The 69,994-nt window shown below is 46.4% G+C and overlaps 3 protein-coding genes and 1 pseudogene across 13 annotated transcripts; 1 reads left to right on the forward strand and 3 right to left on the reverse strand.

The window, feature by feature from the left end:
* Positions 1-1,030: 1,030 nt before the first annotated feature.
* On the reverse strand, positions 1,031-17,008 carry CSTF1 (cleavage stimulation factor subunit 1). Of its 5 annotated transcripts, none has more exons than XM_059705251.1 (6): positions 16,871-17,008; positions 15,055-15,255; positions 13,420-13,697; positions 13,069-13,266; positions 12,199-12,589; positions 1,031-3,213 (listed from the first exon to the last, which is right to left on the reverse strand). In XM_059705251.1, exons 2-6 carry the CDS (start codon positions 15,221-15,223, stop codon positions 2,954-2,956), a joined length of 1,296 nt encoding a protein of 431 aa, XP_059561234.1. In that variant the 5' UTR covers positions 15,224-15,255; positions 16,871-17,008; the 3' UTR covers positions 1,031-2,953. The 5 variants fall into 5 exon arrangements, with proteins under 5 accessions (XP_059561234.1, XP_059561235.1, XP_059561233.1 ...); XM_059705252.1 differs by lacking the exon at positions 16,871-17,008 and adding an exon at positions 16,701-16,851; XM_059705250.1 differs by lacking the exon at positions 16,871-17,008 and adding an exon at positions 16,683-16,808.
* LOC132239222 (nuclear ubiquitous casein and cyclin-dependent kinase substrate 1-like) lies at positions 7,606-8,774 on the reverse strand (annotated as a pseudogene).
* Positions 16,559-31,843, forward strand: AURKA (aurora kinase A). Of its 7 annotated transcripts, none has more exons than XM_059705247.1 (9): positions 16,559-16,582; positions 20,382-20,428; positions 21,180-21,459; positions 22,807-22,861; positions 24,494-24,685; positions 25,750-25,888; positions 28,266-28,414; positions 30,896-31,070; positions 31,215-31,843. In XM_059705247.1, the coding sequence occupies exons 2-9, from the start codon at positions 20,387-20,389 to the stop codon at positions 31,398-31,400; spliced, it is 1,218 nt and encodes a 405-aa protein (XP_059561230.1). In that variant the 5' UTR covers positions 16,559-16,582; positions 20,382-20,386; the 3' UTR covers positions 31,401-31,843. The 7 variants fall into 7 exon arrangements, with proteins under 7 accessions (XP_059561230.1, XP_059561228.1, XP_059561229.1 ...); XM_059705245.1 differs by lacking the exon at positions 16,559-16,582 and adding an exon at positions 17,160-17,258; XM_059705246.1 differs by lacking the exon at positions 16,559-16,582 and adding an exon at positions 18,808-18,865.
* Positions 31,844-33,810: 1,967 nt separating this feature from the next.
* FAM210B (family with sequence similarity 210 member B) lies at positions 33,811-42,582 on the reverse strand. The gene is made up of 3 exons (XM_059705255.1): positions 42,331-42,582; positions 36,314-36,486; positions 33,811-36,108 (listed from the first exon to the last, which is right to left on the reverse strand). The coding sequence occupies exons 1-3, from the start codon at positions 42,514-42,516 to the stop codon at positions 35,892-35,894; spliced, it is 576 nt and encodes a 191-aa protein (XP_059561238.1). The 5' UTR covers positions 42,517-42,582; the 3' UTR covers positions 33,811-35,891.
* Positions 42,583-69,994: the final 27,412 nt, after the last annotated feature.

A 69,994-nucleotide genomic window follows, 5' to 3' on the forward strand; every position in this document is an offset into this window, starting at 1 on the left:
AAAAAAGTTCTCAGAGCGTCTGTCTGCCGTATTTTCAGGGACATAAGTCTCCCCCTCAAAGTACATGCCTTCCCTCTCCCCATCTGTTTATGTCATGACTAGAGGCCTGGTGCACGAGATTCATGCATGGGTAGGGTCCCTATTCCTGGCCCGTGATCAGCGCTGATCAGGTTCCCCGCCTCCTCCTTCCCTCGCTCCCTCAGCGCTCCACCATCACCACCCACTGCTGGTCTCCCACCGTGTTCTGTGCCGCCCCCGGTGGTCAGTGCATGTCATAGTGAGTGATCGAACTCCCGTTCTCCCCGAAATCCCAAGGGGACACTTTGCATGTTAGCCTTTTATATAACTAGAGGCCCAGTGCACAAAAATTCGTGCACTCGAGGGGAGTGGGGTGGGCCTCAGAGGTGGGAGAGGCTCCTGCCACTGCCGCTGCGCTTGCCCGGCTTCTGGTTGAGTGACACTCCCCCGGTGGGAGTGCACTGACCACCAGGGGGCAGCTCCTGTATTGCTCCCTGGTGGTCAGTGTGTGTCATAGCAACCGGTTGTTCTGCTGTTTGGTCAATTTGCATATTACTCTTTTATTATATAGGATTATATAGAATAATTGAAGATGTGTTTATAAAAGAAGCTTCCCTGACTCAAGTGCACGCTGAGGATGGTTCTGATGAAGCTCTTTCATCACAGAAAAGGAAGCTGAGGTCTTGAAGAGGAAAGGCTGCCTTCCTGTCTATCACCCCTCCTTCCCCAGGCTACCCTCCTACCTAGCACGTCACACACCCCCACCCCTTGAACAAGGGAAACCAATGCTTAAGGCAAAAGGCAGGTTTTTCTGAATGACCTAAATAAATGGAACTATACCCAAGTTTTTAAATTCATAGGGTAGAAGAGCAAAGATACACAGCTAAAGGTGGTTAAACTACAAAAATCTGACTTCCAGAACAAAGCACTAAAGTGTGAAAAGTAACAGTTAAGTCATAATTACAAAAACATTTAAAGCAAGCAAGCTCCAAAACAATAAACTAGCTTTAAATTATCATTATATACAAAAAGTTTATTTTAGAAATCACATATCTTTAAAAAATAACATAGTTTTAAATTCTTATCCTGACTGGGTATTATTCACCATTTGAATGCCAGGGTGGTGTGGTACAATTAATTATGTGCAGATACCAAGTTCATGAAATACTCATGGCATTTATACCAGTTCAAAACATTAAGGTAATTTTTTAAAGAAAAAAATAACAAAACCCTATGTTAGAAAGCTCATTTTGGAAACACACAAAAGTATCTTGATCTTGTAAACAGAAGTCCTGAAACTACAGATCCCATTGCTGAGACTATTCCAAAAACTGGAAAAAGTAGGTATTAGTATCTTAATGCATGAACAGTTAAAGGATCCAGCGGGACTTACATGCAGAGTATAGAGTGGGCATCCCAGGGCGTGTGCCAGAGCAGAACAATGCGGAAATGCCAACCTCTCCTTTAGTTTCACAGGTTGGAAGAAAAAGAAAAGCCAGAAAAAGAAGTGGGAAGCCATGTTTGATAATTTTTTTGGTAGAACTGGTTATCTTTGTTCCTAGTCAACTGGTTTCTTTTAATCTTACAAAAGCAGCACCCTTTGATATCCTAGTTCAAATACCAGGGAATCAGGACATAAAGTAAGTTTACTCACTATGCAGCACAAAATACAGGTCTTTGTAAACCTGAACAAAAAGCTGTGATTTAACTCATTAAGAATGCTTAAAATCATTTTATAAAGAATTAAAATGATCCTTAAGGATGATGACTAAAGCAGAATTTTTATGCAATCATCATCATATTTTAAAATTCCTGTAACATAAGATAATTACATTACTCTATTTCATACTTTTTACCTAATGTTCCCAGGTTATATTTTTAGGTGCTCCCACCCAGATCATGAGGTATATGTATTTGGGGACAAATATAAACCAAAGATATCTTAGTGAGGGGAGTTTGGGTTCTTTGACCCAGTTAGAGCTCAACACAAAAAAATATTGTCACCTTCTAAAAAAATTTCAAGAAAAAGAAAACTTGTATCAGTCAGTTAATTGCAAATATATTCTGAGAACACAGTTGCCTGTGTGTCCACGATGAGTAGTTAAGGTTCAGGCTGAAAAATAAGATTTAACGTTACATAAGAACAAAGCCAATCAGTGTTGGCCATTCATGAAGACAAGCAACACCTGAGGGCAGTGGGGGGACCACCTGATTCCGATTAGATGGGATATAGTCTCCAAGTCTATGCTTCCCACCAAATGGCGTCATTTGGTGGTAAGTGCATCTACTGAAGATGAGCACTGCAGGTAGGAAAGGTAATGTGGGAGGTCTGATGAAAGATGCTCCTGTAATCTTCAGGAAAACTGGCCGTTGATGTTACTGAAGTGAAAATGTGTAACAGTAAAGTTGCAGATCTGAGCTTTATTGTTAGGATGTCCTTTCAGAGAACTGATTCTCTAAAGTGGTTTAATAGGGCACGAAACTCAATTCTCAAGGTATGCCTACTCATCGGTCAAAATGCATTTGGAAAGGAAAACACAGAGAGGATGTGGAACAGGCACAGAAGATGACAAAAGAGCCCAATGAGAATTCCTCAGGACAGATCCACACGAGATCTGGAAAGCACTTTAATACTCTACCCTTCTTCAAAAGATCAAGTTAAGAGAAATGGCAAGTCCTGTCTTTACAAAACCGATGAAAATCACTGTAATAATCAGTGAGTGCAGAGCAGGGGTCTGCGTTTCCCACTTTTTCCACCATGATTCCACATCAAGGTAAAAAAGGACCCTTCTGTACAAAATCCAAGAAGGATGTAGAGGTGGCAGCCCGACTGCCAAAGATGGTACCACGACTTTCTACTGAGGCTGGTGATGGGACACATGGGAGGGAGGGGCAGGGTCCTCTAGAAAAGAACCCTATTTAAGGCGGAAGGGTTCTAGTCTGTGGTTGACCTCCGGTACCAGAACCTGGCCCTGAAGTCATCGCTGCAGGTCATGAAGCCGGGGTTGGTGGGCGAGTGTACGATGCAGCGCACGATGTTGTTGTGGCCCAGGGACAGCAGGTTTCGGCGCTCAGCTGTGCGTGAGTCCCAGCAGCACAGGCTGATGGTCCTCTCGTCTGGCAGCAGCACGTAGTCCTCTGTATGGTTGAAGACAGCCTGTGTCCGGTGCACCTGCCGCCCGCTCAAGCCAGCACCTGCGCACAGACCGAGAGGTTAAAGGCCAGGTAGCTTTACAAGTTCACACCTTAGACCCTCACTCTGACTGTTCTACTTTGGCTATTAATCCCAGAGATGTAAAAAGAGAATTTTGAAATTGCTAAAAGTATTACACATTTATTGTGCAATTTTGGGAACTCTAAAGTATGAAAAAGAGAATCACTTCTGGGCCCAATCCCTTAGGCAACTGTTAACTGTGATGCACGTAGAGGTATAAAAACCTTTTAAAAAACAATACAAAACTGGTGCCACATCATATACGTCTTTTCTATCATAGTTTAAACCAACTTTCTGTTGGGTACATTTTCCATCATTTTTACTGTCTGCAAATGTTTCTATCCCATCGTTTAGAAACATCATTACTTAGTTCTTTTCCTGCTAGGCATTTAGTCTGTATCCAATGGTAAGCAACGTGGTGATAAACGTTCTTTGTTCAGAACACATTACTTCCTTAGAATTAAATTCCTAGGACTAGAATTACTGGGATGTAGGAACATCTACTCTCCAAAAGAAAGCATTATACTGTTTTATGACCATGAAAAAAATATATTTTGTTTAAACTACTATATAAAGTATAAAATAAAAACTCCCTGATAATTTTACACCCATAGTCAATATTTTGATGATTATCCTTCCCACATATCTGTGTTGTACTCATTTGAAATTACATAAGTCAGAGCATATATCATATGCTGTCTTTATTCCACAGTCAGTAGTGGAGACCATATAAAAAGGGAACATAGGGTAATGAATAACAATAAACTTTGGTGTCTGAGTTGGAGTCACCCCTTGTTAGCGACGTGACCTTGAACAAATTACTTCACCCCATCTTAATTCTCTTCTGTTTCATGGGGATTATTAAAGCAGCACCCCAACACTACTGTGGGGATCAAATGAGGGAGAACCTGTTCAACAACTGTTCCTACACAATTTACTCGGGCTTCTGGTGGACATTCATGCTGCCTCTAACTTTCCACCACCCCAGACAATGCTGGGGGGACATCTTCATTTGTGCCTGTGCATGCTGCCCACAGGTCTTTTTAGGTTGAATTTCTAAGGGTGAGTATAGTGGGTCAAAAGATGCAGGGTGGGGCAAAAGTGGGTTTACAATTTTAAGTACAATGATTATTATTTATTGTTATTTTTCATATGAACCATTGTAAACCTACTTTTGCCTCACCCTGTGTCTACTGTTTTTTTCTATTGGTTATTTATTTAAAATTTTGTTATGTGACACCAATTGTCCTTCAGAAATATTTTACTAATTAATACTCGTAACAATGTATTTATTGAAATGTTTATCAATACTAGATAATACCAACCTTTTAAATTCCTGAAATCTGATGAGCACAAAATAATACTTCCCTTTTCATTTCTTAGTTTTTCAGTGAGGTTGGTCATTTATCTTTTCTGTGTTCACTGACAAATGTATGACATGTGTCTATTATATATGCTATGATTATTTCCCCTCTAATCCAGCATTTTAAGTTTTTTTTTTTCCTTTGTGAACAAGATTCACATTAACCGGCAGTTTATTTGCTTATAACCTAAACATTGTCAGTTTGAGAAGAAATACACTACGATATATAGATCTTGCCATTTAAATTCTAGGTTTCTTTTTTTTTTTTTATCCTTGGTAAAAATTTATCCAAGAAACAGGATACATACATATTTTAAAACATGAACCATCAGAGAGTAAAATAGGAAATTAAGCGTGATTTAAGTTTTGGTGCTCCTTGCTTTTTTCTTTTCTTTTTTTAATTCCTTAAAGACGTAGTAGAATAAAAGGATCACTGGCTCTGAATCTCTTTGAGATAACCAGTGATGAAATAAAAAAACAAACAAAAACCCACACTCTCACACAAGGTCAGGTTACCCACTCCCTGCCCTGCCCGCAAGGTAAAAAATAAACTTGTATTAGATGACAATTGATTTTTTAAAAATCCAAGTAGAGAAAGAAGCAATCATTTTTAACTGAAATCCTTCTGTTTTTGGATTACTGTTCAACTTGCTACTGTTTAGCAAAAAGCAACATTTCCATAGTGTTCATCTCAAATCTTATTGCTTTACAACTGTGGTATACCATCCTTTAAAAATAAAAAGATGAAGCAGTCAATCCAGTGATTAATTTGACATGGCTTTCATTGAAAAAGGAAGGGAGAAGAGGGTGGTAGAAAAGAAAAAACCAATAGACAAAAGGTAAATTAAACATACAAAGATTTTCTTTCTTTTATATATATATATATATATATTTTTATTTATTTATTTATTGCTTAAAGTATTACAAAGGGTATTACATATGTGTCCATTTTATCCCCCCGCCCTAGACAGTCCCCTAGCCTCCCCTATCCCCCAGTGTCTTATGTCCATTGGTTATGCTTATATGCATGCATACAAGTCCTTTGGTTGATCTCCTGCCCCCCAACCCTCCCCGGCCTTCCCGCTGCAGTTTGACAATCTGTTTGAGGCAGCTCTGCCTCTGTATCTATTATTGTTCAAAAGTTTATAATGGTCTCTATTATCCATGAATGAGTGAGATCATGTGGTATTTTTCCTTCATTGACTGGCTTATTTCACTTAGCATAATGCTCTCCAGTTCCATCCATTATGTTGCAAATGGTAAGAGTTCCTTCTTTTTTACAGCAGCATAGTATTCCATTGTGTAGATGTACCACAGTTTTCTAATCCATTCATCTACTGATGGGCACTTAGGCTGTTTCCAAATCTTAGCTATGGTGAATTGTGCTGCTATGAACATAGGGGTGCATATATCCTTTCTGATTGGTGTTTCTGGTTTCTTGGGATATATTCCTAGAAGTGGGATCACAGGGTCAAATGGGAGTTCCATTTTCAGTTTTTTAAGGAAACTCCATACTGTCTTCCATAGTGGCTGCACCAGTCTGCATTCCCACCAGCAGTGCACAAGTGTTCCTTTTTCTCCACATCCTCTCCAGCACTTGTCGTTTGTTGATTTGTTGATGATAGCCAGTCTGACAGGTGTGAGATGGTACCTCATTGTTGTTTTGATTTGCGTCTCTCGGATGATTAGTGACTTTGAGCATGTTTTCATATGTCTCTTGGCTTTCTGAATGTCCTCTTTTGAAAGGTGTCTATTTAGGTCCTTTGCCCATTTTTTGATTGGATTGTTTATCTTCCTTTTGTTAAGTTGTATGAGTTCCCTATAAATTTTGGAGATTAGGCCCTTATCAGATATGACATTGGCAAATATGTTTTCCCACACAGTGGGTTTTCTCGTTGTTTTGTTGATGGTTTCTTTTGCTGTGCAGAAGCTTTTTATTTTGATGTAGTCCCATTTGTTCATTTTTTCTTTAGTTTCAAGTGCCCTAGGAGCTGTATCAGTGAAGAAATTGCTTCGGCATATGTCTGAGATTTTGTTGCCTTTGGATTCTTCTAGAATTTTTATGGTTTCCTGTCGTACATTTAAGTCCTTTATCCATTTTGAGTTTATTTTCGTGTATGGTGTACGTTGGTGGTCTAGTTTCATTTTCTTGCATATATCTGTCCAATTTTCCCAACACCATTTATTGAAGAGACTATCTTGGCTCCACTGTATGTTCTTGCCTCCTTTGTCAAATATTAATTGAGCATATTGGTTCGGGCCGATTTCTGGGCTCTCTATTCTATTCCATTGATCTATATGTCTGTTCTTGTGCCAGTACCAGGCAGTTTTGAGAACAGTGGTTTTGTAATACAGCTTGATATCTGGTATTGAGATCCCACCTACTTTGTTCTTTTTCAGGATTGCTGCAGCTATTTGGGGTCTTTTTGTATTCCAGATGAATTTTTGGAGAGTTTGTTCTAGATCTCTGAAGTATGCTGTTGGTATTTTAATGGGAAGTGCGTTGAATTTATAGATTGCTTTGGGTAGTATGGACATTTTAATGATGTTGATTCTACCAATCCATGAACACGGTCTGTTCTTCCATCTGTTTATGTCTTCCTCTATATCTTTTTTCAACGTCCTGTAGTTTTCTGAGTAGAGGTCTTTTACCTCTTTAGTTAAGTTTATTCCTAGGTAGCTTAATTTTTTTGGTGCGATGGTAAACGGGATTGTTTTTATAATCTCTCTTTCTGAGAGTTCACTATTGGTGTATAGAAATGCCTCAGATTTCTTGTGGTCAATTTTGTATCCTGCTACATTGCCAAATTCATGTATTAAGTCTAGTAGCTTTTTGATGGAGTCTCTAGGGTTTTGTATGTATAATATCATGTTGTCTGCAAATAAGGACAGTTTTACTTCCTCTTTTCCAATTTGGATGCCTTTTATTTCTTCTTCTTGCCGAATTGCAACGGCTAACACTTCCAGTACTATGTTGAATAGGAGTGGTGAGAGGGGGCATCCCTGTCTGGATTACTGTTCAACTTGCTACTGTTTAGCAAAAAGCAACATTTCCATAGTGTTCATCTCAAATCTTATTGCTTTACAACTGTGGTATACCATCCTTTAAAAATAAAAAGATGAAGCAGTCAATCCAGTGATTAATTTGATATGGCTTTCATTGAAAAAGCAAGGGAGAAGAGGGTGGTAGAAAAGAAAAAACCAATAGACAAAAGGTAAATTAAACATACAAAGATTTTCTTTAAAAAAAATTTAAAAAAAAGAGAGAAAGTTATTTTCAACAAAAGGGAAAAAAGCACTAAAAGCCCATGAGTCAAAGCCATAGCCAAAACCATGTTCTATCTTACGTAGTTTTCTTTTTTTGTCCCCCCCGCTTTTTCCTTCCTTTTTTTTTTCCTTTTCTTTTTTTAAATAAAATCTCTCCAAAACCACCATCACTTTTAATCCTCCCCAGATTGGGCTTCATCTTCGGACCCTTCATCCCCAGACTTCTTGGGCGGAGGGCTGGCAGAGGCTTTCTTCTCTGGAGGGCTTTCCGGCTCCTCGTTTCTTTGGGAGAAGGAGTCTTTTCCTTTGATACCTTTGAAGCTGTGGGGCGACCCACTTTCCCTTTGCCTTTCACAGGACTTGGCATCATTGTAGCCTTTAGCCTGGGTTTGGGCATTTTCTTTTCTTCTCTCTCAGGTTTGGACTTCTTAACCATCTTTTTGTTTTTCTTTTTTGAACTGCCATAGTCACTATCATCGCCTTCCATTAGAAAATCTTCGTCGCTGCCGGAATCTTTCTCCTGGAACTGTGGTGCCTCATCCTCTTCTTCTGGTTCTTCTCCACTGCCCACATCTTCCAGGAGCATCTCTCTGTTTAGAAGCTGCTTTAGAGGCTGCCTGACGCTGCTGGTGCACATTTTTACGATCTTCCTTTTCATCCTCACTGTCCTCTGCTGAGTGAGAATCATCCTTCTTAGTCTTCCCATCTTTTTCTTCTGAGTCTTCACTATCTTCCTGTGAATTCTTTCCAGATCGCCTTTTATTTTTAGCTTCTCATGGAGATGATCGAATTTTCTTAGCTGGAGGACATGAATCTCTTCCGTAATCTTCATCAGCATCACCAGAGTCCTGGAACTGAATAATCAACGACCTTCCTATTTCTGACAGGCCGAGACATGTACGCTGTTGAATCAGGACTGAGTTGAGAAGCCAAAGACCAGGGCCCGCCCCCCCCCCCACCCCAACCCCACGCGCTCGGCGCCCCACCCCCCAACTTTGGCCGAGGGGGCCGATACCACAGAACCCCGAGCTGCTGGCTTCTCAAACAACGCCGCTTCTCGGTTCAGAGGCCTGCAATCGGACGATGCCCCCGTACCTCCGTCTCTTCCTTAATTTTGTTTACAGTGTTTTCAATGAACTTTTAACATCAAAACTTCTAATATTTAATTGGTACTTTTCTCTTTTCCTTCATTATTTTAAGACTAGAGGCCCAATGCATGAAATTCATGCAAGAGTAGGCCTTCCTTCCCCCAGCTGCTGGCATGGGCTTCCCTCTGGCACCCGGGACCAGGGCTTCCCTTGCAGCCCTGGCTTTGTCCAGAAGGTCATCTGGAAGGACATCTGGTCTAATTAGCACGTTACTCTTTTATTATTATAGACTAGAGGCCTGGTGCACAAAAATTTGTGCACTTGGGGGGAGGGAGGGTCCCTCAGCCTGGCCTGTGCCCTCTTGCAGTCTGGGACCCCTCAGGAGATAATGACCTGCTGGCTTAGGCCTGCTCCCGGTGGCAGAGGGCAGGCCCAATCCCTAGGTGCAGCCCCTGGTCGGGCTCAGAGCAGGGCCGATTGGGGAGTTGGGGTACCACCCCTGGTCATGCACAGAGCAGGGTGATCGGGAGGTTGTGATGCCACCCTCAGTCATACTCAGGGTAGGGCCGATTGGGGGGTTGGGGCACCGTTCTCTGTCACACTCAAGGCAGGGTCGATGGGGAGGTTGCGGTGCCACCCCGTCACACACAGAGCAGGGCCGATCAGGGGGTTGGGGCACTTCCCCCTGTTACTCACAGAGTAGGGCCCATCAGGGGGGTTGGGGCTCTGTACCCTGTCACGCACAGAGCAGGGCCAATCAGGGGGTTGGGGCGCTGCCACTGTCACACTCAGGGCAGGGCCAATGGGGAGGTTATGGCTCTACCCTGTCACACACAGAGCAGGGCCCGTGGGGGGGAGGGGGGTTGGGGCGCCGCACCCTGTCACCCACGGAGCAGGGCCGATCAGGGGGTTGGGGTGCCGCAGCCTGTCACACACAGAGCCACAGGGCAATCAGGGGGTTGGGGAGCTCCCCCCATCAGGCACAGAGCAGGGCTGATCAGGGGGTTGGGGCGCCTTCCCCTGTCATGAACAGAGCAGGGTGGATAGGGAGGTTGTGGCCCCGCCCCCTGTCACACACAGAGCCGCAGGGCGATCAGGGGGTTTGGGCACTGCCCCGTCACGCTGATCCCAGTGCCGGGAGGCCTTGCGGCTCCGCTGATCCCGGTGCTGGGAGGCATATTACCCTTTTACTATATAGGGTAGAGACCTGGTGCATGGGTGGGTGCCGGCTGGTTTGCCCTGAAGGGTGTCCTGGATCAGGGTGGGGGTCCCCACTGGGGTGCCTGGCCAGTCTGGGTGAGGGGCTAAGGGCTGTTTTCAGGCTGGGGGTGACTGAAGCTCCCAACTGCTCCTTTTTGTCTTTTTCTTTTTTTTTTTAATTCTGGGCCAGCTTTAGCTTTGAGGCTTGGCTCCAGCTCTTAGGCTTCCGCTGCTGAAAGTAGGTTTCTGGCCTTTGCTTACAATGTTGCAATCCTGCTGGCTGAAGCCTGGTGGACTAAAGCAGGTTTCTGGGGCTTTGTTTAGCTTCTATATTTGTTACATAGTTGCTTAGAGTTGCAGCTCAGAGGCCTGCAGCCGCAGGCGGGAAATGTTGGAGTCCTCCATCACTGAAGCAAGCAAGCCTCATGTTAGTTTCAAGCTGCCAGGCTGCCGGCCGCCATCTTGGCTGGCAGTTAATTTGCATATCGCCCTGATTAGCCAATGGGAAGGGTAGAGGCTGTATGCCAATTACCATGTTTCTCTTTTATTAGATAGGATAATTCTAACTAAACACTAAAACTGGAAACATCTAAATTTGCTGACACAAAGTGTCTTAACTTGTGAATTAGGAAAACTGAAATTTGCATATAAATTCAGTACAACCTTATTTAAAATCAACTCCCAACTGCCCACCAAAACCAACCATAAAACATTTCAAATATTCATTAAAAAATACCTAAATATAATAAATTCTTGTCAGCAGTCTGGTGTATCTTCTCAAGAGGGAGGAGGTTTTTCCATTTTTTTAAGATTTTTAAAATTGATTTCAGAGAGGAAGGGAGAGGGAGAGACAGAAACATCAGTAATGATGGAAAATCATGGATCGGCTGCCTCCTGTATGCCCCTTACTGAGGATTGAGCCCCCAACCTGGGCATGTGCCCTGACCGGGAATCGAACCGTTACCTCCTGGTTCATAGGTTGACACTCAACCACTGAGCCACGCCGGCCGGGCAGTTTTCCCATTTTACTTGATCACTTTTATACATCCCTTTTGCAGTACACACAGTCTTTTCATAGCAATAATCCAATATTTTTCAAACAAGCTTCATACAAAAGTGCTCAATGAAGTCACCAAGAACTACAACAAAAAATGACTTTTCCCAACACTTGCTATACCAGAAGCCAGAAAGACAGCAGGAAGCAAACTCAGGTTTTAAGGCACTAAAACTGCAGTAGGCTATGCTGCTCCCTAGTGGTCAAGATCTCACCAACTCTTCAATTTTCTCTGCAACACTATCTTAACACCGTAGCAGAGCCCCTTTCAAAACAGTTTTGGGAGCTTTTAGGTTAGAGTCATGCAATTTCAGCACATGACACAAGCATATCACAGAGGAGGAAACTAGCTGAAGTTTACTGGAGGTTTTCTATCACACAACAGCCTTTGCTTCTACAGGAACAGAAGAATGAGACACAATATTTTAACAACACTCACTATAAATAGCTAGACTTGAACAGACTACTGTGAAAGGATAAATTTAAATCTCATCACAGAGCTCACAGCCACAACTGTTACTAATTAGAGGCCTACATGAATTAATGAGAAGCAGAAGAACAATTTTTTCTGTCTGAAGCACCCACTTTCTATCTAGGTTCAATTCAGAACACTTGTGGTCTCCCTTGGGGGCTACCTCTGCTCGCTCAGGAATGGGCCAAGATCTTCCCTCTCAGCCTTCCTTGTCCTAATGTGTACACTTATGGGGCCTTTTCTCTGGAATGCAGAGAAGAGGGCAGGCAGTCAGCCTGCAAACAGACCACCAGTTCTCAAATGCTACCTGCATGGAATCAGATTTAGTTAAGCTGTTATGGACTGAGAAAAGCAAAGGTAAGAAACTAGGGCTCTATTTCCAGCTCTGCCTCTTACTAACTGTAGGGTTAGCTAAACGATTTGGCCCTACCTAGTTTAAGCCTTGGTTTCCCGTACCTCAAATGAGATCTCGGAACTGTAAAATGATACATAAGTTTTCAGTAATATCAATTTCTCACATACCTGTGAATCTGACCAGCGTTCGTCCTGTTGATATTTCCCAAAGTTTAGCTATAGAGTCTTTTCCACTTGAAAGAATGTATTTAGAATTTTTGGAAAAGATGGCAGAACAAACTTCAGCACCGTCGTGTGCCTTCTCGAAAGTTGTGATGCACCGATTCGAGACGCCATCCCACAACTTGATGCAGCCGTCCTTGCTACCAGTTACGTACATGTTGGCACTAGGGTTGTAATTAACAGAACATATGGCATCGGTGTGTTGATCTTGAGGATTGCAAGAGACAAAACATTGAAATGTGTTGATATCATAGAGCCGAAGAGTAGGATGCTGAGTCCCCACAAGTATAAAGTCTCCGGAAGGGTGAAAAGAGATGGAGCGTAACATTTCGGCTTCCTGTTAGGACAGAGACATGAACGTTAAATGACCAACTGTGGGACAATTATTTCCAGAGGATATGTGGACAATATTTGGATGATGCAAAGAATCCATTAAACAATGGATCAGGTATGAGAAAGAACAAAGTACTTTAAGGTACCAAATGTGACTTCCAGCAAATACCTGACAGTATTAACTGAGTAACTTTTTATTACCATAAGTGACTTTAATGAACTGTTTGTTTTCAAACGGATCTGCAACCTTTAGAGTGAAATGGACTCTGAATCCTTATTGCATGAACTGGACTCATAGCAGTGCCAACCCGCCAGAGGATGTGGGTGCATGACAACATGTGAACGATGTGCCACCTGTGGCATACATCCTTGTTGCTGTAGTCTCATTTCATGTATGATCACTGAGACTACTTCTAAAAATAGCCATACAACAGCTCACTGTATTTAAGAAAAAACATAAAGCTCTTCCCAAACATTCCTAACCTGAATGTACTTGAAGGCTCTTTTTGCCGAGGGTTTGGAATAATCAAATAACTTAAGGGTGTAATCTCTTGAACCAGAGGCAAGGATCTGTTCCGTTGGGTGGAAAGCAAGACATGTGACTTCGTCCACGTGGTCATAAAGAGTCCGGATCACGGGGTGGTTTTCCATATTCTGTTGTGCAGTCTCATTCATCATAACCTAGACCAGTAAGATAAGGAGATACGCAAAGTGTGAAATCTTTCTAACTCACAGTGCGCTCTGCTACTATGCTCAGTAAAGCTGGTTTAAACCACTCTCCCCTTCTCCCATGAAGGAACAAAGGCAAACAGTAACAGTGTTACAGGATTTTACCTCTATTGGCATGGCACTTTTGGCCAACATTCTTTCTGTGTCGAGGATCTTTATGGAGGCGTCAGCAGACCCAGTAGCTATTAGCTGCCCATCTCTACTATAGGTAGCTACTCGGCATGGTCCTTTATGGGATGTGACATAGCAGGTTTCATACTCTGAAGCCTCTGGGGACATGGTCTGGACATCTGCATCAAACTCCAGGTCAATGCCTGTACCTGGGGCAACTGTATCTGAACGACCAATTGCATACTGAACTGCAGTATCATCGTTTTCCATTCCTGAAAGGAATAAAAATTAAGGCATGAAAAGTATTATTTTAAAGGCCAAGACAGGCCCTGGCTGAGTAGCTCAGTTTGTTAGTGTTGCCCAATATGCCAAGGTTGCGGGTTCAATCCCCCATCAGGGCACATACAAGCATCAACCAATGAATGCATAAATAAGTGAAACAACAAATCAATGGTTCTCTCTCCCTAAAAAATAAGGCCAAGACAAAGTTTGGGATCTGAACTGGGAAAAATGTTTGCCATATTAACTTACTACTTCTTGGAGGTGCATGACATTTAATACTTTACGAAACTAGGCACACTGACCAGGGTGCATGCAGTGACCACACTGTAAGGGAACACAGGTTGTAGAAGGCCAGGCTTCAGTAGTTGCCTCTGCTGATTTTTGCTCCAAAATGTTCTATGTAACTACAACTACAGAAACAAAAAGCAGTTCTGTAGTTAAATTGTTCATTTTTCCTGCTCCAGCTTGTATCGTTAGTGCTGAGATCTGTTAATATAAACTCTGAAGCTCATTAAGTCAGATATATTAACGCTAGTGAAACATTTGAAAGAACGTTATTTAAGTAAACTGAAGTTTATCAAGAATGTGTTTTAAATTTAAAAAACTCAACACATCATATAAACAATGTTTATTAGCATAGGAAAAATTAAAAATGCAGATGAACAAAAAAGGATCCTATTTCACCCAGAGATGATTACTGTTAACATGGCCGTATAAATTCTTCTGGACCCTTCTCCATACATAAATTTGTTTCACTTCTTAAAACAAAAATTCTCACAACTAGCACTGCCAGGTCAGAGGGTATAAACAGGTTTGATAATTCTATATTTCACTGAGTGTTTTCTGTGACCCAGGCAAGCACCAGCACATACTATTGAACAAGAAAAGGTCCTGATCTTTGAGGAGCTTGCCATTTTTGTTGTTGGGAGAGGTATAGGTTGTGTGGGAAACAACCCAAAACACTAAAGAAAATTTCAGACAGTACTTGTGCTAGGAAGGAAATGGGACTCTGTGTTAGATAAAGAGCATGTGTGTGTGTGTGTGGAGGGGCGGGGGGATGGGGATAATACTGAGGTTGTTTTAGAAAAGGTGAGAAGGACTCTGGGATGACAATGTGAGCTGAGACTTGAAGAGTCAATAATCTAATGACTGGAGGGTCCAGATAATTTGTATAAAGATCCTGAGGCTAGAACCAGCTCGAAGTCTTCATAACCTGGACTATGCTATCTCCGTCAGTATCCAGCACTGTACTTGACACTAAAGAAGTGGAAATAATCTTGAAAAATTCTGATAGGTGAGAACATCTGAAACCTTGTCAAGGGATCAATGAACTGCATTCACAGCTACCTAGTTTGATGAGATGCAGGAGCTGCTCTGAGGGTGCACAAACAGACTGAGGCTTGATTTCATTGATGAGGCCATTAGCAATGCTGATGAAGCCATCATAGAGCAGCTGGCTAATGATCAACTTGTAAAGCTGCTGGCGGTCCTTCAGGCCCACTTTGGTTCTGTACATCGTGGAGAAGAGGAAAACAATTTCTCTGCCAGCTGCAAAAAGAGAAAAAGGGTGGATGGTGAAGAAGAGAGGCACCAGGAAATCACAGAAGCAACACAGAAATTGGATCTAACTTGCAGGGCTCAAATCCCAGCTCTACTACCTGCCTTATCTTTGGTCAATGACTCGTTTGCCTGAGATCAGGTTCCGCAGCTGTTATATGTCCAGACACTACTGTTTCCACTAGCTGAGTGTATGTTTACTAATATCAGTTATGTTCAGTCTTAATACATGTTTTGAAGCAACTGAGGTTGTTAAATTATATATTTAGATAATAAGTCAAGATATGAGGGCAAAACACCTATTGTGCTATGAAAACTTAATCAAGCCGAATGCTTTGGAGTCAAAGGTGAATTGCTTAATAAAATATTGGCAAATAACATGGCCAAAAGAACAACAGGAAAGGAGGGAGGCAAAACTTGAAGGACTGGGCACTTAGGCGGATTTACAGATGTTGAAGTGCTCCAGGCACTAGTTATGAGACTTGCTATACACTCCACACACATCGGGTAGGCAACTGATGCACATTACCTCACTAAATCCTCGCCTAATCCTCTTTAGGAGACAGGCAACCTGAAGCCCGGAGAGGTCTAACTCACCCAGGTTCACACAGCCTGTAAATGGCAAAGCCTGGGTTCTAACCCAGGCTACTGGGCCCCGGAGCCCGCCCGAGGCCTTAATGCGCTGCTGTACTGATGGGTGTTAGCAACAGCAGCTGACATCCACCGGGCACTCGCCAGACACCGTGCTGCGCACTTCATAAGGCAGCATTTGCTCACTGCATAAGCTCACTCAGTGGACGTAGGAAGTACACGTGGAAGCAAATGCATGTAATTCTATGCTTGCGTAGACAACTCTAGGACACAACAGAGAGGACGAAACTAAGTCAGAGGTTAGGAAACCCACTGAAAGTAACATGTGGCTGAGGAACTCGTCCAAGATGAAAGTGGCCGCCCGGACTGTCCACACCGGAGCCCAGAACTGAACCGCTACTCCATCCCGTCTCCTCGCTCATGCCAGGAGCATTATGGGATGCAGAGAGAGCTTAAAAAGAAGAGGCCGAGCTCCGTTCTCAGCGCATAGAGCGCGGGCTCGCGGGGCTAGTGAGCGCCTAATCGCAACCCCGATTTGCAGGTGAGGACGCCGAGGCCCGAGAACAGAAGAACCCAACCCGGACCGGTTGGGACCGGGGCTGGAAAAAGGACCAGGAGGGCAGAGACGGCCCCTCGCTGTGCGCTCCGCTCCCACCCGGCAGAGAGGTGAACTAGGGTTGGAGGGATGGAGCGAGGCCCTTGAAGAGGAGGAAGCAGGCCCAGCCTGGCAAGTCAGCGCGCACTCCTCCCCGCTCACATGCTCCCGTTCCCCTCCTTCCGTGGTCCCCTAGAGCCCCCCGCCCGACCGCTCCAGCCGCTCTGCGCACATCCCGGGCCCCAGGTACCCGCGAGTCCAGCTCCCGGTCTCCCGCTTCTCTGCAAAAATGGAGGCACGACTCCGGCCCGATCGATCGCTCCGCGCGCACACTCACTGCGCACGCGAAAAGGCCGCCGCGCCGAGCGCTGCGCGGTCGATGGGCCCACTCGGCCCCGCCCGTCTCGCCATCTTACTTACTGGCACCTCCGAGAGGTTCGTTCACTTCCTCCGACTTTATCTCCTACGCGACAACACAGACGCCAAGAGGCTTCCGTTTCACAGGCAGACGTCCTCTCCCGGAGAGCAGCGCTGGCGCCAGAACAGCGTGGGTCCGCGGGCCGGGCCGTTGGTTCCGCACTTCCGGGGCCTGACGGAGCAAGTGCGCCTGCGCGCCGCGTCCGCCCTCCTTGGACCTGATCGGGACATCGCGCGGCTGTGAACCAATGGGAAGGCAGCGCCTCTCTAGCCCAGGCCAATCGGCGTTCGGACCAGAGAGTTTAACTCCCATTTAAAATGACTCTCTGAGTCTAACGGCTCGGCTCTCCGGAGGACTCGGCGGCCGTAGGTCGGAGGCCGGAGCCAGCAGGTGTCCAGGCCGGGGGGCAGCTCCGGGAGGCGGGAGGGCGAGGGCGGCACGCCTGGGTGGCCTTCGAGCGGGCAGCCGGGCGGTGGGGTGGTGCCGCGGGACTGGCGAGGGGAGCGTCGGGGTGAGCAGGCGTCCCTGGGTCCCGTGTCCTCTGTCCTCCTCCTCTCCCTGTCCTCCGTCTCCCCCAGCCCCGCTTTCTCAGCGCCCTCCCGGCCGCCACCAGGTACTAAGGCGTCCTTCCGCTTGGTGTGTCCTAAACACCCGGGGGGCTGGGGGTGGGGTGGGGTGCTTTCTGATGGGATGGTCCGGGTCAGTGGGCACCTGGGTGAGAGAGCTGACCCGAGGGCTTTGCTGTCTTGCAGCTTAGGTTCTAGTCGGGGCGAGGAGGCAGACGACGACCTAGCAAGACAGCTTCCAACAGTGAAAGAAACGTGTGGGTTCCTGGGGGATGGAATAGCCAGGGAAGGCCCTGGCCCTGCGCTAGGTGGATGAGTGTGGGTGAATGACAACCCCGGAGAGGCCACCTGGGAGGGCTGGAGCCGTTCAGACCGTGGCCTGCCCATGTGGGGTTCTGGGGCGTCCTTTCAGCACTAGGCCCGCCTACCTGATGAATCAGAATCGCTTGGGCGGACTCAGGTGTTTGCGTCCATCAAGCTCTCCAGGTGATCCTGCTGTTTCCCCGAGAACTAGGGGTGGGACCAGCGCTGGCTAGTCATCTGGGGACGTGGTTCACATGCCGCATCTGATGTGCTGGGTCTGCGGGTGGGCCTGGAAGTCTCTCTGTCTCTAGTCCTAACCCTCCCCACCAGGTGTGGATGTAGCTGTGCGCCTGACTTTCCATGTCCTTGGTTGAATTTCACTCTCTTCGGCAGCACCCATTTCATTTCCTCTCCACTCTTCATTCATGCGATGGCATTGGTAGGTTCCATGGAAGAAGGGACACCTGGACCCACAGTGTTGTTAGGTCAACCCTTTTCCTGCTTGAGCTGCAGGAGTCTGGAGGTCATCTGGCCGCGTGACTCCTGGCCCTGGCTGTAGAGCAGAGCCTCCTGACAAGCAGTCTTCCTGGGCTTTCTCCAGAATTTCTGGATCAGAATCTCACTCTGTTCTGCTTGTTATTCATCTTACTGGGAAGGAAAAGTTTGTGAAATTGGAGCAAATGTCTGTAGTTTTTGTTGAAGACTGTTAACTCTATGTCCTTTTATCCATATAATCTCAGTGTGCAGCTTGTAATTGTGAGGGAAAGTGAAGAAAGCAGAGCCTGTGAGGAATTGGCATTCGCATAGACAAGCATATATTTTCACCTCTTGTCTATTGTTTCTACTAACTCACTGTTTGATGTGAAGTCTCTAGGCCAGTGGTTCTCAACCTTCCTCATGCCGCGACCCTTTAATACAGTTCCTCATGTTGTGGTGATCCCCAATTTCATTGTTACAAATTGAACATAATTAAAGCATAGTGATTAATCACAAAAACAATATGTAATTATATATGTGTTTTCCGATGGTCTTAGGCGACCCCTGTGAAAGGGTCGTTCAACCCCCAAAGGGGTCACGACCCACAGGTTGAGAACCATTGCTCTAGGCTCTTAGTGGCCCATCTCCCAGGTGGAGTGATTTGCATATTGATGAATGGCTATGAGAGCTTGGGGAGGGGAGTGCTTTCTGATTGGATGCTGGAATTCATGGAGCAGTGGGTATGAAAAATACAGAAAAGGTTTCTGCTTTCTTGTTTATGTTCTACTTACTTGATAGGTCGCTGCTTGACTCGATGGGTTTAGTAAATGTTATAAGCTATTTTTTTAATATATTTTATTGAGTTTTTTACAGAGAGGAAGGGAGAGGGATGGAGAGTTAGAAACATCCATGAGAGAGAAACGTCGATCAGCTGCCTCCTGCATGCCCTCTCCTGGGGATGTGCCCGCAACCAAGGTACATGCCCTTGACCGGAATTGAACCTGGGACCCTTCAGTCCGCAGGCTTTATCCACTGAGCCAAACTGGTCAGGGTAAACTATTTTTATGATTGATTTGCTTTGTTAATGGGTTAATATATTCCCCAAACATTGGTGTACATTCTATGTGCCAGGCATGTTCTGGGGGAGACCTTGAACAAAATGGAACTAAGCCCTTGTTCTCATGGAGCTTTTTTTTTTTTTTGGCAATACTGAGTAGGTAGCTGGATATCTGAGTCTGGAGAGACAGTCAGTAAACAAGTACAAGTAAAGGTTAAGTAAGGGCCATGAAGGAAAGATGGTCTGAAAGGGGACATCTGGCCAGAGACTGAATGAAACGAAGGAACAAGCCACACTTCTATTTGGGGGACGAGCTTTATAGGTGGAGGAAACAGGAAGTACCAAGGCCCTGTGGCAGGAGACTTGAGGAAAGGAAGGAACTCTGTGTGGCTGGTGTGCAATGGACAAGAGGAGATACGGTTAGAGAGGTGGTCAGGGTCCACATTCTGGGACTTCGTAGGCCTACGTCTAAGCTAAGGGAAGAAAGGAGTGGAAAATGAATGAGTGAGCTTGTCATGCTGCCTAGAACGCAGGTAAGATGGAGGCGGAGAACTGACCTGTGCATTCGGACAGCAGGGGCTAGTTATGAGGTGGGCGAAGGGGAGTGGGCCCCAGGAGGATGAGAGAAGTAGTAGGTAGCAGAGATGATCAGTGTGGACAGCTGTTCCAGAGACTTGCTGTTGAAAGGGGAGGCGGAGATGTGGTCATACCTTGAATTCAGTTAGAGTGTAAAGAGAATTGTTTTTTTTATGAAGGTAGCAGGTGTAGAAGTAGGCTTGAACACTGATGAACGTGATCATTTGAGAGGAGATGATGGAGCAGAGGGACGAGTCAGTTCAGGAGTGAAGTTCGTGTCCAAGAAGGGGAGGGGAGGGTGGGGGGTGATGGGAGGAGACTGGCTGGGACGGGATGGGACGCAGTGCACAGTACCAGGGGAGAGGTTGGTCTATGGGAAAGGCCCACACCTGAACATCATGTCACATGAGAAAACAGTGCCCTCTTGTCAGCTTCATTCGGACAAAGAAAAAGTGTAAAATTCTGTGTGTTGTTGAGGCTAGGACCCCAATCTAGCATAACAGGTATAAATTAAAGGTTCTTTTTTCTTTTCAGGCATCATGGACAAATCTAAAGAAAACGGCATTTCAGGGCTGGTTAAGGTAAACTGAATAATCTGTAACCTCAGTCACGTTTATAAAACCCAAATGGATATAGGTCTTCTATCTGGAATTCTTCTCACCTTCACTTTGGATTTGTAACTTTAGACCACTTTTCAAGTCTGTATTTTCCATTGTATGCAGCATAATGAACACAATAGAAGCCTAATGCTTGCCTGTACTTGCTGGCCAGAAATTAATTTCTTTGCCATAGTTTGGTCTGGTCTCAGTTCAGGGAGTGTAAATTCAGAGGAATGTCAAAACAGATGTTAGTGGATGTTTCCTAGGGCTCCACTTTGAGCCGGGTTCTGGGTCAGAGGTGTTCCTCCCCCCCCCCCCCCCCCCCCATTTTTTTCTAAACATGTATTGTCAAAGAAATTTCAGTGCAAATGCGATTTTGGTATACTAGTAAAGTTTCTGTATTGCAGCTTTTTGCTAAATCATAATTCCCAAGTCACTGAATTCTTAGGAAGTGTTTGTCTTCCTCTTTAAATGGAAGTTGAGTTAATGAACATTGGTTTATGGGAGTATGGTTTTAGGGTGGGGCTGGGGAGGGATTAGGAAGTGCCATTCAGGTATTCCTTTCAGCCATATACCAACCTTGTCCTTTAGAAGTGCTGATTAAAATAGCTTTTTTCTTCCATCTCTTACCCTGACACTCATTATTTTGTTATACCAGAAACAAATTCTCAGGATATTCAGCTTTTGTGTATGAAGACCTTGAAGCTTCTTTTATTTTTCCCTCCTAACTTAGACTACAATTCCATCTGGTGATGGTCCAAAACGTGTTTTGGTGACTCAGCAATTTCCTTCTCAGTATCCGTTACCTGCAAATAGTGGCCAGGCTCAACGGATCTTGTGTCCTTCGAATTCCTCCCAGCAAGTTCCTTCAAAAGCACAAAAGCTTGTTTCCAGCCATAAACCGGTTCTGAATCTGAAGCAGAAGCAGTTGCAGGCAACCAGTGGCCCTTGCCCTGTGTCGAGACCACTGAATAATACGCAAAAGAGTGAGCAGCCCCAGCCACCAGCCCCTGGTAAATCAGCTTTTTGAGACTCATTGTGTAGTCATGCTTTCTAGTTAGCTTAACAAAAAAGACAAGTGTATAGACTTGTATTTTATATTGTTTGATATAGCCTTCATATAATTTCTATTGAGATTGGGGAGGAGACTTGATGTCAGGTTGAAGTAACAGTTCTCGGTGGGCCAGGCCTGTGGGAAGAAGACCTGGTCCCTACCCTCGGAAATCGGGGAAAGTGGATGGGCTGAGGCAGGCCGGGCCAAGGTCACTGTGGGCACTGTTGGTGGTGCTCAGCAGTGGGGCTTCACCCCCCGTCCATTGGGAAGTTGCTGAAAGGTTTGTGAGCAGAGGAGGGACTGACGTGCCTTGTAGAGAGCTTATCTGGGGGTGTGGAATGCATTGGAGTAGCAATGCTGCACCCAGGGGTGCAGGACGGTAGGGAGGCCTGAACTGGGGGTTGGGGGTGGGGGGGGTAGGGGCAGGATGGATAGTAATGGTTCCTATTTACCATCTCTTGAGTGCCCACACAGTAAGCTCTGAGATGAGGGCTTTCTTCATCCACCTTGTCTTTCAATCCTCGTAACCACTCTAGGAAGGCAGTCAGAGTCTGTAACCCAGTTTTACAGAGGAGGAAGCTGGGATGCAGAAGCATTAAGTAAACTGGACCTGGAGAGGCTGGTTATATTGATGGCATGAGCTGAGATGGTGAACCATGGAAGGGAAAACCAGCTGGGCCCTGCATTCGAATATCTGAGCAGACCATGCTGTGCTGCTGCTAGAGTTCGAAGTGCCAGAGAAAGACAAGAGGCAGTGTCCCACAGCCTCTGGCTGGTGAAATAGGGACGTGAGCCCCCTGTTGTGCCATTGGTTTGTCGTACATCTTGCTGAATTGGTGGCTTCTAGTTCTGTGTTTCCCCTGACAAGGAGTAGTGTGAAAGGCAGGTCGCGGTTTAGGTTTGGGTGCACATCGTTGATCTTATTTGTATGCAGCATATGGACAGCTGGCTGTCCCACCTCATGGGAGAAAGGTGACCAGGGGGAGCTTGTCATGGATGGAAAAGACTGTTCTGCCTTAGAAGCTCTTCATTTGGAAACAGGCTTTGGGGGGAATCTTCAGTCTGGAGCCTTCACGTTATTGGAAGGCCTAACTATACGTGTCTGCTCATCTTTACTCTAGAAATCTGTGAACTTCACAATATGGCAGTCGGTTTATGCTGTGGTAGTCTTTTTCTATAAAGAAAACTAAAAATGGCCAGATCATGAATATTTTGGTGATCATTGTTTGATTTACTTCTGTTCTCAGGTTTTTAACTTATTCTGTATAGCTATCCTAAAAACAGGTTTTTAAATTATTCTGTGTAGGAAAGAATTCTGAAAAGGAAGTGGCTTCAAAACAGAAAAACGAAGAATCAAAAAAGTAAGCTTTACTTATTTACGAAGTTTTGTGCTATCATTCTATTAGAAAACACCATTTCACAGCAAATTTAATTTTGGGAACTCTAAAAATAAAGAGGTCTTTATATGGTAACTTTGAAAATATAAATATTTCTAATTATAAAAGAGGAGGGATTTTAATGATGGATGTTAACTTAGAAACTCAAGTTTTTCAACTTTAGAAAAAGCTGGTGTGAATTTGTTACAGAAATGTGTAAAATAGTTTCTTTCTACCCTCAGAAGTAACCACTGCATATGGTTTGTGTATTCTATATATATGTGTGTGTGTGTGTGTGTGTGTGTGTGTGTGTGTGTATATATATATATATATATATATATATATATATATATATATATAAATGCAAGTTTGTTTAAAAAACGGGGTCATGTTGTAAGACTGTATATATATGATTGTGTATTTTGACAGTGTTCATAGAATTATTGTGTTCCTTATAACAAAGTATGGCTATGGTATCTTCCCCAGATAGTTTCTAAAAGCCTGCTGTCAATCTTTGAACTGTCTAGATCAGTGGTTCTCAACCTTCCTAATGCCGCGACCCTTTAATACAGTTCCTCATGTTGTGGTGACCCCCAATTTCATTGTTACAAATTGAACATAATTAAAGTATAGTGATTAACCACAAAAACAGATTAGACCAGTGGTTCTCAACCTGTGGGTCACGACTCTTTTGGGATCGAACGACCTTTTCACAGGGGTCGCCTAAGACCATCGGAACCATGTGAAAGAGCTCCCAGTGGACAAAGCTGGAACAATTTGAGCAACAAAATAAAATAGTATTGGATTGTAACTCAAAGTATAAAAAATTCACGAGTCCATACTAACAAGTGACTCAGTGAATACATAAGGAGAATTCAAAATAATTTTTGTAGATGCCTGCCCCACGGGAGGTGGAACATGACCCCGAGGTTTAAGTGTGGCTGTGCATAGAGCCTTCCTGTGAAGGAGCTAAGCATGGAAAGGGAGAAACGTGACAAACACGCCCTTCGATTCCAAAGGAGTCGCGACCCACAGGTTGAGAACCGCTGGTTCCAGATTCTAGAACGTGGTAGGAGCAGGAATGAACACACACTTTTTTGCTTTAGCTGCCTAGTGGAGACTTTCTGAGAATCTAATGGTTCCCCCCTAAATGCCCTTTGGGATCCACCCCTCTTGCTTTACCAGAGTGGTTCTCCACCCCTGAGAGTGTGAGCATGTCCCAGGGGGTTGAGGAGAGGAGGCTGCGGTTTGCAAGCAGCCCAAGATGGTGTGGAGGCATTCTTCCCTGGCCATTTCTGTAACCTAATCCCTCTTATGGTCTCAGTATTGTTCAAAGGTCTGTATGCTTTCTGAAATGCCATTGAGTGTTTCAGCACTAATGTCTACATTATTCCTTGTCAATGACTCACAGCCAGTGGCAGGCAGGTGGGGGTGTGAGGGACTTAATGTCTGTGGTGCCTCATTAATCATGGTATTGTCTTGGTTCTGGCAGACGGTACATTCTGAAAAATAACTAAAAATAACTATAAAATTATATATGGGGTGTGTCTACTACTCATTAATTGTTAGAAGAGATTTGTTTTCTTGATATTTTAAAATGATCACATTTCTTCCTAGAAGGCAATGGACCTTGGAAGATTTTGAAATTGGTCGCCCTCTGGGTAAAGGAAAGTTTGGAAATGTGTACCTGGCGAGGGAAAAACAGAGCAAGTTCATCCTGGCTCTGAAAGTCTTATTCAAAGCCCAGCTGGAGAAAGCAGGCGTGGAGCATCAGATAAGAAGAGAAGTAGAGATACAGTCCCACCTTAGGTGAGTTTTCAGGGATCTCCCAAAGAGTGGTGCACAGGACTTCCAGTGAAGATAAATGGCTGCGAACTGCTTCTTAGGAGGCCTGCCTGCCTCATTGTCCTGCAGAGGGTGATGGAATATGTCATTTTCCGAAGATTTTTATAGACTTATGTGCTGTGTGCCTGAAAAATATCTTGGAGGTTTATGTTAATGGAGTGATTTTTTTGGGTGGGTAATATGGGGAATGATACCTCTTACTCGGAATTGTGAGCAGAGTTTGCAGGCTTGACTTTGGCCAGAGTCTTTTTTTTCCCCCCAGTGTTTTTTTCAAACTTGAATCAGTTGGTAATACTTAAAAATCTGTATCATGCCTGCATCCCTACTTTGCAACACCTGGCTGGGGTTGAGAAGGAGTGATGGCTCTGATGGGCTGTACTTTACTCTCAGCGGCACATGTTTGTCACTCTTGGAAGACTGCTTTTATAGCTGTTGTAGCATTCGGTATCCAGTTACTGTGGGAATGCCGCGTCTCTTTCTTTTAATTAGCAGAGAATTGACTGTTAGCCAAGTTTTCCCCCCCCTAAGAATAAAGACAGCTTAAAGGAAGGAAATAATAGTCTTGGGTAAACCTGAGGTCCACGAACCCCTTGAAAGGCATGTAAACAGATATGTGGATATGTGTATTTTTCTTAGAGTGAAGTATATAGTTTCAGATTCTCAAGTTGGGGTGTGAGGAGGGGGGTCCTGTGACCAGAACCAGCTTTTACCACTGGTTTTACACCAAGAGTTTGTTTGGCCCTGACCGGTTTTGCTCAGTGGATGGAGTGTCGGCCTGCGGACTGAGGGGTCCCAGGTTTGATTCCAGTCAAGGGTATATACCTTGGTTGTGGGCACATCCCCAGTGGGGGGTGTGCAGGAGACAGCTGATCGATGTTTCTCTCTCATTGATGTTTCTGGCTCTCTATCCCTCTCCCTTCCTCTCTGTAAAAAATCAGTAAAATATATTTTTAAAAGAAGTTTGGTATTGAGCACATGTCTTGTATCTGCTTTAAAACCAGGTGTTGAGTGTTCACCTTTTGTTGCAGGCATCCAAACATTCTCAGGCTGTATGGTTATTTCCACGATGCCACCAGAGTGTACCTAATTTTGGAATACGCACCTCTTGGAACTGTCTATAGAGAACTTCAGAAACTGTCCAGGTTTGATGAGCAGAGAACTGCTACTGTAAGTGCTTGTTTACTGTCCAGCCAGTTCCATGTGCCCTGCCTGTCCTGCATGGCCATGTGCCTTCCATTACAGTAGAGTGGATCTATTGAATGCACTGATAGCTTAATAGGATTGAATATTTGAAGTGGAAAAATCAATTATTGTACCATATATACAGTTAAAATCAGGTACCAGATAGAATGTTGTGGCTGGTTTGTTTTCAAAGCTGTTTTTCTGTGGAAATGTATATAAATAGTGGCCTTTTTTTTAAAATGAGCTATTTTAGAATAGTTTTAGATTTACAGAATAATTAAGAAGATAGTACAGATCTGTTTTCTGTATTAGTAATAACACACTTAATTTCTCCCATTAATATCTTACATTAGTATGGTACATTCATCATAACAAAGAAATATATTTTTAAATTGTTTTAATTGAAGAAATATTGATACATCACTGTTAACTGAAGTTCATACTTGTTCAAATATCCTCAGTTTTTCTTATGGTTAGACTAGGTCAGTGGGTGTTTGAGAAGATCATGGAGGTAAAACGTGTTCTCATTCCATAGCAAGGGTACACAGCGACTCGTCACGGTGGTGTTGGCCTTAATCACCTGGCTGAGGGCGTGTTTGTCACATTTCTCCCTTTCCATGCTGTGCTCCTTCACAGGAAGGCTCTATGCACAGCCACACTTAAACCGCGGGGTCATGTTCCACCTCCCGTGGGGCAGGCATCTACAAAAATTATTTTGAATTCTCCTTATGTATTCACTGAGTCACTTGTTAGTATGGACTCATCAGTTTTTTATACTTTGAGTTACAACCCAATACTATTTTATTTTGTTGCTCAAATTGTTCCAGCTTTGTCCACTGGGAGCTCTTTCACATGGTTTCTGTGTTTTTGACATCCCTCATCATTGTGGGGGTGCAGTGTTTTTTATTTTACTTTTATTTTAAGCTTTCTGACACTACAAGATGCTCTAGCCTCATCTTGCATATTTCCTATCCCAGGCCCAGAATTACCGTTTCTCCCAGGAGCCCTAGTTCCTTTTATTGAAATGTGTTACTAGAAACCAAGATCTGGGTGCTGGGTGTGCTCATGCTACTGGTGTCATTACTTTAGCTGACAGAGACAAGGAAGATGTGTAAACTAATCTGTGTGTATACATGTGTCTACTAGTACATCTACATTTTCCATCTGTAATTGTTTTCAGCAAAGTACGTGTCCATTATGTGGGGATCATTCTACCCTCCTTGCTTTTCTGTAACCCACCGTCTTCCATCCATTTAATTATTCAGTGCTTGTGTACATGGATGGTGGTATCAGAATGGTTAGCCAGCTACTCCTGTGGGAAACAACTAGTGTGTGCATTTAAGATTTCATCTGTATCTTTTCAGGGGTTGACATAGCTCATTTCTTTTTATTGGTGCATAATATTTCATTGTATGGACATACCTCAGGTATCCCTTCACTTACTGAAAGGAAAGCCCATTGCCTTTGCTATTCTAATGTGTAGAAGAGTTTCTGTCTTTAATTTCAATTTATTATTGTGTAAATTTTGGCTTGGGCTTTTGGCTGAAACAATGAAAACTATCTTCTGATAATGACATTTGGTTTTTGCCCATTTGTTTAATCTTTTTGGTGTGGAATAATGTTCAGTCCTGCTTAGCAATAGCTTTTGGAAAACAAAGGCTTCTCAAACTTTAGCCAGAGCTAAATACATTTTCTCAGTATACAGTACTAATAACAGTTCTTTTCTACCTGTTAAAGCACATTCTGGTTGAGGTGGTAACTAACAGGACTGACAGCTTGTGGACTCTTAAGCTGACTAATGAATTAGTTTATCCTGAATTTAACGTGCCAATACTATACCTGCTTCTAGTTTCTGTCTGTTGTTCAGGATTATTTACTCCCCTCCCCCCATATTTTTAGTGCAAATGTTTAGCTTCAAACAAATCATTTTGTTGCAAATTGATCTTGGTTTTAAAAATGGGAATAGACTGTACCTGAGAGATTTTATTTTGGTGTTGTGGAAAAATTGTTTATGTCTGACTCCCTCATTTGTACTGGTTGTTCAGAATTCTCTTAATTGCTGGGCCGTATTTGTCATGTGGGGATGTAGTTATAGCCCATCGCTGTTTTTCCTGTCTTTCGATGTCCCATCTGCTGTGTTAGCAAATAAATAACCTTGTGCTGAATAACGTGTACTTCATGCTGAACACCAATTTGGTTCAATTGATTTTTTTTTTTTTGAGTCATCAGTTGGTTCTAGTTTTTGCTTTAAAATCTACAAAACATGTTAAAAGTCTATGTTGGGTTTTCTTTCAGAAAACATGTCTAAAATTAACTTGTTATATGAAATCTAAAACACCAATTTTAATACTTTTTTTGATAGTATATCACAGAGTTGACAAATGCCCTGTCATACTGCCACTCAAAGAGAGTTATTCACAGAGACATCAAGCCAGAGAATCTGCTCCTTGGATCAACCGGAGAGCTTAAGATTGCAGATTTTGGGTGGTCTGTACATGCCCCATCCTCCAGGTATGTAACTTGAGGAGGAACTTGTTGGGGTTAGCAAAAGCCCCAGTGGCCACGCATGAGCTAGAGAGTAAAGTACCTAAGCATAGGTGTTGTGCTGAATTGGGACAGGTAACTGACATAATACTTTGGAGTAATTTAGGCCCCGATAGTAAAATAGTGTCTTCCAGGACATTTTAATTCTGCAACCACTTGGACTATTGGTTGTGTCCTAGGCCTGGGATTAAAGACAGTTTATGTCCTTAACGGCTAATGAATGGGAGAGGTAAGTAAACAGATACAACAGGTCTATGACAGAAGAGGTACAGGATGTGTAGAGGGGAGTACACCTGATATACTACGACAAGTTCTCGGGGGCGGGGCAGCACCTGCCAAGGTCTGGATCTGAGGGCACAATTCTGCGGGAATGCCAACAACCAAATGGGTTTGAAGGGAACTTTCAGGGTGGTGGTTAAAGATGCTCTTTGGTCTGCTGTCATCAACAGAACAGTCCTTTCTTGTTTTCTCTTAAAATTAAAGCAGAGAGATCAACCTCAGGAAACAATTTAAATCTTAACTGAACTTTGCAAACCAGAGCAAAGTTCTCTACTCTTTTAAATTTAATTTGGGTTTAAATAAGCCTTTGAAACCACATGTGAAGTATAACATTTACAAGCATATATTTACTGATAGAAGTTTGCCCACTTTAAGGTAGGGCTTAAAAAGCTATAGCCCGATTACTTAAAAAATTCAAAGAACTGTTTTTATTTTTTTAATTTAAAAATCTAGTTTTTAAAAGAAATTGTCTAGCCTAAATAGGTGCCATGGGGTGGGGTGAGCTTTGTTTTTATTACCCACCACTTGTAAATTGTTTCTAGCAATGCATCGAATCTGCTTTTTAAAAAAATCTGGTTGCCTATCACCACTGGACACTGCTGGCACCTGCTGAGGCAGACAGTGAAGAATTGTAGGCTTTGTGGCATCACAGGGCTAAAACTATACCTTAACTATCCAAGGTATCACTGTGGCAGGAAAGATAACTTACTCTTTTCTGAAAAGGACATTTGTGTACATGTTGGTCACTTTGCCCTGCCTCCCAAACAGTAATAACCATAATGGCTCCCAGGTCGCTGGGTGCTGTTTACTGCACCTCAGTGGTGATGAGAGGGGTTGACTGTCTAGGGAGCTGGCTCCTTAGTCTCCAGTCACCATTTAGTTGAGTGAACACTTGTGTGCTCGCTGGGCTCCAGGCATGACCCAGCACAAGCTTTTCTATGGCAAATAATAATTAATGTAAAGCAATAAACATCAGCACGGTCTTTGCTCCAGGTTTGTCTGCCACACCAGCTTATTTCCAGCCTTTGGAAACTCACTGAAATATACAGAGATGCTGAATTGATAGTTGATTGCTCACCTCACTCCCCAGAGCCTACATTCAATAGTTAACATTTTGCCATATGGGCTGTGTCGACTTTTTTGGTGAACCTTCAAAAATGAGTTGCATATATCATGATGCTTTGTCCTTCGAGCACTTCAGTGTGCATCTTCTAAAAATAAGGATGCTGTCCTGTCTGGTCCCAGCCATCATCACTCTTTAAGAAAATTAATAACCTCCCTAACCGGTTTGGCTCAGTGGATAGAGTGTCGGCCTGCGGACTGAAGGGTCCCAGGTTCGATTCCGGTCAAGGGCATGTACCTTGGTTGCGGGCATATCCCCAGTAGGGGGTGTGCAGGAGGCAAGCTGATCGATGTTTCTCTCTCATCGATGTTTCTAATAACTATGGTAATAGCTAATATTTAGTCCATGTTTAGATTTCTCCAGTTGTCCACGAAATTTTACAGCTGTTCTTTTAAATCAGAATCTAACCAAGAACCATGCATTATATTTGATTGTGTCTCTTTCGTTTAAACTTAGACCAGTTTCCCCACAACTTAAAATGGATTTTTCTGCATGTGGTGACACTTAGTTTTGTCTTTCATCCTCTGTATTTGCTGGAAATTGGGCCAAAGGGCTTGGAGAATATTTTTAACAAGAATACTTCATAGGCCGCCCTCCAATTTTAGTGTCTCTTGTACCAGTGCTGTATCAGAAGGCAGCATGTGCTGTCACAGTGGGACAGTTTAATTTCTTGTCATCAATGTCACCTCTCTTGTGCTTCTTAGCATACCGGTGATGTAAGAAAATGCTACATTGTATTTACAGAGAACTTTGTATGGCTGCCTTTATATAGCAGTGATACTTAAAATTTCTTATTTTTACATCATTTAAGGAGTTCCTGGAGTTGGACAGATTTGGGGTGTGGCTTGAATGTTAGCCTTGTGATCTTATCCAGCTCTCTGAAGCTGTTTCCTGTAAAAAGGTGGGGATTTAGAACAGCACCTGTCTCAGAGCACAGGATCTGGCCTAGGAAGAGCACTCGGTCAATGGTGGGGTAGTTGTTGATGATTTTAGCAGCTGCTGCGATCACGGAAACAAGCGCGGCAACCTGCACCTCCCTCTTCCAGGAGAACCACCCTCTGTGGCACCCTGGACTACCTGCCCCCGGAGATGATCGAAGGCCGAATGCACGATGAGAAGGTGGATCTCTGGAGCCTCGGAGTTCTTTGCTATGAATTTTTGGTTGGGAAGCCTCCTTTTGAGGCAAGCACATACCAAGAGACCTACAAAAGAATATCTCGGGTAAGACACAACGGGAAGGGGCCCAGCACCTCTGTTAGAGCCCTTTCTGTCCTTCTCAGCCTTCCCTTGAGGCTACGGTCTGAATGTTTGTATTGTTCTCTCTAAACCACGTTTTGTGACTGCCTGTCACTTACTTTACTCCAGGTTGAATTCACATTCCCTGACTTTGTACGAGAGGGGGCCAGGGACCTGATTTCAAGACTGTTGATGCATAACCCCAACCAAAGGCTGACCCTGAAAGAAGTACTGGAACACCCCTGGATCACAGCAAACTCCTCAAAACCATCAAGTAGCCAAAAATCCAAAGAATCAACCAGCAAGCAATCTTAAGACTCTTGCAGGGGGAGAGCCTCTGAGCCAGGGCTGCTGTGTCAGTGGTCAGAACACACTCCTGACATAATCTACTACCGACTGCCTGCTCGCAATCCGCAGCGCTAGGGAAAAGTATAGAAGGTTCCACTTCAATAAACGTGACACGGATGCGCAAGTAGCCATGAGAATCGTGCTCACTTCACTGGTTTTATCCTCCAGAGGTAAGGTGCAAGTGCCGCCGCCCTGCAGCCCGTGTGGACTAAGGGTCCTTGTGGAAGGTGAACTCCGAGTTGGCTGTGGGCAGAGTGGCCCCTTTGTCCTGACCCGATCAGTTCAGGAGCTGTGCAATAACCTCCCAGGTACCTGCGTGGTGTGTAACCTCCTGGGTGGCCACACCTGGTAAAGTTGTCAGAATGAATATGTGATTCTTTTAAATGTTAAAATAAAGAGATGTGCATAGACTTTGTCCCTTCTGGATGCTCTGTCTCCCCTGTTGGGCCGGTTAGCTAGCCCTCCTCAGCCACTCATCCTGCCTGAGACTCTGAAACAGGACCACAGGCTCTTCCTCCTTCATGGGACTTGCTTGGAACACAGCTGAGAAGTGTCTCAGCCAGTTCTAAATGTTAAGTACTTTTAAAAAATGTTTTTTCATGGTTTACATATTGTTTTTATAAATACATTAAGACATACAAAATGGTTACTCTTTTTCAAGTTCTTGTGTATAACCTTGAAATTATAGTGTTTTCCAGGCGCTCACAGTGTACCCTTTGAGCAGTGCTGGGCTTGGCTTGGGACTGGGGGGGGGGGGGGGGGGGAGGGAGGCAGAGAGGCCTGTGCAGGGCTGTGGTGTCAAGGCTGAGGTTCTGGAGCCAGGCTGGCATGTGAACACCTCCATTCTCTGACTTGCAGTGGTGGGGGACACAGCTTGGGAGAATGGCCACTGACCATGGGCGGGGGGCGGGAGGGGACAGATTGTGATGGGGTAATTAGGAGTTGGGAGAGGTGCCCAGCAAGTGGCATCTGAGACTTGAAGGACATGGAGGATTTAAAGGTTGGAGGCTGGTGTGGCGAGAAGTCCTGCTGCTGAAGGAGGATGGCAGGAAACATGGCATGGGAGTGGGGAGCTATGGCTGTGACCGCATGGCAGATGGTGCGCCCTCCATCCTTCAGCTGTGCCGTGTACCCATGAAGTGTTAGTTCCTTTTCTAGGCAGTGCACATGCAGTGCAGTGCTCGGTGACAGCCCAGCTCATGGAGCTGGACTCCTCAGTGGGTGGTCCTCGTCCTGGGGACTTGACTGACAGTCACTGAGCAGAAGTGGGTGCTCCCGGGCTGGCACAGGGACTGGGCGGAGGAGGGCTCTGAGCCATTGCTGCAGGTGGTCAGGAGACGGGGAGGAGTCATGGGCATCCACATCCCCGCCTGCCCACCTCGGGGCTCTGACCTGGTCTCAGCAGGATGGCAAAGAGCCCATACACGGGGTGAGCTGGTTCTTGCAAGCTGACTTTCCAAGTGTGGTCTCTGTCTTGATTCTCTGGTGAAGGAATGTTCCCTTAACCAGAATCTCTCATTCTTCCCCAAACAGGGATCTGGGCTTGACCGTTGTTCACTGTGGCTTATAAAAGTGGAAGCCCCTTCCACACAGCTGGAGGCTTCTTTCTGTGCTCCCCGGTCACCTGGCTCCATGGCACACCTGGGGGGCTTACTTTTCTATTACCCTGGAGTTACAGCATATGTGTACACTTGAAACAAATACACAAACATGGGTCTGGAGTATGGGGGTGACTTCACCTGGAAATGAGCAGGTGCCACAAGAAGCAGGTCTGTCCCATTTTTGGTCTCATGTTCTATGTGCCTCCTAACATGCAGTTTTACATATCTGTTTCTAGCTGCCAACGTCATCTGCTCATCAACCAAAGATGGTCAACTTGACAAGGACAAGGAAAAGGTGGAAGTGTTGAACTTACTGAGAATTAGTAGACAAATATGCTTTCATGGCCAACTTTCAATGCAAGAGACTAAATATCAAAAATGTCCTAAATATCAGGAAGTGGCCAACACCCACTTCTATATCAATGTTGATGAAGTAGTCATGGCAACTTTAAAACACAACTGCAGTGTCCATTGAGCTTTGAGCTGAACCAACTTTCCAAAGTAGTAATACTTCATGTACCCTCCACCCCGGCTATAGTTAATATGACGTGACTAACTTTACCTGTTACAGTAGCTAAACTTCTGCCGTTTCCCCAACCAGAATCGCACACAGCAAGAATATAGCCCATTATAGTCACACAGTGCTGCTTCATAATCAGCATCAATTATTGCTCACCAGAAGAGCAATCAAAGTTTCATAAACTACAGAGAGGTTTGTTTCACGGCACTTAAGCAGCTCATTTTGTTAGATAAAAAAATGAGATGTGAACAATGGCTTTACATGTTAAAAATAGACCATCCGTTTTATTTCTAGTTGCATAAAAACAGTGAAAATACTAGCCATTTGTAGATCTTGCTGGTAAGCTGACAATGATCCTTTAATTTCCTCACCCTCTGGGTTCTGCTGTTCTGTTCTGACCACTGGCCATGGGAGAGGAGTGGAGTCAGGGCTTAGAAGAGACTCTGTGGCTATTTGATGTGATAGTTTTATTGCTTGCCCTTTCAGTCCACTCCCATCACTCCAAACACAGAATCAAAGTTTAAAATTTAAGCCCTTAAATCTGTAGGAGTCAGTCAGGTTTTTTTTTTTTTTTTGCATAGGCATTACGAGGGATCTGTTTGATATAAAAAGGGGTTAGAAGCCCGAAGCCACTGGTTTAAATAAAGACAGATGAGATGAAAATGCTGGTCTCCCAGGCCAGTGTGCCTCAATGGTTGAGCATCTACCCATGAACCAGAAGGTCACGGGTTTGATTCCTTGTCAGGACATACCTGGGTTGTGGGCTCAATCCCCGGTGGGGGGCGTGCAGAAGACAGCCAATCATGTTTCTCTCTCACTGATGTTTCTATCCTTTTCTCTAAAATCAATAAAAACATATTAAAAAGAAAAGAAAATGCTGGTCTGATCCACATGAAGAGTGACCTCGAACCAGTATCGGGCATCTTGATCCGCTGTGTGGATGTCCCAGAAAGACAGTTTCAACCTGAAACTGGTAAAACCTTTCAGCACTGAGCTAGTTGCTTTGAAAGGAATACAACAAAATGATCCACTCTAGAGATCTTACAAATGGGGAATTCGTCCCATAATGACATTTGTAAAACTGAAGTGATTGACATGGATTACTAGGGAATTGTCAACAGCCAGATCATAAAATCAGGACTGTCAGGTTATATAGAACCTTTAGTTTTCTGATTGTCCCAAGTGTAATGAAACAAACTGGGAGGTGGGGGGCAAAAAGGGGAGCCCGAAAGAAACACAACTAACTCCCTTGACCAGGGCAGAACTGGTTAGACTGCGGTTCCCAGAGTGGAGCCAGAGCTCAGTGTGAGCGCAGCCTGGAGGGCAGCAGCGTGGACTGATGCTGAGTCCCACAGGCCGGCTCCTCCAGGGCAGGCAATGGAGACATTCCCTCCCCGCCTCCTGTATTTCACAGTTGTCTTCCATGTGTAGCAAGTGCTACTAACTTCCCTTTTTAGAGCGAGATTCAAAATCTTTCTGTTACTGTACATAATTTTAACAGTTGAAAAATATAAGCAGCAACAGAATGTAAACACTGACAGTTCTGGAATGTTTGGAGTTTGAGATACAGGATTAGGCCAGGACTGTCTCAGCTTTCCATATGTGCAATGTCCACATCCTCTGAGGACCTGGGCTGCAGGAGCCACAGGATGCCATTACCGCTGGACAGAGACAAATGACCCTGACCTACTTTCATGAAATTTGAGAAAAACAACCTGAGCTAGGCCCCGGCTTGTCTGGATTTGACGGGATTTGGGGACTAAGGAAACACACCAGAAATACTTGTTTTCCTTTCCCCGAGACAAGTGTAATGAATATAAAGGTGTTGATGCTAATTATTACATATTGTTAAGTCTTCAATTCTGCTTCATTAATGGCAGCATTGGCAGCTGTTCTGCAGAATATTGCATATTAAACCGCAGGCAGCCTGACCACAAATACTGGAGGAAAGGGAATTTTAAAATTAGCTTAATGAATCGCTGCTCTTTAAGAATGTGAACAAAGACGGACCCGTAGGGCCATCTTTCGGAGGAACAGTTCTAAAGTAAGCTAGTAAGCTAACAGTTGACGATGACGACTCACTTGTGATGTTGTGCTGACATTTCAGATAAGGCATATAAGCCCTATGGTGAGTAGTCCTAACAAAATTTATAAAGCAAGACAAATTACAATTACTTAAACACTCGAATTTTGCTGGCAAAAGTAAAACTTATCCATGAGAACATAGAAAGTAGCCCCTGCCCCCCAAAACAAACAAACCCCTACAACCCTAAAATCATTCCAAATTGTGTAATTTAACAGAAAGGGGTCTCCAGGCCCCCGTAGTTGAAGAGTTCATCAAGGGTTTGCAGGGGGAGGTTTAAAAAATCCCACTTTCCGAAAATACCTGACAAGCAAGGGCACGGAAACCAAGGTGATGCTGATTCTGACGGGTGCAAACAGCTTGTGGATGGCGTAGGCCACCACGAAGGTGCTTGTGCCTGCGGCCATTTTTGACTGGACCAATGACTCCTTAAATCCGAGCTTAAGCAGGATGGCCGACATGTCCACACCACTGGAGGGCAAAGAGGCAAAAACAAAACGATTATTAGAGCAAGGGGTTACACTGAGACAACGATTTGGCTCTGAGATTTACATTGTTTTAAAAAATGTGATGACAGTAGCTAGATGAATAAAAAGTCTTGGACAGAAAGTATTTATTCCCAAAAAACCTCCCGTGACAGTAGAAAACAAACATTTGTTACTGTCAGCAATCTCACCTTGAAACAACCATGTAAAACATGCCCAGGGAGACCAGTGAGATTCCAATGTGCACCGACACGCCGACGGCTCCGTATTCTTGGAAAACCTTCTTCAGCTGCTGTGACTTGCTTTGCTTTTTCTCCTCTGTTTTGCTGAGGTCGCTGACTGTGGTGGTGGTTTTGCTGGGGTTCTGTGCACAAATCAAAGGGGGAGCCTCCAGGTCAGGAGCAGGGATGTCGGGTGGTCACCAGCCTCCACATCACACACTGCTCCACTGGTCCCTCCGCAGTGGGAGCCCAGCTACCCTCTGTCTTACCTGGGGAGTGGAGGCTAATTAATGCCCACTCAGCCACTAATTCAGTGAAAGGCTGGGAACTAGTAGGATGGGCAGAATGACGGCCCCAAAGATGTCCAAATCCTAGTCCCCAGAAGCTGAGACTGTCACCTTACAAGAGGATCTTGCAGGTGTGATTAGGTTCAGGATTTAGATGGGCAGGTCATCCTGGACTCTCTGAGTGGGACCCATGTGATCTTAAGAGTCCCTGGGAGGGAGGCAGGAGGGCCAGTGGGCAGGTGTGAGTGTGAGGACAGCAGCAGAGCCTGAGGCTGGAAGGTGCTCCCTGCTGGCTTGGGGACAGGACAGAGTGAGGACTGCCAGGCCTCTGGACAGGAAGTGGGCTTTCCCCCGCAGCCCCCAGGAGCAACCAGCCCAGCCGGCACCTTGACTTTACCTCGGTGAGACCCAGTTTAGGTTGCTGAGCCCCAGAACAGTACAGTAGTAAATGTGTGTTGTTTTAAGCCCGCCCCCCCCCCCCCCCACTGTGGTTCCATCCGCAAGAGGCACTAACGCCTTAGGGCACAGACCTGGGGGCAATGATGACACTATAGCAGTGATGGCGAACCTTTTGAGCTCGGCGTGTCAGCATTTTGAAAAACCCTAACTTAACTCTGGTGCCGTGTCACATATAGAAATTTTTTGATATTTGCAACCATAGTAAAACAAAAACTTATATTTTTGATATTTATTTTATATATTTACATGCCATTTAACAAAGAAAAATCAACCAAAAAAATGAGTTCACGTGTCACCTCTGACACGCATGTCATAGGTTCGCCATCACTGCACTATATTGAGCATTTTCTCTGGGCCAGGTAGCGCTCGCATGCTTCTGTCCATCTGCTGTCTGCTTTCATCTTCCCCAAACCTGGAAGTAGATACTGTTGCTCTTTCCACTTTCCAGAGGAGCAACACCAGCTCAGGCCGAGGAACTGGCTCAGGCCGAGGAACCAGCCCGCACAACTGGAACTCAGGTGGCCCGAGCGCACAGCCTGAGCACTCGACAACCATGCTAATGGCTATGAAACAAGCACGTGGGGCCCAAAAAACCAGAACAGAAGCGACGGCACGTGTACTTCCAGAATCAGATTTACCCTGCGATCCCCGCAGATAAAGGAAGGGCCAGTTCCGGGCCATACACACTAGCTGGGATTGGCACAGACACAGTTCACTGCGCGTGGTGTCTGCTAACATCTACGGAGAACTATGGGGTCTGCAATGTTTGGAAGAAACAAAAAAGCCAAAAGCATTGGATTAGACAACAAAGATGAAAACGCCCAATCTGGAGCTTGCCTTTTTTATCAGAAGATTTCTTTAGCCCTGGACAGACCTCAGAGCTCTTCTCGGCAGGTAGTATCTGGGTCGGCTCTAGGTACGGCCTGGCAGAGGCCAGGACGCCTTCCTCCCTGTATTTTTAGAGCCGCACTTCAAAGGGATGAGCGTGACAGCCCAGAATCCCCAGGAGATAGGGGAGGACCCCTGGAGTGAAAATGAAACAGTATAGCGCAGCAGTGCACACGGCAGAGGCCCCCACATTCAACCAGGTGTGCCGGCCGGAGAGAGGGCACGTCCCAGCCCTGCCCAGCCTGCTCAGGAGCAGCTTGGACCTCTGCGGGGGTCCCAGGGGCCCAGATGCTGCTGGTCTGTTTGCCCAGAATCTTCCCTGAGTTTTAATCACACACAACAGCTACTCATTTTTGCTCCTCCTCCCCCCTGTACAAAACTCCGATTTATAAGTTAAAAGAGTCTCGTCTTTACTCCTGATGGGAAGAGCACCCTCTTTGTCCCAAACTGCAGTTGGAGCTGAAAAAACAGCCCCCAAAACCCAGAAGCGTGGGCCTTGGATGAACTCTGTTTCACTAAATGCTATTTGCTTCCCTGGGAATTGTGTTAAGGTCACGGGGGTGGGAGTGGGGACGAACAGTACTTCTCACTGCCTTTTTGTTTGACTTGCATGTTTTTTTCAGGCTTAAAAGGAACACTTTACAAAGGGGGAGGGCCAGTGAGGGGCGACGGAGTCTCAGATTGAATTCTGACAGGTGGTAAGCAGTGTTTTTGGAAAGGTTTGAAAACCACCAGTGTCCTATTGAGTCCCGCGTTGGGCTTGGCGCTTAAAAGGCATCATTTCATAACAATCCCCCAAACCCTGTCATGTGGCCACCCTGTCACTCCCGCTTTGACAGGCAGGACACAGGGCCGGGGGCGATGAGCTGGCTGGCAGTGCCTGGACTGGTTACTGTGCGGTCACCACCCAGCCACATGGCCTCTAAGCTCCTCAGCTCCTCTATGCTCCCCATCTTGTCCTAAGAGTGGAATATTCCTAAAGGAGGACACTTCCGGGACCTTCAAGGCCGCCCCCCCCCTGCCCCCCGCATGTGTGGGGGGGGGGAGAGGAAAGCTGTGATCAGCCTCCTCCTTTTGGTTGGCCCCTTGCCTCGCACTGCCGCCCACCGCCGAATGGCTGCTCCCCTCATAATCACACTGCAGATGGGAGAGCTGCTAGGTGTTGGGTCCTGATAGTACGAACCACCCACAAACCGCACTTCCAAGTGGCAACCGACATTCTGACTGAGGCTGGTGCCGGCTGGGATCCCCGACCAAGCCCACTGATGCCCACCTGTCCACGCACTGGACCGAGTGCAGCTGTCTCTGTGGAGCCCCCCCCGCCCCCCCCGCCTTTATTTTTTAACCACCTCTATTTTGGCAAAAGGCCTTTGGCCCAAAAAGAGACATAACAAGGCAGTCTGGCTTCCAGCTACAAAATAACCAGCATCTGCTGCAAGGGAGTGGGACAATATCCAGACGCAAGGGATGGTTTTTAATTTTGCTGAGTTAGAATCTGACCTGGACAATTTTCTTCCTTCTATCTGGGTAGGAGGAAAAATCTTTAAGCACTGTGAGCCATGCATTTTTCTTCCTACCCTGGAGGAGACTAAAGCTAAAGGAAGTTCTGAAGAGGTGACTTGTAAGGAATGGAGACTTTTCAGACATTCATTTCTTAGTGAAATATCACCTTACACATTAGGCACTGCCTGGGATGCATACACTGTTATATCCCTATACTTAGACATAGTGCTTTCATATATGTGTGTGAGTGTGTGTGTGATGCCCATCCACTATTCATAAAAGTACAAAAGTCTGTATTAGAAGGAGCAGGAAAGTTTGAAGAATGAACCAAAGATCTTGCTCACATTGTTTGGGGTGACACCTGTTTTCACTCATTTGATAAATAATATTACTACTAAACACTATATTGTGTTTAGCCTGTACCCGTTCTGAGTACTTTGAAAATATTAATTCATATAATCCTCTCCACAACCCTATAAGTTAGGCACTACTGTCACCCCCACTTAACAGAAGGGGATCCTGGAAGCTCAGCGAGGTTGAGTAACTTTCCGAGGATCACACAGGGATTACCTGTGAAAGCTGGGATCAAACCTGAGTCTGTTTCTAAGGCCTTTGCCTGTCTACGCTCCTCACTTACTCACGAGTGCCGGCTCCGTGCGAGGCACTGCTCCGAGTGTGGAAGGTACAGTAATGAACAAGGCAGACAAAAACCTCGTCCTCTGGGAGCCTCAGGTCTAGCTGGAGGGGAGGGACAATAAGCAGAAAAGGACTAGCAAGGCTAAAGGAGACGGGTGTGGAGAAACACCAGCGAGGAGAGCAGAAAGGTAGAAAGTATGCCAGGGACATTACCTTGTTTCCCATTCATGCTCTATGAAATATGAATTAATATCCCATTTTACAGATGAGAAAAGCGAGACACAGAAGTGAGAGAATTTGATCAAGGCCACAGAGCTAGTGAGTAGAGACAGGAATACAGAGAATCTGGGACTATACCATCACTGTACACCAACTATGTCAAGCTCGCGGCCCATAACAAATGTTTTTGCGGCCTAGCCAATATAACGGTATGTAAGAAACGTTTTAATAAAAATTTTGTAACTTAATTTTTACAATATCCTGTTATACATAATTATTAATAACAAACTACAACGTTCACTAATGACTGATGACTTTAATCGTGTTGCATTCATTTCCCTTACGCGCCTTATGCACAGGCGCACCATTTCTCTCCACTAATAGCAGCAGCGAATATTTTAGCAGCCGATCGCCATGTCATTAGTCTTGGACTGACTTGTTTGGTGTGCACAACAGGAAATAGTTCGCTTTCGGAGAACAAGAAAAATAGGTTTATTTGCGTGACGCTTATTAATTTGTGCAGTTATTCAGTGTCTGGTAAGTTAATGTTCAAGAAAAAAATATTAATTTTTATTAAAATGTTCTATTATTTTATATTAACGATTACTCATTTATTTTAGCCCTTTGTATTCAGCATGTCTCTATCGAAATAAACCTATGTTTCTATTGAAGCTTTTGTTAATTTTTTTGCAGCTCACATAAACCATGTTTATTTGGCCCGTGTTAGCCTTTGAGTTTGACATGCTTGCTGTACACACGTCTCTCTTTCTCTCTCTCTCTCACACACACACACACACGCATACACGCCAGTGCCAGGACCTGGACTGGGACAGGTTGATGTGGCTGCTGGGACAGACAAGCAGGTCAGGAGAGCATTCCAGATGATGAGTACAGAAGAGATCCACACCCAGGGGCTTAAGGGGGCCAATGGAGGCATCCAGGGCATCACTGGTGGTCAGGGAAGGCTTCCTGGAGGAAGGGCTGAGCCATGAAGAATCACAGGAAGCAGCTGGGTGTGTGTGGAGGGTGCCAGACCCCCCGAGGACCCCCAAACTGGGCTCAGGACTTAGAGACAAGATCTGTCTGATGGGGGAGAAGGCAGGGAAGGAAGTTTCTCCATCTGTGCAGGAGGCATGGTGAGGACATGGATCCAATGCCCACCGAACATCTGTTCAAGTGCTAGCTAGGTTAGCACCATGCTATGCCTGCATCAGCTCATAGACTTGTCCCTTAAACTCTGCTTGGGGGTGTGCTATTATTAGCCCCCTGAAAGGTCAGCCCACAGGCTCAGAGGTCTTCAGCCTTGGGGTGAGGTCACACCCCTGGTGAGAGCTGGTCCTGGTACCCTGGCAAAGGGACCGCCGGGTGCCAAGCTTGAGACCCTGGTGGGGCAGGAGGCCGGGTTCTGCATGTCCCAACACAACTTGTTAGTCCCCTCTCTCCATTAGACTGTTTTTCTTTAAGGAGACACACTTAAAGGAAACACAACTGTTTTATACACACACACACACACACACACACATGCCTTTATTACCACTCTGAATGGAACCGGTTTCCACTAACTACACCGAGAAGGCAACCGCAATGAAATAACACTAGCTCTTGCGGGAGTCTTGCCTGAAGTCTGCGCTTTCGGTTAGATAAGGTTAGCTCGTCTCTAACAACTCCCAGTGAGGAGGCCCTAACGTGACTTCAAAAGGGAACGACTCGGGGCCAACTTACCCCACGCGAAGGCCTCACCTACACTTTGCCCGGCGGCCGGCCCTTTGGGAACCCGGCCCGCTCCGCTGGAGACACCGGCCTGGGCAGATCGCTAAACTTGCCGGTCGGTGTCTCAGCCGTCAGCTGGGAGGATCGCCGCCTCGGCGGGCAGAAATGTGGGGTCCGGGGCCCTGGAGGTGCTTGGTCTCGGGCAACTTCGCGGGCAAAGCTCTCGTCTGGCGGAAGTGGACCCGGGATCAGGGCGCCGGAGTCGGGGTGGGTGGAGAGGCTTACCTGGTGGCCGCCGCAGTCCCCGCGGGCCGCGCACAGCAGTCGGGCGTCTGGCCCCGGTCGGAGCAGCGGCAGGAACAGGGGCGGCGGGGCGCAGGGGGCCGGGGCGCCCAGGAGCCAGGAGGCGCGAGGCCCGCCCCGGGCGCTGATTCTGCCCGCGGGGCCCAGCAGCACCAGCAGGCGGGCCATGGCGCGCAGCGAGGCGCTGGGGTCGCGCGGCCGATGGGAGGGAAAGCGAGCCGGCGCCCCGAGCGGCGTGGGCGGGGCCGGAACGCGCGCGCCCTCATTGGCCCCGCCCACCGACCCCGCCCCGTCGGAGCCCAGAAGTCGCGCGGGTGGGCGGGGCTGGGGCTGGAAACCCGCGGGTGGGCGGGGCCGGGGCTGGAAACCCGGCGGGTGGGCGGGGCTGCAGACCTGCGCCTTTTTGGCCTTGGCCGCGGAATTCTGCCGGCGACCGGTGGACTGGCTACCTGCGGGTCACAGGCCAGCCCCGCTCCAAGAGAGAGGAGTGGCGGGAAGTGGCAGGGCCCAGGCGGGATGGGAAACGTTGTGGCCATCTTCGGGAAACAGCGGCCACTGTTATGGGTTAGCCCAGCGAGATAGACCACCGACTCAGCATTTAAATTTTAAGAGCCTTTAAGCTGGCCAGCTGACTGCCAGCTGTGTCGCTCCCCTAAGAGCCTCACAGCTTGTAGTGCTGACCGAAAGCACAGCAAGACCTTTTATCTGCAGTACTACAAAGTATTTCCAAGAAAAAAACAACCTGCAAAGCGGTTCATTAGCCGTTTCTGATACTGGCTGGGTAAAAGTTCACATAAAGTTTACAAGTACAAACGGGAGGAAAGCAAGGTCACACCTGGCTGGGTTTAATCATAACACATTGCTTTCCTAGCGAGATAATTAGCAATTTTTCTCTCCCATGGTCCCTGCCCCTAGCACACCACCTATTCAGGAACGACCAACAGATAATAATCTGTGGTCAGAAGGGAGCCTTCCCCAACACCCCACCCACCTCTCACACCTGACCCTGTGCAGCATTGTTTTCATTGAAAGTAGAGGCACCAAAATGTTTTTAGATCTTTGCTATTTTCGGCAGGAAAGAATTTAGCACAGGGAACTGGTGCTTGGGAAGTCATCCGAAAGCTGGAGGAGTGGGTATTAGGCTGGGCCCCCAGGAAAGACTCCCTGCCCAGTGGGAGGAGGTGCCCCCTCAGCCACAACTGACTTCTAGGACACTCTGCACAGCTGTGACCCAGGGATCGGGAAACTGCTGCCCCTGCAAGTGGCCTCCAGCTCCCACAAAACAGGTCACTGGGCACTGCCTCTGCCACAACTCTGTGCACAGCCTGGGTTCCGCTGCAGAAAACCTCACATCTCTGCAAACATGATCACCAGCAGCAAATAGCCCCGGGAAGATGCCTCTGCCCCACTTCTGCCTTCAAAATATCGTGCAAGCCCATCCAACTGGCAGAAACGAATTCATATCCAGAAACCTAGCTGCAAAGGAGTTTGGGCAATTTCACACTTTCGTCTAGGAGTGAGATCTTGCCAATGTACCTCATGTGCCTAGTATTGATAAAAATAGGGCCCGGCTGGTGGGGCTCAGTGGTTGAGCATCGATCTATGAACCAGGAGGTCATGATTTGATTCCCTGTCAGATTTCTGGCTCGATCCCCAGTAGAGGGCATGCAGGAGGCAGCTGATCAATGATTCTTTCTCATCATTGATGTTTCTATCTTTCCCTCTCCCTTCCTCTGGAAACAATATTTTTAAAAAAATGGGGTCATGCTGTACATATGCATTATAATTATATGCACTAATGTCTTTCCCGTTAAAACCATACGTATAGAACATTATTTATTTATTGTTCATTTTTACTGATCTCAGAGAGAAGAAGGGAGAGAGAGAGAAACATTGATGTGAGAGAGAAACGTTGTTCCGTTGTTTCCAGCACTCATTGGACTGGTATTGAATCTGCAGCCTGGGCATGTGCCCTGACCGGCAATTGATCCACCACTTTCTGGTGTATGGGATGATGTTATGCTGGTACCCTGACCCCAAATTCCAGCCTCCAGAACCGTGAGAAAAATACATTTTTGTTGTTTTAGCCACACAAATTTATGATCTTTTGTTATGGCTGTCTGAGCTGACTAATATAGACTACAGTGGGGCCTTGACTTACGAGTGTCCCGACTAACGAGTTTTTTGAGATACCAGCTGTCTCTCTGCCGATTTTTTTGCATTGAGTTGATAGAGTAATTTGAGTTAATGAGCTCTTTAACGAGCTCCTTAACGAGTTTGGTCTCGGAACGAATTAAACTCATAAGTCAAGGCCCCACTGTATAATGGATATGTAGGTGGTTCCCCCCATTTTTGCTATTATAACTTGAACTTAATTGCCAAATCCACCAGCCTTTTTTTCTTTTCCAGTTCCCATCATTCATGGCATCTTGCAGCAACAGATGGTGTTGCTAACCCTTTCTTTGAAACTGTCTCATCCACTCATTTACTGGCTCATTCAACATGTGCTTATGGGTACCGACTGCATGTGTGTGGTTTGCTTCCACACTGTTGCTTCTCGCTCTGTGACACAGGGTCTTTGGAGGCAAACAGGTCAGAGTTGCATTCTGGAGCTCGCGACAATTAGCTGTGTAACCTCCCTGAGCCTCAGCTTTCTTTTTCTATAATACTAGAGGCCCGGTGCATAAAATTTGTGCACCGGCAGAGGGGGGGGGGCAGGGGGGAGGGTGTTCCCCTCAGCCTAGTCTGCACTCTCTCCAATCCAGGACCCCTTGGGGGATGTGAGAGGAATGTCTGACTGCTGGTTTAGGCCTGATCCCGGGGATTGGGCCTAAACCGGCAGTCAGACATCCCTCTCACAATCCTGGACCACTGGCTCCTAATCGCTCACCTGCCTGCCTGCCTGGTCGCCCCTAACTGCCCCCTCCCCCACCCCCACTGGCCTGATTGCCCCTCACTGCCTCTGCATGCTGGCCTGACCACCCCTACCTGCCCCTCCTGCCAGCCTGGTTGCCCCTGACTGCCCCCCGCTGCTGGCAAGATTGCCCCCAACTGCCCCCTCCTTGCCAGCCTGGTCGCTCCTAACTGCCTCCCCTCCTCCCCCGCTGGCCTGGCCAACCCTTACAGCCCCCCCCCCCCCACTGCTGTCCTGGTTGCCCCAAACTTCCCCCCCTGCTGGCCTGGTCGCCCCCAACTGCCCCCCCCCCCTCCAGACTGGTCGCCCCACACAGCCTGCTGTTCAGTCATTTGGCTGTCCCTCACTAACCCCCTGCTGGCCTGAGGGCATGAGGGTTAATTTGCATATTGCCTCTTTATTATTTAGGAGGATGGGAATAACAGCACCCGCCTCTCTGGCTTCCTGAAAGAATGAAAAGCAATCCTGTGTGTGCACCACAGGCTTGGAGTCAGTGCCCCAGAAGCTTCACTCTCCATCCCCCTTCCTTCCATCTCCATAAACATGGCCTTGTGGGGCATCATGCACGCCTCTCAGACCACCGCTGAATTGGAAACCGTGAAGGCGAGAGCTATAGTCTCTTGTAAAAGGAGACACATGCGTTAGCTAATTTGCTTGGCAACTATTCATCCAGCATCAGTGTCATGCTTGGTGCTGTGCTAGGCACAAAGGGAGACAGGAGAAATACAGGCCAGGGTCCCTCACTGATCTTGGAGATGACAAACACAAAAGAACCCTCATGATCCAAATGTCACCCGTGGTAGCTGCTGCCACTCACTTCAGAGTGACCCCTTTCTCCTACTGGCCCACCCCATGGGAGCTTTGTCCCTGTTTGAACTGGGTCTGATTTTGGATCTCTGCTTTCTGCATCACGTTGAGAAAGAATCATGGCTGAGAACATGGGCCGTGGTGACAGAACGACCTGGATTTGATTCTGACTCAGCCATTTACTAATTGTGGCCCCTTGGCAAGACACTTCACCTTTCTACACTTCACACACAGTCCTCATCTCTGATGTGGGGACAGTAATAGTAAACACCTTCGTTTGGTGTGAGGATTAAGTTGGATAACATCTTTAGGGTGCTTAACCTAGTCCCTGGCTCATGGCAGGAGCTCAGAGTTATTAGAGGAATTCTGATTCCTCCTGCCCCGGATTCCTGCCTTGTTGGGTTTTCTCTTCTTTCCACAAATAAGGTGGAAAATTGGTCCAATGCTTTGGGACTAATGGCATTTTATGGATTACCTGGGGCTGTGTTCCCACTTTATTGTGCGTTAATCGTGTGACTGGGCAAGTCATTCAACATCTCTGAGCCTCAGTTTTATTATCTGTAAAATGGGAATAGTAACAGCACCCACCTCATGAGGTTCCTGTGAAGATTAAGAGGAATCATGAACCTAAGGTAGTTGTCATAGGGCTTGGTACATTCAGTACCCTCCAGAAATCTAGTCGCAGTGAGCACAACTTCATGCATTCATCCTGAGAAGTGATGTGGGCTTTATTGCGTCCACTGAGAAAAGTGGTAGCTGGTTGGAGGATGGAGATGCTGATGTGGCATTTTGAGAATCTCTTCTCAACTGCCTTTGAGATAGAAACAGATAGAAACTTCTCAATACTTAAAAAGGATCTGGATTAGCTGGGACTGTGATGTCTGAAGTTCTCTCTTTTTTATGGTGTTTGAAATGGTTGCTAATGATAATGTCTCAAGTCAGTGACTCAGTCACTGTGGACTAGCACGCCGGCTCCAGCTTGGCCCCTCCACTGACCGGCTCTGGGGATGACAAGCAAGAGATGTGAACTCACTAGCCCAGTGGTTGGCAAACTGCGGCTCGTGAGCCACATGCAGCTCTTTGGCCCCTTGAGTGTGGCTCTTCCACAAAATACCGACTTCTGCGCATGGGCCACGAAGTTTCAATCACACTGTACGTGCACGCCCGCACATGGTATTCTGTGGAAGAGCCACACTCAAGGGGCCAAAGAGCCGCATGTGGCTCGCGAGCTGCAGTTTGCCGATCACTGCACTAGCCTAACACAGCTTCTGCGTTTCTCTGGGTAAGATGGAGACAAATACACAGGCCCCATGCGGAGGAGGAACTGGGCAGGCAGTGAAAGCATTCTGTGTGTGTGTGTGTGTGTGTGTGTGTGTGTGTGTGTGTGTGTGCGCGCGTGCAGGGGAAACAAAGCCATTTGATTCGCTATTTTCCCTTTTAATAGATTACCAAGGAAAAGGGTGGGAGGTGGGCTGGGGAGAGATCTGACCTCCCAACATCTATCCGGGAAGAATATTTTTTGTTACTTCTAGACGCAGGCTGCTGGCATTTGAATGTTCGTCCTGCTACTTGCTGCTAGCTGACCTTGGCCACTGGCCTTAATTAATCTTGCTGAGTGTATTTCCTTATCTGTAAAGTGGGGGCATGATGTTACTGACTGTGGGAATGCTGGAGGTTGGTCCAGTAAGGCCCTTAGAATAGAGCCTGGCAGACAGCAACCCACCTGCTGCCTACTCCTGGCAGGAGAACCCCGTTTATTATCCTTGTCATATTGTGTCATTCAAAGGAGATTCCGCCCGTGAGTAGCTGCTCCTTATTGCAGGGCTTGCTGCCAGGCCCTGAGTGCCTCCCGTGGAACTAAGAACAAACCCACGGGGCTGGCATTATCATCATTCACATTGTGCAGATGACGGCATTAGAGAGGTTACAGGAGGGTGGTCTGGGCTCCTGGGCCCCCAGCCCGTGGGAGGACAGCGGCTGCTTGGTCAGCATCTCAGGCACTCTCTGTGGCTGAGGACTTCGCCTGGTGCGTCCCAAAGGTGGTAAGGGCTGGGGAGCTGGGCCTCAGAGGCAGCCCCCAGGGGACCGGGCCGCTGGCTGCAGCTGGGTGATGCCTGCAGGGACAGCCTGACTTACCCTCAACAACCAGTCCTGCCCTGCGCACTGATAACCTTGTCCTAGGTGCCCTCGCCCAGCAGGTGGCGCTGCAGGCCTCGGGAGGCATCCACCACGGAGAGCTGAGGCAGAGCCTGCCTCTTAAATTTGGGGAGAGTGTTACAATCTGAAAATACAAGGACCTGAGACAGTCCTCTGGGTAAAGCAGTTTCTGGATCTTTCAGCAAATCGTTTCTGCACTCGAGTTACGAATTGCCTTTTGTGAAGCCCGAACAGGAAAATAATCTTAACCACTCACTGAGTGCTTTTTTTGGGTTGGTTTTTTTTTACAAAATATATTTTTATTGATTTCAGAGAGGAAGGGATAGGGAGAGAGAAATAGAAACATTAATGATGACAGAGAATCATTGACTGGCTGCCTCCTGCACGCCCCCTATTGGAGATGGAGCCCACAACCCAGGGACGTACCCTTGACCAGAATCGAACCTGGGACTCTTCAGTCCGCAGACGGATGCTCTATCCACTGAGCCAAACCAGCTAGGGCTTTTTGGGTTGTTATTGCTTTTTTTTTCTTTTATTTTTCCCTAAATTTTTTGTTAGATCAAAATGGGTCCACATTTATGCAAAACATATGGCTCAACTGACATAGTCTCTAAGGAGAAGTACGCAAACACAGCAGCTGGAACCCGGGTGGGTCTGGCTCCAGGGCTGCCCTTTTTCTGTCTTCCAGCTGCTGAGTAATCACCCTCCTTTCCCTCTTTACCCCCCTACCCCCATTGATTCCCTGAGCAGAAAAGGGGATATTTATTGGGGGGAAGGAAACGATGAATGGAAAGGCGCTGTTTCCTGAGGAGCGAAGGGTGAGTCCAGGCCCTGCACAGCCGGTGTGTTCCTGGCTGGGACGGGGCTTTGGGAGGTACGGGGTGCGCATCACTCTGGGATCAGGAAATGAGACAGGGCAAGGCTGGTGCGGGAGGGCAGTGCCATATCCATCTAAGGGGCAGCTGCCTTTAGCTCTAGCACATCATGTGCCCAATGTGGACACATCTACTGATTTCGTAAGATAAGTTGTGTGCGAAGTGGCCACCGTGGCTCAGTTCCTCCCTCCCAACCAGAGGCGGGGTCTGTTTTCTACCCCCAGAATCTGGGCTGGCCTGTGACGTGCTTTGGCAATAGCACGCAGTGGAAGTGATGGGGTGTGTTGGAGCCCAGGCCTCAAGGGGCCTTGTGCGTTCAGCTCTTGCTCTTAGAACTAGCCTGCTGGAGGGGGAGACCAAGGGGAGCAGGGTGAGGCATCCAGCTGAGGCCAGCCTTGAGCAGCCGGCCCAATCTAGTCCAGCAGCTGATCACAAACCTGTGACCAAGCACCACTGAGATCAGCTAAGCTAGCCCAGCCCAGCTCAGCCGCCTGGCTGACCAGCCCAACTGCTGGACCCCAGCATCATGAGACGACAAATGGTTGTTGCACAGAAAATGCTAACTGGTCCAAGCTGGCCATCTGCATTTAAAGAATGTAAAATCTCCTGATTTTTAAATGTTGAAAATGAATGAAAACGAACAACCAAACAATAACAACAAACCCACCAACCAAAACCTCTACAGGTTGAACCAACCATTTCTGAGTTCCCTGGCTGCAGGGCTCACCAGTTCCCAAAAGGTGCCATGGAGCCTGTGGAACAGACTCTTGCTGCTTGCAGCAGTCTTGGTGCGTGCTGACTTATGTGAATTTAGAAATGCTAAGTGAATGCTAATGCAGAGAAGGACTTGGGACTACCCTCAACTGGCACTCATCTGCCTGGGCTTTCCTCTGGGGTATGGAGTTTCAACTTTTGTATCTATGGGTTTCTTTGTTCCAGATTCTCTCTGGTCCTGTTAAAAGCAGAATCTTTAAGCTTCAGTAATGAACAGAGCCCTGATCTTGTTATTGCAGTGGGCCTGGGCACCAGCAGAGAGTTAGCTTCTGCCCATCAGCTTGCTTTAATAACTTCAGTGGTGAGAAATCAATGGGTATTGACTAGGGCAAGGAAACGGGTGTTTGGAATCAGCTAAGTGGTAGCAAGATGGAGCTAGACTCTTCTTTTGCACTTCAGATTTTCAAGGTTTCCAAGTTGTTTTGCCTGCATCATCTGTGAAATTTTAAAGAGCCACTAAAAACAATCTTGGTTCTGCATGTCTGACATAATGAAACAGATGTAATTCCCTCAGATTTGCAAAACTGGGAAAGAAAATAGAAAGCTCCGGGAGGTAGGAGGGGCCCTGGGTTCTTTCGGGGGAATTTTCTCTGAGTTATTCACTGATGGGTCTTTTATGAGACAGGAAGGATGGGGTGGTGCATCTTTTACACAATGGAGCCAGTGTGCCGTCCTCTGCCTTCGGACTCGAGGCTCATCTGTGCTTGCAGACGCTTCCAACATTATTTCCATTTCATAAGCTGCGATCACTCCAGCTAATGGATCGGTGGAGAGGAGGCCCCAGTGTTCAGAACATCTTTTCTCTGAGTGTGGACGGGGACTCCCCTACATCAGATTACATGGGTGGGCAGGAGGCAGCTCCTTTTGTAAAAATTAAGATATAATTGACATGTAACATTATGCGAATTTGAAGTGTACAGGTGTTGGTTTGCTTCATTTATATATTACAAGAGGATTATAGAGTAGCATTAGCTAACACCTGTATCATGTCACATAGTTATCATTCTTTTGAGTTGAGAATACTTAGGATGGTCTCTTAGCAACTGTGAAGCGTATAGCAGTGCTGTTGACTGTAGCTATGATGCTGGGCATTAGATCTCAGAACTCATTGACCCATTGCCTGAAAGTCTGTACACTTTAGCATAATCTCCCCATTCCCACCCCAGGCCCCGGTAACCACCATGCTACTCTGTTTGTACAAGCTCAGTGTTTTTTCGATTCTGTGTGTAAGTGATGCCATACAATAATTGTCTTTTGTTTTCCGACTTACCACGCTTAGCACAATGCCTACAAGGCATCCATGTTGTCGCCAATGGCAGGACTGGCTGAGTTGTAAACCTTCCGTCGTGTGCGTACGCCACATCTTTAGTATCCATCCGTTTACAGACACTTCAATGGTTTCTATATCTTGGCTATTGTGGGAAATGCTGCAATGGAGTGCAGCTATCCCTTTGAGATACTGGTTCCCATCCTGTCAGATATATACCAGGCCTGGGGACTGCTGGGTCACATGGTAGTTCCCTTCGTAATTACTTGAGGGGCCACCGTACGGTTTTCCACAGAGATGTGCCACTTTGCATTCCCACGGGCACTGCAGAAGGGTTCCCTTTCTTTATATCGTTGCCAACACTTGTTATCTCCTGGGGATGGTTTCTTTAAAAAGCAGATCCTGGGTCCAGGCAAAAGCCACTGGTTCAGAGTCCTTGGGGTGGGGCCTGGGGTTTTATAAAGTTAACAAGCTATGTAGGTGATTTTGTGCAGCGCGTTAGAGGTGCGGGGAGCAGGCATGTGGGGCACGGGTGAGCCCCGGAAAGACGTCCCCTATGCCAATGTCTGAGCTGAAAGGTCTCAGTGAGATGCTGACCTGAAGCCTAGAATGTACAGTCAGCTTGGAGTCCTGCTAGTAGGATCAGGAGAGACTTTTCCAGATATTTAAGACCATGTCTTAGCACAGGGTCAAAGGCCCAGCTCCTGCTGAGGGACACCCATCTCTGTGTCTGACTCAGAATACTTCCACTTGGAACTGGCCATTCGGCAGGAAGGTGACACTGTGTGGACTGCGGTAGTTGCCCATCGCTGCATTGCTGCTCACCCCAACAATCAGTGGCTCAAAACAACAGTGTTAACGTAAAAAAACCATTGAAACCTGTAAAGAATTTTTGTGAGTTTATCTGAGCCAAACTGTCGACATATGCCGGGAAGCAGAACCTCAATGAATTGCGATAATGCTTCGGAGAATGGCGGGTTACATCTGGTTTTATACTTTGCAATCAAAGGAAAGGGACGTAGGTGGGTTACATGAAACCCATTGGTGATAGATTAGAGAGGCGGGAGAAAGCAAAGCAGGAAAACCCCTGGGACTGGATAAAAAGTAAAATGATGGACGCATACTTAGGTGAGTACAGGAACAATTAACATGATAATGAAGGAATTTGTGGTTTCTGTCCTGGCTCCCAGCACATTAGGTTGTGCCCCAAGGGTCTGGAAAAAGGGAAGTTACAAGTTACCCAGACATTTCAAGGGTCTCTTATTATAGACGCACAAAGACAGATAGGCTCAGTTAAGGTAAAGGTTGACCTTGTCAGTGAAGATACCGGCCTAGGATGTAACTACCCACCATAACTGCTTTTAGTTAAAGTTTAATTTCAGACCATCCTTTGTGGTTACTTTAGGTCTCTGAGTTTGCAAGAATCATGCAGGCCTTCCCTGAGCTTGTCAGGTTAGCCTGTGGCCCCTTTCGTCCACAACAGAAAACATTTATTATCACTCACAGTTACTGTGGGTCAGGAATTCAGAACTACTTAACTAGGTGGCTCTGCCTCAAGATTTTTCATGAGGTTGCAGTCAACATGTGGGCTTCAGTAATCTGAAGGTTTGATTGGGGCTGGACGGTCCATTCCAAGGCGGCCCATCGCATGGCAGGCCCACTGGTGTTGGCTGCGGGCACTTCCCCTCCACAGAGCACCTTGAGGTCCTCACGTTACAGTGCCTGGCTTTCCCAGGCCAAGTGATCTCAGGAGACAACGGAGAAGCTGTGATGTTCTTTGTGACCTAGATTTGGAAACCACACACTTCTGCAATAGCTTTTTGGTCACAGAGGTCAGGCCTATTCAAGGTGGGAGGGGGTGATGACAAAATGTGAATTCCAGGAAGTGAGGATCATTGGGGACCACTTTGGAGGCTGGCTGCCACATGAACGATATTCACCGTGTCACAAAAGTAATAGTAACTAGTATAGATGGAGGGCTATGGGCTAAGATCTGTGCCATGCTCTTTACACACAGAATCTCATGCACATAAATGCTGTTCGTTGGTTTTTTAACATTTAGAAGTAATTCAGCCAAGCATGAAAGGCTTAGGTTGTAAGTTCAGATTTCAGAAGGAATTGTAAATAAAAACGGTTTAGAAACATACAAGCCAGATACTGTGAAGTGAACAGGAGGGAGGACTGGAAAGGAGGGAGGACAGATGCTGTGAGGTGGACGGGAGGGGTGGCTGGAGAGAAGGATGTGGGAGCTAGTGAGCAACCTACAAAGGCAGGGCCTCAAGGATCCTGTGGGAAGTTGGTGGAACAAGAAATAGAGGGTTGAGAGTCACTGAGTAGAGCTATGAGTATCGAACAGAGACAGAGAGGGGACGTCCTGAGCTGATTCCTGTTGGTGGGCAGGTGATGCAGGGCTAACTTCAGGAATCCATATAAGCATGTTATTTAGAGCTGGGCAGGTGAACACTGGGTTTGTTAGTTGGAAATTGGTGCTACGGGCCCCACTGGAATGATTCTGCAGGGGAAGACGTGGAGGCCAGACTAGGAGAAAGAGGGTTAGACATTTCAGGAAGCGGGCAGTGGTCTCAAACCTGAACTTCACAGAACCACCTGCTGGGCTTCTCAGAACCTGGCTGTTGGGCCGGTGCCCCGAGTTCCTGCTGCAGCAGTCCTGGGGGGAGTAAGAGAAACGCTCCCATGTCTCCCCCACACAGACCTCTGTGACCGACTCCAACACCCGGGGTGTTCCACAGTTCCGCTCAGTTCCGACACCATCTACCTGGGGTTGGCGTCAGATCCCACAAGTGGAGGGCTCAGTCCCACAAGACCAACCCCACTTCACATGCCAATCACCAGTCCAGGTCGTCCCCTGGGCTCCTGGCCAACTGCCTATAAATAGGAGTTCCCTAGCCTTCCAGCCCACTTGGGTTTGATAATTGCCTGGACAGCTCACAGAACACAGGGAACACACTCCTGCCCAGACTCAGCCTGTTCCGAAGCCCCCACCACCCTGGCCCTCCCCGTGCGGGGCTCTCGGCCTGACGGGGGAAATGACAGAACAGCACAGAGGACACAGGATTTTCAAAAAACGTGAGAGAAGAAAGGGTGCTGACAATAGTGTCTTCCATGCCTTTTCTTCCACATTGAATTACTACATAGGAGCATGAATACTTTTGAGTTCAGTGACTAATTTTCTCCTGTAATTTTATTCCAGAACATTGCCTTCTTAGAGGTCTCCATGGTACCCAGGGGAAGAATACAGACCCACCTGAATACCATGCAATGTACAGTAATACCTACCAGCTGTGCGTGCAAAACATGACCGCTTGTCTAGAAACTTGCTGAAAAGCAGCGTCCTGGGTCATTCATTCGTGTGTTCGTTCATTTATTCATCCAATAAATATTGACTGGGCGTCTTCTGTGCGCCAGCCCCGGTTTGGGTGCTGGGGTACCGCTGCGAATAAGAAAGACAAAGCGCTGTCCAGAGGGAGCGGACATTCATGAGAGACCCTCCCCCAGTAAACACTGTCCTGTGTGTGGTGGCAGAGCAGAATGCATGCTGCAGAGGGGGAAAGGCGGGAGAGGCGAGAGTGCCACCTGACATCGGCAGGCAGGGCACCTGGGGAGTGTCACCAGGTGGTGACATGCGAGCAGAGGCCTGAGGCAGTCTGGGAGTGAGCCACGTGGCCACCTGGGGAGGAGCATTCTGTATAGAGGGAGCGGTAAGCGCAAAGGTCTGAGGCCAAAATGTGCCTGAAGTTTGCCATTGAGGGTGAGGAAAGGTGGCCAAGAAGAAAGAAGTTAGTAGATGTTTAGACCCATCTGTGCTTCCTCAACCTCTGGCTTACGGGCCCAGTTTTCCTTCACTCTGTCTTCTGAATTCTTAACACACACACGCACACACACACACACACACACACACATCATATATCATCTCTATGGTTATGGCGTAAGAAAAGGGAAATATAAACCACAATTACCTTTTAATTAGGACAGAATCTTCTTAAATGGAAGGCGTGTGATTCTTGGTTTGGATACACAGAAAGGAGTGTGGTGCTGAATCAGGGCGAAGGGCTGCAGGGGAGTGGTATTTCTTTCTGTACCAGGAAGAGGGGCGTTTGGAGCAGGAGGGCAACCAGGAGGGCGGGCACTGGAGGAACCGTGGGCAGGAGGGGGTGGAGGCTCCGAGGGAGTGGGGCTGAGGGTTTGCAGAGGAAGGGGACAGAGAGGGGCGTTCTGAGCTGATTCCTGTTGGTGGGCAGGCGATGGCATGGCTAACTTCAGGAATAATCGTATAAGCATATTTATATTTAAATATAAAAGAACTTACTGTTTTTGCAATTTATTTTAGTTTATTTAATCAACACTTCCTTAGCACTTAGCCAAGCATGGTTCTAAGTGGTGTTTGAAATGTGTGTGTTTTTTTTGAGATACAATTCATATACCATAAAATTCACCCTTTTCAAAAAGGTGTACAATTCAGTGGTTTTAGTATATTCAGAAAATTGTACAAGCATCATCACTATCTAATTTCAGAACATGTTCACCCTAAAAATGTTAGGGTGGTAAAATGTACCTATTAACTGTCATTGCCCAGGTGTACAAAGTATTTACTCATTGGACCTTCATTACAAGTGTAAGGTAGAGACTATGGTTATCCATCGCTTCCCAAGGAAGAACTGCACCCGGGGTTCATAGAAGGTGGAATTTGGGTTTGAACCCGGGACATCTGGCCCAAGAGCCCACAGTAAGAATTAATTTATTGATAACAAGTGAAGGCATTTCTACATGCCACGGGGGGGGGGGTGGGCTCCAATATGGACAAAAGCAACACTAGTCAGCAAATAAGGAAACATCACACTCATAAACCCCCCCCCCCACCCTGTATCTACCTCTCCGCTCTCACCCTCTCAGCCTTTAGTGCAGATCTTTTGATTTACACCCCAGTTTGAACTATTCTTACACTCTTCTCCATCTCTGTGAAAACCACCTTCAACTGCCTGGTTTCTCAAGTCAAAGGTTTGGAAGATTCTTTTGCTTTCTCCCTTCTTCTCACCCTTCACGTCCTATCCATTTTCAAGTCTCGTTGACTCCATCTCCAACACCCTCAGCGCGTTCACTGTTTCCATCAGAGCCGCTGCTGACTTGAGTCCACACCAGCTCTCCTGTGGACTCAGCTGACTGCAAGTCATCCAGCGTGCCCCTCTGTTCTGCTTCCACACTTTTGCACACGCTTTGTGCACTGCCTGGAATACCCACCCTCTTCTGTCCACTCGGTAAGGTCTTTTCCAAGAGTAACAAGTCAATAAAATGAGATGTGAAAAAGGCTTTCTTTCTCTGCAGGCCCGGGGGAGAAGTGAAGTGGAGGTTGCTGTAGACCACGTCACGCTGAGCAATTCGGGCAGGACCATGACGTCAACCTCCAGAAGTGGACGTTGGCAAAGCGAGACCTCCGCTCCCTGGAGGGTGAAAGGTAGGAGCCTCACGCTCCGGGAGAGGCCCCGGCTCCGGGAGCACAGGCTTCGGTTGGGATTCTCACTCTCCTCAGTGCCCTCACTTCTTTCTGAGCCTCAGTTTCTTCACTGGGAGTAACTCCCCGTCCCGTGGGGGTGGGGAGGGTTAGAGACTAAATCGAGCAGGCTTGGCGCAAAGCTGGTCAGGGTTAATATACAAAATCATGTCACCGTGACGTCGCAGGTCCCATCTGTTAAACCTGGGGCTGGAATTCCTTTGGGATTTGGCAGAAAGCGCAGCAAGAAATTTATAGAAATAAAATTCATCCTTTCATTTTCCGAAGAACTTTCTAATGGAGGGGAACTTCCTAACCTGAGGGCCTGGGAGGCGGGGTGGGGAACTCAGAGCAGCGCAGACAGGCTTTTTGCAGAAAGCACCCAAGTCCTCTTCACATTTAAACAGCACAAAGCCGTGCATTTTGTCTCTCAGGCGGCCCACAGGCTAGATTGCACTTCCAGCTAAAACACTGTGAGCATTTTCCAGGGAAGGCCTGGACTTGATGCTCACACGCATCAGGGACCCTACGTCTCAGCCCCAAATCCAAACCAGGCTGCTGGCAATAGAGCCCGACTCGGCACCCGGGGCTGTGGAGCCTCAGTTCAGAGCCGCCTGTGCGCACTGTGTGGGCGTTGTGGGAAGATATGCCCTGACCACTCTCTCCTCCCTGCCCCTTGGTCTCCTGTGTGCCTCCTACTGGCCAAACCAAGTCAGTCCCAGGCCACCCAGCAGGGTGAAGGCGAGAAGGGCGGGCAGCAGGTGGACAGAGCAACCAGCTCAAGAGGAGCACGGTCAGCGGGAAGTCCGCGGAGCAGCCGGATGTCAGAGAAAACACCTCGTTTCCCAGAGCAGAGAGCTCCGTGTTGTCCTGGCAGCACGTGGTGCGTGTTGGGGCAGCTTCCGGACCCAGTGCTGACCTTCCATTTCTCTGAAAAAGGCTCCTCTGGTACCTGCTTTTTATTTAGATTTCCCTTAAGATTGTGCCGGAAGAAAATGTTCTGTGCATTAGAGGCCTGTTACACAATCACTCTGCAGAGCACTCGAACCCTGCGTGCTCCCTAGTCTGCAAGCAATTCGCTCAAGCAAAATGCTCCTTGAACTCCAACCTGGGCTTTCGCACGCAGGATGGAAGATTCTCATGACTGGTCTTGCCTTTGAGGCTCCCCCCAGCCGCGGCGTGAGCAGCCCCCACGGAGAAGGCCTGACATTATGGTGGAACGTGTTGCTTCCTCCTTCTGTTCGGAGAGGTGAGGAAGGGCGGGCAAGGGGCCGCGTTGGGCTCAGTGCCTCCACAACCCTGGCTGCTCCTGAGGAAGGTCCTAGCAGCTCTGACGAGGGGGTGCTACGGTTCAGAAAAGGCGCTCTCCCCGGGGAAGGAGATGCGGAGTGTACAGCGGTCTCAGGGTGCCGCTGAGAAATGTCTGATTTATGCGTGCTGTGGGCACTGCCTGTTCCCGGAGGATGTCACAGGTCCGAGCTGGGGAAACCTTGCTCTCTCCTTCTCTTCGCTTCAGCAGCCTTTCTGAGGGAGGGAGCCTGCTTCCCCATTTCTTGTGGTGTATGGGGCGCCTTCCTCCTGTCCCAGAACCCCCCATTTTCCGTGGTAAATACTCGTGGTAAATACGTTACCTGGCCATTCCCTGGGAAGCTGAGCTTGGCGTGCTCTTCAGGGTGGGCGCCACTGCAAGGCCTCCCCACAGCCCTGCTGTCCAGAGCCAGCCCTGCCTCTGCCAACTGCAGGAGCTGCCTGACCCTTCCCTTTATTGCTCCCGCAGTGGTGTCTCAACTTTATACCAGAAAGGAAGACACGCAGAGCATCCTGGCAGCTTATGTCCTTGTTCCAGCAAAACTCTGCAGAAAACTGTGTTTCAGTGAGGAGCAGCCCCCTGCGTGGAACCGGTGTCTGCACACCTGGGGAAGGCCTTGGCCCTCAGGCAGGCATTTGGAAATGCCGGAGGGGCTCATGTGCAGTGCAGGGCGTGTGTGTGTGTGTGTGTGTGTGTGTGTGTGTGTGTGTGCTGGCAGCTAAAGGTGAGACCAGGAGTGCTGCTCACACGCACAGGGCACAGGGCGCAGGGCAGTCTCACCACAGCGTGGGGGCCCCAGATGCCATCATGCAGGTGGAGAAGCCCCAGGAGAACTGAAGCCTGCTAGGCAAGCAGGCCTGTGTGTGCGGGATTCCACTCCCTTGCTATGTCCCTACCTGTGAACTCCTGATATTTTACATTAGCATTTGAAAGCTTCCAACAATGTTCACTGAGTGCCCATCAGGCACTGGGCACTGTTTTGGGCTCTGCAGGTGCAGCAGGGAACACGATCAGGCCTGTCTGTGTGGAGCCCTCCTCTGCAGGGAGCCCTTTTCTCCAGTGGGGACTCCTCTGTCTATGGCTTTGTAACCTGCCTCCGGTTCCTTTCAGCCAGGTTCCTCTGACCCCCTGCTCCTCTGCCTGGGCGGCGCGGACTGGGTGGGCGCGGACTGGGTGCTGCAAGTGCTCAGGCGTTAGGATTCCGCAGGAAGCCTTCTCTGGAAGCCCGGAGACCACCAGCAGAGTGGGAGGAATGTGGGTTCTGGAGTCAGATGGAAGCACGGTCAAAGGGTGGCTCTGCTCTTTAGGAAGCTGTGTGCCTCTCATCTCTCGGTGTCTCACCCTTTTCATCTGTAAAGTGGGGCTAATAATTATGCCTATTGCTAAGTTGTGTCACTTTGGGATGTCAGTCAGGGCCAGAGGCCCCAGGGGTTACCCTGAGGCAAGAGTTGGGGAGCATCATAAGATATAGGCCAGGGAGTCATGAGTCTCTCTCTCTCTCTCTCTCTCTCTCTCTCTCTCTCTCTCTCTTTCTCTCTCTCTCTTTCTTTCTTTTCCTTAAGCCACTTTGAGCTTCAGTCCCTTGCAACTCCTAGACAGAATCTTGACAGCTACATCCAGTTTCAAATTTACTTTTCTGTGCCATATACTTTAATACAATTTCTTGTTCATTTTTAAATAAGCTTGGTACAATATGTCTGGTTCTGAAAGCATCGGGTGTTCTGACCAGAGTGAAGGGAAAACAGTAGGGTTGAGCCTGGTCTCAATTTGTCTTGATGAGCAATGGCATTGGCAGCATTGGCAACTGAGACTCGGTAGTTCTTTGCTTTGACTAATTGAAATGGGAACGGATTCTGGCCTTAGCAATTTTCATTTCCCTGGGGATTTTGATCTTTTAAACTTTTCTCTCTGTTCTGGGTTGTTCATATAAAGGCTCTTTGGGAGTTGAAACAAACTTCAGTTCTGATATGACATCAGTTCTGTCTGTCCATTAACAGTGGGGTGGAAGGGTTGTATCAGGATAGTCCCTCATTAGCAGATAAGCATTCTGCAGGCTTACCTGTGTGCCTGCCTTTGCCTTTTGGCCTGAGCTCAGGGGGAATGTATGGGTTAGAGAGTTTGTTTTGATTTGTGAGGGGGATTTGTGAAATGAATTTGGACTAGTCAAGAGCAGCCAGAAAGCGTTTCATGTAATGGATTTCATTTTTTAAGCTATAAAACATTTAATAGTTACAGATCTGGGAAAAGTTTGGCAGTGTCATTAAAATACTTTGTGATTTTGTTGGGGAGAGTGTAAATTGGTAGAACCCCTTTGAAAGACAAGTTGGAAAACCTATTAAATGTAAAATGCACATGTCCTTGACCCTCATCCCACTTCCAGGAGCTTTTGCTACAGACACACACCCATATGAGCACCAATAGGGATGTTCAAGGTTACTTACTGTAGTATTTTCTCTATGGCAAAAGATTAAAATAATCTCCAAGTCTTCATCAGTAAGACAGCTATACAAGGGCAGAAGCTTAAGGGAACATTAAAGAGTGCAAGGCACCTCTAGATACCATTACAAAATGCCCTCCAAACTAAGACACAGCATAATGCACACAGTATGCTACTTTCTGTGTGAAAAGAAAGGCACATGTGTACACACAAACACAACCCCACATCCTATCTCTGGATGTCTATAGAAGACCTGTTAAGAGCAAATGCATGCCCTAGCTGGTTTGGCTCAATGGATAGAGCGTCAGCCTGCGGACTGAAGGGTCCCAGGTTCGATTCTGGCCAAGGGCACATGCCTCAGTTGCGGGCTCTATCCCCAGTAGGGGGCATGTAGGAGGCAGCCAGTCAGTGATTCTCTCTCATCATTGATGTTTCTATCTCTCTCTCCCTATCCCTTCCTCTCTAAAATCAATAAAATATATTTTTAAAAAAAGAGTGAATGCATCTGGTCAGAGGAACTGAAGTGCTCAAAGATAGAAGTGGTGGGAGACCATCTAAAGCCCTTTTGTATTCTTATTTTAGTACTAGAGGCCCAGTGCACGAAATTCGTGAATGGGTAGGGTCCTTAGCGGCTACCAGCTGCTGGCCAAGGCCTCCCTTTGCACCTGCCTTGGCCTGGCACCGTCCGCTCACCTGCTCCATCATCCCACTGTGGTCCCACTCTTGTCCGGGCCCATCAGGGCCGGCAGTGCCTCCACTGCTGCCTGCTGCCAGAATTGCGTCGCTGATGCCCGCCATGTTCTACGCCACCCTCTGATGGTCAGCGCACGTCTAACTCCTGGTCGGTCGAACTCCCGCCTGTAGGGACAATGTGCATATTAGCCTTTTATTATATAGGATTTTTTCCATGTTTATCTATCATCTAGTTAAAATAAATAAAAGTAATTAAAAATGTTTAAAAAATCTTCATTGTTGAGAGTATTACAGATGCTCCATTCCCCAGCGTTGACCCCTTCACCCGGTTCCCACTCTGACCCAGGCCTTCACCACCCTATTGCCTGTGCCCATAGGTAATGCATACATGCATATAAGTTCTTTGGTTAATCTTTTCCTGCCACTTCTCCTCTTCCCTCTGAGAGTCATCAGTCTATTCCATATTTCCATACCTCTGGTTCTATTTTGTTCATTAGATTCCTTGTTTGTGTATTTTGATTTTTAGATTCAATTGTTGATAGAGATGTATTTATTGCCATTTTATTGTTCATATTTTTTATCTTTTTCTCCTTCTTCTTTCTCTTTGTAAAGAATACCTTTCAATGTTTCATATAATACTGGTTTGGTGGTGATAAACTTCTTTAGCTTTTTCTTGTCTGTGAAACTTTTATCTGACCTTTAATTCTAAATGATAGTGTTGCTGGGTAGAGTAATGTTGGTTGTAGGTCCTTGCTATTCATCACTTTGAATATTTCTTGCCACTCCCTTCTGGCCTACAAAGTTTCTGTTGAGAAATCAGCTGTCAGTAGTATGGGTGTTCCCTTGTAGGTAACTAACTGCTTTTCTCTTGCTGCTTTTAAGATTCTCTCTTTGTCTTTAACCTTTGACATTTTAATTACGATGTGTCTTGGTGTGGGCCTTTTTGGATTCCTCTTGTTTGGCACTTTCTGTGCTTCCTGGACTTGTAAGTCATTTCGTTCACCAGGTAGGAGGAGTTTTCTGTCATTATTTCTTCAAACAGGTTTTCAACATCTTCTTCTGTCTCTTCTCCTTCTGCCATCCCAATGACTTGAATGTTGGTACACTTGAAGTTGTCCCAGAGGCTCCTTACACTATCTTCATATTTTTGGATTCTTTTTTCCTTTTTCTCTTTTGATTGGGTGTTTTTTGCTTTGTCATATTCCAAGTTGTTGATTTGATTCTTGGCATTCTCCATTCTACTGTAAATTATTCTTTATTTTAGTTAGTGTATTCTTCATTTCTGACTGGTCCTTTTTCATGTCTTTGATGTTCTCAATAATTTCCTTGAAATTCTCACTAAGTCCCTTGAAGCTCTCATTAAGATCCTTGATCCCTGGCCAGTTTTGCTCAGTGATTAGAATGCTGGCCTGCAGACCAAAGGGTTGTGGGTTTTATTCTCTGTCAAGGGCGTGTACCTCAGTTGCAAGATTGATTCCTGGCCCTGGTTGGGTGTGAGCGGTAGGCAACCAATTGATGTGTCTCTCTCACTTGGATGTTTCTCTCTCTCTCTCTCTCTCTCTCTCTCTCTCTCTCTCTCTCTCTCTCTCTCCCCCCTTTCCCTCCTCCCTTCCACTCTCTCTAAAAATCAATGGGAAAATAAAAGATCCTTGAGCATCCTTATAACCATTGTTTGAACTCTGTATCTAGTAGTTTGCTTGCTTCTATTTCACTTAGTTCTTTTTTTGGAGATTTCTTTCATTTGTGACATGTTTCTTTGTCTCTGCATTTTTGCTGCTTCCCTGTGTTTGTTCCTATGTATTAGATAGACCTGCTATGTCTTCTGAAATTGGTAGAGTGGCCTTGTGTGGCAGGTGTCCTGTAGGGCCCAGTGGCTCAGCCTCCCCACTCACCTGAGTTGCACATTCTAGGTACATCCCTATGTGGGCTGTGTGCACAGATTTGTAGTTGAGCCTTTTGGAGGAATTGACCCAAGCCAATTGGCTGTGAGGACCAACTGTGACTATAGTGGAAGAGCTGTTGTGCAGAAGTCATCCCTATGGAGCAGGACTTGTTTCAGTGGGGCTTTGATGCTCACTGTGTCTGCCTCTTGAATATGTCACTTGTGGATGTGTAGAGTTGTAATCTGGCATGGCCTAAAGCTGTCCACTGGCTCTGGGGACCACCCCTGGAGGTGAAAAGTTAGCTCCTGCCTGTGCCCTGCCTGGGGCCACCTGTCAGGAGCTACAGAGCAAGCTGCAGATAGCTGCTACCTTTTTTTGGGCTTGGAAGTGCCTAGGAGAGGCTAGGCCAGTGATGGTGAACCTTTTGAGCTCGGTGTGTCAGCATTTTGAAAAACCCTAACTTAACTCTGGTGCCGTGTCACATATAGAAATTTTTTGATATTTGCAACCATAGTAAAACAAAGACTTATATTTTTGACATTTATTTTATATATTTAAATGCCATTTAACAAAGAAAAATCAACCAAAAAAATGAGTTCACGTGTCACCTCTGACACGCATGTCATAGGTTCGCCATCACTGGGCTAGGCTGTGAAGCAAGGCAGGTTGCTGCTAGTTCCAGGCCTGGGGCCTCTTATTGAGTGGCATGATACCAGCTGTTGCTTGTTTGAGAGATTTTAGCAAAATCTGAAGCCTGAGCCAGGACAGGCCATTCATATGGAAAAGCCACCATAAATAGCTTGGGTGAGGCTGAAAATTGGGTGGGGCAGGGTCTCAGGGACTCACTGGGATAGAGTGAACAGTGTGAGCCAGGTTAATTAACTGAGATTCAGATACGGCCCCTGCCAGTCAGCTCTGCGATGGAGGAGGTCTCAGCATAGGAACAATGACCACTGCGAGCACCCCTATTTGGGAGAAAGCCACCCCTGAGTTCTTGCTCCAATGCCAGATAATCCAGTTCCTTCCTATATGTCCCTGGATTCCTCTCAAGCTGCTGCCCCAGCACTGGAGCTCAGAGGGAGCAAGTTCAAGTAAATCTGTGCACTGGCCCCTAAGAGGAACTGCCTGCGTCTCTGGCTGCCTCCATGTCACTCAGCCACAATCCCCACTGGTTTTGATAACCCAAAGTTACAGAGGCTTCTTTTCATAGCTCTGGAACCCTGGGCTGAGGGGTCTGGTGTGGGGCTTGAACTCCTTGCTCCTTACAGGAGGCCTCTGCAGCCTAGATATCCCTCCCAATTAAAAACACGCAGCACTTGGGTTTTGGACCAACCCGTTCTGTGCCTCTGCCCCTCCTACTAGTCTCAATGTGCTTTCTTCTTTAATACTCTAGTTGTAGAGCTTCCATTCAGCCAGATTTCAGGCAGTTCTGAGTGATGGTTGTTCTGTATTTTAGTTGTAATTTTGGTGTGGTTGTGGGAGGTGGCAAGTACCGCATTTATCTAAGCTGCCATCTTAGTCCTTCCCCATATAACCCAGTTATTAATTCAATAAAAGTATCTTGGCAATAATTTGGCCATTTTCAACTTTGCTTCTAGGACCAGGATTCGTAGCCTCAAGTGGGTTTGCAGATGCACTTTAAGAGGAGGTCTACGTAGCTGTGTGTGCCTGGACGCGTTTTCAAATGGTGGGATCCACAATTTTCATCGGGTTCTCAGAGTGGTCCAGGAGCTCAAAAAGGTCAAGAACTGCTGCTTTAGAGATGGAGCCTCATCCATGGCAAGCAGGGCGAGTTTGTACGAGATGAAAGCCCAGCTCTGACTTGCTGTGGAGCCCTTGGGAAATCACTTGAATCTTGATGAGTCTAGCAATGAATGCTGAGTGGGAAGTGTCCTCAGTGTTGCTGCTGACTGAGTTATTAGCTCAGGCATGGTGTCCAGGCTGTTGGGGAGGGACTGAGGTTAATTGCCAAATGATGAGTGGAAAGGTGGTATAGAAGACCAGTGCACACCAGCTTTGATGTGAGTCCAGATCAAAACCTGGAATTTTTCATTATAAATCAATAAAAAAGAACAGGCTGGTGACTTATTAATCCGGGAAAGAACAACATTGTTTTTTCACTTGCTCAAGATAAAAACATAAGAATCATTCCCAGCTCTTCTTTCTCTCATATTACAGATCCATATTTACATATGAATGTGCATTGAAAAAGTCCTGGAGACCTAAATCCCAATTGACTGAGGTTTCCATCAGGAAAGGGGATGAAAAGAAATTGGGAAGCAGGTAATCAAAGGGGACTTTAGTCTTATCTGTAATGTTTTAGCTTTTTTTCAGGGAAGATATTCCTTCTTCCTTCCTACCTAACTTTCATATACTTATCCATTCATCCATCTATTCTTCCATCCATCCATCCACCCACCCACCTACCTACCCATCTATTCATTCATCCAAGAAATATCCACTGAATGCCAACCATGTGGCAATCGTTGTGATAGACATGAGATATGCAAGTTAAAAAGACAGACATTGTTCCTGCTCTCATGGAACATGGAGTCTATTAAGGCAAAGGACGATAACGCTAAAAATCCCACATATCGCTATGTAATGACTGACAATTATTAAGGAAAAGTGTGGGGCACTAGGAAAAGATATGACAGCGGACTTTTCTCCCCAATAGCTGCTTCTCCCAAGTGCCTTTTTAACATTTTTATATTAATGTAATGATTTGGTATTAATTGTGGTGTGAGAATTCCTAGAAGTGGGAGCTACCTTAATGATGAAGAGCCTTCTCTTGGGGACTGTGGAAATGGTGATGATTAATATCTGAATATTATTTATTAAATTAAACTATCAATCATATGGTAAATCTTTATTTCCATATTGCGCCAGTCTGCACAAGTATTTTTGACTGATTTTTTTTTTGGGGGGGGGCGCAGTTTCTCCACAATTTTCTCTAGGAACATCTGCAGTTTATCCCCCACCCCTCCAACTCCCAGACTTGTAATATAATTGGACATCAGTACCTGCCTCAATTTATCTCCCAGTCATTAAGTAGAATGCAGAAATTAAACCTGAGCCAGACACTAGTTTTGGCATTTTGAAAACCTTTAGTCATTTACTCCACATGGGGTGGGCACTTTATTATCCTCATTATCCAGTAGAAGAATCTTGCCACGACCTGCATGGCTAGGGCTCAGGATCTGAAGGAGATGTCGACGCACAAATGAAAATGCTATATAAGAAATATGAATTTGGAAGGCATTGGGGGCCAGGTGAAGCCTCTTTCTTGAAGAGACACACTGACTTCTGGCCTGGTCCGCTATTTATTTACTTGAATACACATTTGCCCTTTAGCAATGCATACAGGCATATCAAAGGTAAAGTTCTGTAAACAGTAAAAGGATTTTCAGGTTAGGGAAGTGCCTTGATCCACCACTGTCTCAACAGAGATGGTGCTTAGTGTCAGCCCTGCTAACGCCTTCTGCATTCCTTGGTGCGCTGACAGTATTGGCAAGTGGTGGCTTCCCACAGAATCTGAGAAATCTAAGGAACTTTCCCAGGGTCACAGAGCCAGGAGGTAGAGAGGCCAGGTCACCAGTCTCCATGGAAATCTTTTTAGTTTCTCTCACTGTTTTATCTTATTGAATTGTGGGGTTTCTATACTCAGACACCATTAGGGGCCTATTTAGTGTCATTCGCTGTGCCTTGGGGACTGTGAGCCCTTTGAGGGCAGGCCAGTGCTGGGTCCCATCCATCCCTGCATCCCTGCTGTCCTCAGCACATAGTAGGCTCAAAAGGAATGTTGGTGAAACCCGCAGAGGTGGCGACCCTTCCCTGCTGGCCTTGGAGGAATTTTTCTCCCAGTCAGGTCGCCTGGCCCAGCCACTTACAAGTGATGTCCTGAAACCTTTCTAGAAAAGTACCCCCACCAAAGCCGCAGCGTCAGCACTGCCTGCGCAGGCCTGTGTCCCATTATTCTGGCGAGTATAACCAGGAGCTATTTGAATTATTATTTCCTCCCAGAACACAGGAAGCTCTTGCAATTAGGAGACACAATTGGAGCTCCGCAGAGGGGAACATTGTGAGTGACCCAGCACTAGGTAGACAAAGCCCCCAAAGGCCCGGGCAGGTACAGATGCCCATACAGTGTGTTCCCTGACACGGGGATTGTCCGGGGCTCACAACCCAAATCGCTGTCCTCTCAAAAGCTGAAATGCTCAGTCCACTCTACATAATGCACTGAAATTGCCTCCTCGAGGTCATAGATGGTTGAAATTAACTGATTCAAGTAATCCACAGAGCAATTTATGAACCACATTCTCATTAAGGAAATAAAGGAACATTGGCTGCATAATTTAATAAAAGCTGCTTCCATTCAACTGTAGAAACAGCTGAGTTATCCAGCAGGGCTTTGGTTTAACTTTTGCATTTGGCTTAATGGCTGGAACTAATTCAGCCCGGTGCTGGCCTCTGAATTATGACCAAGTCATAGCAATTGAGGTGTGGGGGCGGGGGCGGGAGGCATAGGGAGAGTGAACTGCCGATGTTCCAGGGGTAAATTAGGGAAGAATTGGCCAAAAAAAGAGAAAAAAAATCAATCAAAAGAAGCATTTATAGGTTGACGTTTGCAAAGACATTATTTTCTGTTTGTTTAATTAAATGTATGTTAATTTAAAAAAGAGGGAGAGGAATTATTATTAAATTATTGTTCGCCATCTGCCAGAATTAGGGCTAGGCATTTGGGCATATATTTCATCAGCGTGAGATTTTATGTAGGTGGGGGGAAGGGAAAGATGTCTCCAGGGAGGAGGCCTCAGAGATGGGATTAGAGAGGTGGTTAAGGTTTGGTTCCCATGTGGGGGTGGCTTTCCCACAGAGGAAGAGAAGACACAGGGAGACCACTGACAGGGAAGCCTGGAGACCAATGTCTCTGCCACTTCTGAGCGCTGTGCCACGGAAGATGGAGAACGGCTCAGAGCAGTGGGGGTGCAAGGGGAGGCCTCATGCTTGGATTTCCCCAGCGTGCCATCCAGAGCTGGCAATCTCCAAGCCGCTTGATTGGAACAGGCACACTATCAGCAAACCCAGGGGCCGGAATGAATCAGCTGCAGTCCCCCAACATACCTGGGCTGTTCTCCCAGCAGTACTTTGTGTGTGGCTCTGAAAGCACTAAGTGCTTTTAGAAGATATTCGAGAAATAAAGGACAGCAGAAGAGAATACCCGCAATTCCACCACTGAAACACAAGCATGATCATATTCGGGAATATTCCCTTCAGAATCATAACATACGGGCTCTTTAGTGTCCTCATTTTAAAAAATATGTTTTTTATTGATTTCAGAGAGAGAAAGCGAGAGGGAGAGGGAGAGAGAGAAACATCAATGATGAGAGAGAATCATTGATCCACTGCCTCCTGCACACTCTCTACTGGGGAGCAAGCCCACAACCCCGCATGTGCCCTGACCTCTCGGTGACCTCCTGGTTAATGGAGCCACACTGGCTGGGCTGGTGTCCTCTTTTTCACTTACATTAGGTCCTAAATGTTTCAAATTTATCACACAGTTTAGAACCATTAGTTTTAGGGTAAGATAATATTCTATCCAGCAGATATATAAGAATTGACTTTATTATTTCTACCCTATCTGGGTAGATCAGTTGTCCCCTATATGTTCCCCAAATATAACAACTTTGCCAATATAATCTTTCTCTTAAATTATTTCTTGGGATTTTGATTTCACTCATCAAACGGCAGAGTTGATAGGCAGAGGAAATGAGCAAAAAGGAAGTCAGCGAAACAAGAAGAACTTCCTGGGGTCAGATGCCAGGCCCGAAAACCAGCTGATCTGCTTTCCTTCTAAAAATTATGTCCTGCAAAAATATGGCTGAGTGAGGGGTCACCTTGTGTAACGTTATAGGGTGACAGGACCAAATAAGTATGAGAAACAATTAAACATTTTAGCACGTGATTTCCGTCCTGGATGTCCCTGAGGCTTGGACATGGTGATGTGCCTTGTGAATGATCTAGAGCTGCCCTGCCCAGGAGATCCATTTCCGTGCAGATGGAAATGTCCTTGGCACTGCCCAGAGTGGATGTCACTAGCCTCCTACAGCTACTGAGCACTTGAAGTTTAAGTTTAGTTTTATTTTAATTAACTTAAATGTAAATCAGCACATGTGGATAGTGTTCTCACACTGGAGAGGGCAGGTCTGGAGGAAGATGTCATATGATGTCTGTCTTAAATTTACCTGGTCACAGACTGTTATCTTTTTTTTTTTTTTAATTAAATCTTTATTGTTCAGATTATTACATTTGTTCCTTTTTTTTCCCCCCCATAACTCCCCTCCTCCCAGTTCCCGCCCCACCCTCCGCCCTCACTCCCCACCCACTGTCCTCATCCATAGGTGCACGATTTTTGTCCAGTCTCTTCCCACATCTCCCACACCCCTTTCCCCCCCAAGAATAGTCAGTCCATTCCCTTTCTATGTCCCTGATTCTATTATAATCAACAGTTCATTCTGTTCATCAGATTATTTATTCACTTGATTCTTAGATTCACTTGTTGATAGATGCATATTTGTTGTTCATAATTTGTATCTTTACCTTTTTCTTCCTCTTCCTCTTCTTAAAGGATACCTTTCAGCATTTCATATAATCCTGGTTTGGTGGTGATGAACTCCTTTAGCTTTTCCTTATCTGTGAAGCTCTTTATCTGACCTTCAATTCTGAATGATAGCTTTGCTGGATAAAGTAATCTTGGTTGTAGGTTCTTGGTATTCATCACTTTGAATATTTCTTGCCACTCCCTTCTGGCCTGCAAAGTTTCTGTTGAGAAATCAGCTGACAGTCGTATGGGTATTCCCTTGTAGGTAACTGAGTTTCTTTCTCTTGCTGTTTTTAAGATTCTCTCTTTATCTTTTGCTCTTGGCATTTTAATTATGATGTGTCTTGGTGTGGTCCTCTTTGGATTCCTTTTGTTTGGGGTTCTCCGAGCTTCTTGGACCTGTAAGTCCATTTCTTTCACCAG

The sequence above is a fragment of the Myotis daubentonii genome, chromosome 8 (genome assembly GCF_963259705.1).
Source record: "Myotis daubentonii chromosome 8, mMyoDau2.1, whole genome shotgun sequence".
Lineage (NCBI taxonomy): Eukaryota > Metazoa > Chordata > Mammalia > Chiroptera > Vespertilionidae > Myotis > Myotis daubentonii.

Bases quoted from the DNA above. Each gene is read 5' to 3' on its own strand.
- CSTF1 (XM_059705249.1), bottom strand. From the start codon at position 16,277: ATGAGCGAGGAGACGGGATGGAGTAGCGGTTCAGTTCTGGGCTCCGGT. The intron at 13,698-15,054 runs GTAGCTGTGAAT...TATTCCTTTCAG, and splicing joins CCTGCATCTCATCAAACTAG to GAATGGAAAACGATGATACT. The intron at 3,214-12,198 runs GTATGTGAGAAA...GTCTGTGCGCAG, and splicing joins AACGCTGGTCAGATTCACAG to GTGCTGGCTTGAGCGGGCGG.
- FAM210B (XM_059705255.1), bottom strand. From the start codon at position 42,516: ATGGCCCGCCTGCTGGTGCTGCTGGGCCCCGCGGGCAGAATCAGCGCC. The intron at 36,487-42,330 runs GTAAGCCTCTCC...ATTTGTGCACAG, and splicing joins GGGACTGCGGCGGCCACCAG to AACCCCAGCAAAACCACCAC. The intron at 36,109-36,313 runs GTGAGATTGCTG...TTTGCCCTCCAG, and splicing joins TTTTACATGGTTGTTTCAAG to TGGTGTGGACATGTCGGCCA.
- AURKA (XM_059705247.1), top strand. From the start codon at position 20,387: ATGGACAAATCTAAAGAAAACGGCATTTCAGGGCTGGTTAAG. The intron at 24,686-25,749 runs GTGAGTTTTCAG...CTTTTGTTGCAG, and splicing joins GAGATACAGTCCCACCTTAG to GCATCCAAACATTCTCAGGC. The intron at 28,415-30,895 runs GTATGTAACTTG...TCCCTCTTCCAG, and splicing joins GTACATGCCCCATCCTCCAG to GAGAACCACCCTCTGTGGCA.